Below are 63,911 nucleotides of genomic sequence, written 5' to 3'. Positions count from 1 at the left end.
ATCAACCCTTGCTCTGCACATGTCATCATTTTTTTTAACTGGGCTATCCCTGTCCCAATAAGCAAAGAAATAAAAATTAAATTTGATAAAAACAATAATTTTGCAAATCTTCCAAATCCATGGGAAAGTCCTCGTCTAGAAAACTTCATCTTAAAAATAAACAAGAGAAAAGCTGTCAATGTGACAGCAAACCGGTTTTTCTTTTATGTGAACTGTATCCATAATCCTATCAACACGTATCCAGTGAAATGGGGTACCCTATATGCAACATTTTGCCAAAAAATGACTAAGTTCAAAAGCTGGTATTTTTTTCATAAATTATCAGAAATCAAAATCCTAGCAATATGCACACCTCTGATATATGAACAATTGATCTGCAAAAGAACAACTTCCTATCTTAAAAACTGTAGGAGGAGTTATCCGTACAATGAGGGTACCCTATATGCAATATTTTCCCAAAAAATGAGTAAGTTCAAAAGCTGGTATTTTTTTCATAAATTATCAGAAATCAAAATCCTAGCAATATGCACACCTCTGATATTTGAACAATTAATCTGCAAAAGAACAACTTCCTATCTTGAGAACTGTAGGAGGAGTTATCCGTACAATGAGGGTACCCTATATGCAATATTTTCCCAAAAAATGAGTAAGTTCAAAAGCTGGTATTTTTTTCATAAATTATCAGAAATCAAAATCCTAGCAATATGCACACCTCTGATATTTGAACAATTAATCTGCAAAAGAACAACTTCCTATCTTGAGAACTGTAGGAGGAGTTATCCGTACAATGAGGGTACCCTATATGCAATATTTTGCCAAAAAATGACTAAGTTCAAAACCTGGTATTTTTTCGATAAATTATCAGAAATCAAAATCCTAGCAATATGCACACCTCTAATGTACAATTGATCTGCAAAAGAACAACTTCCTATCTTGAGAACTGTAGGAGGAGTTATCCGTACGAGGGTACCCTATATGCAATATTTTCCCAAAAATGACTAAGTTCAAAAGCTGGTATTTTTTTCATAAGTTATCAGAAATCAAAATCCTAGCAATATGCACACCTCTGATATATGTACAACTGATCTGCAAAAGAACAACTTCCTATCTTAAAAACTGTAGGAGGAGTTATCCGTACAATGAGGGTACCCTATATGCAAAATTTTGCCAAAAAATGACTAAGTTCAAAACCTGGTATTTTTTCGATAAATTATCGGAAATCAAAATCCTTGCAATATGAACACCTCTGATATTTGAACAATTAATCTGCAAAAGAACAACTTCCTATCTTGAGAACTGTAGGAGGATTTATCCGTACAATGAGGGTACCCTATATGCAAAATTTTGCCAAAAAATGACTAAGTTCAAAACCTGGTATTTTTTCGATTAATTATTGGAAATCAAAATCCTTGCAATATGCACACCTCTGATATATGTGCAATTGATCTGCAAAAGAACAACTTCCTATCTTGAAAACTGTAGGAGGAGTTATCCGTACAATGAGGGTACCCTTTTGGCAGCCGCCCGCCCGCCCGCCCGCCATTTTCACCATTTTAATAACCGGATTTTTCCGTTGGAAAACCCGGTTAAAAAATGTCCATTTCCAATCATTTTGGGGGGGGGGGGAGAAAAAGATGGAGGTAGGAGTAATATTACTTTGTGAAAATTTGCCCCACTCCTTTTTGTGGCCCCCACCATACCCCAGAAATCATGATTTGAAGAAACTTGAATCTACATTAACCTTTCTAATATGACCCCCCCCCCCCCCCCCCCCCCCCCCGATCATGATTTGAACAAATGTGAATCTTACCTACCTGAAAACATTTGAGACAAGGATTTTTAAAAACTTAACGTTACATGTTCCTATCTAAAAGTTTGAATCTATAGTGTTTGGTTATAGGGCTCCAACAGTCATAAAATAGCATCTTTTCTACTCTTGAACTGTATATAGCAGACAAACCTGGGTGATAATTATGATATAAAAGACATGGTCATTTTACATTTATCTTCAGTACACAGACCATGTTAAACTAAAACTATTTATTGTAAACATGTCCTACAAAGCCTGTAGAGTATACTTTTTACAGGATTTCTTTCGTTTTAAGTAATTCAAATGCTCAAATTTTTAACTTTTTATTAGAATTTTACACCGTAACTATTTTTCTATATATCCTCACAAAACTTGAAGATTTCATTGATGCCCAGAAAGATAACTAAGACTCTTTGAGCCAAGTAATTGTGTAATTTTCTTTTCTTTAAAAATATTTGAACTAAATATTCCTAATATTGAAACGTGTAATGTTTCTAAAAGCGCTATACTTCTTTAAGTTGAAACCCTATGCTTTGAGCACTACAACTTTTTCTTAGATTTAATATCCCATACCAAAGACATTCATTCTCTATTCCTGGGGAATACTTCGTGCTGATGAACATTTACATGCATTTCATATTAAAGGCAATAAAGCAGTTAATAATGATGTACCCGGTATATGTTTTAATTATATAGGAACAAACTTCAATATATGATAGTTGTAGTGTTGTACAATGTATTTATTATACATGTCAGGAGAAAGCAAATGAAGTTTTTAGAATCCTGTGTCTTATCCCATTGTAAAATATTGCAGTAAATTATAATTTAAAAAAAAAAAAGGTTCTCCATATACATGTTAATGTTATTCATGTTTTATTATACTGCAGAACTTATACTGCAGAACTGCAGCAGAAGAGTGAAAACAAAACCAAAGAAAACTTTCAAAAATTCATTATTAACAGTTCAACATAAAATTATGAAATTCATACACTTCATTTTATGATTAAAAAGACAAACTGCTTTGCAGTTTGTCTTTGTAAAATGTCTTTTTCAAGAGAAAGGGCTCAGTAGTTGATTAAAAGATTTGATGTTCATCAACACAAATACTTCATCTTTGCTAACAACTAATTCTGTGTCAACAAAGTGTCTTCAGTTTTCAAATTAAAAGATGCCATTTCAACTTAGAAATACTTCACTTAAAAAAGGCATTCCAATTCGTTTGGAACTAATGTTATTTGGACAAGATTGTGCAACTGTCCTGATAATAACTTTTCTCCTTTGTCTCATATATAGAAGCAATAATTGAAAAATGTGCTGCCTGGTTGAAGAAATTCAGATAAACTTCACATATTCCCTTGGAAAATATTAAAATCTGAGGGTAATTTTTTTTCTTTCAATTTTTTTTTAAACTGGCACAGGGGTGCAAAATTTCCATGGATCTTGTAACATTTCTGGTTGGAAATAATCTTCAATATTTTGACTTCCTCCGGGGTTACACGATTTATCCTTCCTTGGGTTCTGTCAAATTGGATAGAGTAAAATATAACATTTAAAAGATGTTAGTCTTCATCCATTATTGGCCAATTTGATGTACATTAATGGAAAAAATCAAAGTGTACATCATTACATGCAAGTCAAAGTGATGTAATTGAACATTGTTAACAGGCTAACAATCTAAAAAATTGATAAGGTATTTTACTTTGTAGTTTGGTATAAACAAATTAGTTTAATGGGATTCAGCATAACTAGGATATTTGGCCTTGCCCAACCATTGAAGAAAATTTCAAATAAAAATACGGCGAAATGTTGATATCAGTATTAACTTTCCACTATATTTTTTGAAATATTATTTGAATATAAATATCGTCCATAATAAATATGTTTATAAAAAGGGATTTTTAAGCTTGTCATGCAACGCAATTTGCAAAATATAAAAATAAATATTTGCATTTTAAAAACTAAGTACCTGAAATGTTTTATAAGATTTTCTCCCACTCCCCCTACCCCTATTTCCACCTGAATTTGGTGAAGAAAAGGGGATGTAATCTGAATTGGGAGTTCTGAAATGGTGCTCGTTAGGACTAGACATTCGATGATGTGACGGAGTGAAGTTGTTTTTATAATCGTGATGCCGAGGACTATACTGCTGGTGCCTTGGTGACATGGAAGGTCTCCTATTTGAATAAGAAAAATTCATCTGTGGGCTTTGTGCGGGAGCCCCCCACGCCATCTGATGGCTCGGTGATTGGTTTGGTAACGTTCCATAACTTCTGTTAGCTGCATTATAAGGTGAATAACCCCTCGGTGATCTATTATACCCCCTGTTGTTCATTTTACCCGAAAAATTACTGAAATATCCTTTCAATTTCACTTTCAAAATCGTGTCATTCTAACACACGCGGAAGCACAGTCACTGCACTAATTTCAAACTCGAACGCGGAGAAAATGGCAGACTTTTGAAATCCGGGCTTTTATAAGCGGAGCCGACCTCGAATGAAATTAAGCGTATCAATTTGACACGTGTCACTTGAGTGTGATCAAAGACATATTTAATGTGTGAGTGAACTTATATTATTCTGAGTTGTTAACGCCCCTAGTGTTGACTGAGTGTATTGTTTTGACACTACTGACATGAATTATCACCTTTATCTGTAATTATATGATTCATAACGAGAATTCATTAATGTAAAAAAAAAAAAACAACAATTAACTTAGTTACCAACTAAAAATTATATTATATCTTATGATATTATATCATAATCAGGGGCTAAATGGGGGGGGGGGGGGGGGCGAGTCCGAAGTCTTTTCTCGGTAAATTTAACATGCAAATTAGAATTTTGCAGGGAGGGTCCAGACCCAGCCCCCCCCCCCCCCCCCCGACTCCCTCTAGACCGTGCATGGAATATGCGTGCTGTCAAACATACAGAACGTTTGTAAAGCTACAGCTTGAAGAAACAGAATCGTATTTATTTCTAATATAAATAATTAATATCTATTTTTTACGGTAGTTAATTGGAATGACTGAATAAATTACTTAAAGATATGGATTTTTAGCGTGTGTTCGACTTGAAAATGACCAAAAAAAAATTCTAATTTGGGGGAGGGGGTCAACTTTTTAATTTTTAATGCTGTATATGAAAATAAAAGTCCCTGTAGCATTTGAACTCGGAACATACGTATGGCACGCCAAATTCACAAAATGAGCTAAACATATTTTCACAGTCGATAAACTAGGTTTATCGACTGTAAACTATAGTTTACGGATCGTAAACTATAGTTACCGACGTTAATCTATATTTCACATCTGTAAACTATAGTTAACGTGATAATCTATGTTTCACATCTGTAAACTATAGTTAACACTGAAAACAATCATTTGCGGTTGTTAAACATAGTTTATCTGATAAATAGGGGTTTATGATCAGTAAACTACGGTTTACAAATCTAAGCACGCCAAATTCACATAAATTAGCAAAACATAGTTTCACAGTCGATAAACTAGGCTGTTAACTATAGTTTACGGATCCTAAACTATAGTTACCGACGTTAATCTATATTTCACATCTGTAAACTATAATTTACGAATGCAAATCTATGTTTTTCTCTCTGGAAATACACGTTAACAATAGAATAAGCTGATAAATATAGATTCACATTTGTAAACTAAAACCTAGTTTATCGAATGTGAAACTATGTTTAGGTTATTTTTGTGAATTTGTCTGATATATGTAGTTTCACGATTTGTGAAACTATAATTAACAACTCTTAACTATATTTTACGATTGTAAATTATAATTAACAAATGTGAATCTATATTTATCAGCAAAATCTATTGTTAACATTTTTTACAGATAGATAAACTATGATTATCATTCGTAAACTATAGTTTACATTCGTAAAATATAGTTTCACAGATGAAAACTATAGTTAACGAATCGTTAACTATAGTTTAGGATCCGTAAACTATAGTTAACAGCTGATAAACCTAGTTTATCGAATGTGAAACTATTTTTAGCTCATTTTTGTGAATTTGGGGTGCCATACATACGGGTTGGTACATCGAAGCAACACCCATCGCGCTACAGAGATCGGCAACATTTGCATGATGGTGATATATGAACTGTTCACAATGCGCCAAAATCGCCATGTTGAGACTTACTGTTTTAAAACTGAGTAAAAGTCAGGGGTGTCGAGGATCCTTAAAACACTTTATGACCGCCCTTACACCTAATCAGACTTGGTCTGATGAATAATATTATAAAGGAAATACATAATAAATCCGGATTGCTCATTCACTACTTTCACAATTTGAACACGTGATTGCAAGAAATCAAATTTCTTTGCTTTTTATATTGTTTTTTATACAAAAATTTACGCAACTATATATATATACACACACACACACACACACACACACACCTAGATTGATTATCAAAGCTTTAGCAATGTCAATAATTTATATGCATTAAATTAACAAAAGCAATTGTACAACTTTAAAAGGGTTTTCACATGTGTATGACACGTTCCATAGCATTTAGTTTGTATGTGGTTAAGTGAATATGCATGGGATCAGCAAATGCAGACTTAAACTAAAATAATCTACACTGTTCGAGTGTTGTAAAAAAAAAAAGCATTGATGAGAATGTCACACAACAAATTTCTAATATGTAAAAATAGCACCTTTATTCAATAGCTCTTTTTTAAATAATGCATGATATTATCTGTTAGAAGTATATTACTGGGAAATGACATACATGTACACTGTAATTGTTTATCTAGGGTTTTTTTTTTCGCATAAAACGATTTGCAAAAATGGGCGGAAAATGTAATCTTTTTTTAAATTGCGTAGCTCATTTTCTTGCAAATAAGCAGAATTTCAATGTAAACAATACTGAATATAATTTCTGCTGATTATATATTTTGCAATGTGTAAGCAAATTTAACAAAACAACCCTCACCTGAGCAACAATAGCCAAAACTCTGATAAAATCAGCATTATAGTATCATAATCAAATATCTTGACAATTAAGTACAGTATATATCTTGCTTAAAATTAAAAAATTAATCTTTTGACTTTTATTCACATATTTTAATGTGAAATATCAAGCCCCTTTTGTTGTTTCAATATATTTGTGCCGTGTTGTACACACTTCTGCGGGGAATCATAATTAGAAATTTTCACACAAGTTTCAGCTTTTCTGGCTGAATGGTATTCCAGAAAATTTTTCTCTATACATTTCTATGTAAAAATTTGACCTCCTATTGTAGCCCACCCTACCTCTGGGGTTCATAATTTTAACAAACTTTAATCTACACTTCCTGATGATGCTTCAACACAAGCTACAGCTTTTCTCGCAATTTGATTTTTGAGATTTCATTTATTTTTCGTTAATATATATTCCTATGTAAAAATTTGACTTCTCATTGTGGCCTTGACCTATACCCCCGTGAATCATGATTTGAACAAACTTGATTCTACACTTCTGGAGGATGCTTCAACACAAGTTTCAGCTTTTCTGCATGGCAACGGTTTTAAATTAGAAGATTTTTGAAAAACACCAACATTTTTTCAATAATTATAAATCATATCGTGGTCCTTCATTTGAACAATTAAACTGAAAAACCCTTCAGCAAATAATGCTTTGTGCCAAGTTTGATTGAAATTGACCCAGTGGTTTTTGAGAAGATCAAAATGTGAAAAGTTTAAGACGACAACATCAATGGAAAATAAATATTAAAGGAATAATAACCAGATATACAGTATATTGCTGAAAACAGATGTCAGATAGTTTCATGTGTTATCGAATGATTTGCACTACATGCGCGGATCCAGAAAATTTTTCCAGGGGGGGGGGTCCAAAGGATAATTGTGTTTGCCCGGGGGGGTCCGAGGCATATTTTCGCGATAATTTTACTATGTAAATTTAATAAATTTTCATTTTTCAGGGGGGGTCGGGACCCCCCCGACCCCCCCTCTAGATCCGCGCATGCACTAAATGTACAACTATTTAGGATTTCCAAATAACTATATTTGATTTTTCTCAAAAACAATAAAAAAAACCACTTAAGTATTTAGTGGAGATATTACAGGGAGGCTAATTGGTCTGTAGATTCATGACTATTCATCTACCGGCAGAAAACTTAGCAAAATATCACTCTAGCATCTTTTACAACTGACGGATTATCTTTGTGATCACATACAATAACATCTTCATGAGTCATATTATAAGACCACAGGTTTTTCTTTGGATACATTGACATGAGCTGTGTATCTAGTAGGTCTCCTTCAAAAATAACTCTACGATACACTTTAAGTTTTGATGCTGGTAAACCAACAATTTTGGAGATTGTTTTCATCAGCTCCCTGACTGTTTGCAGTGTATTGATTTCCAGTCTTTCTTTTCTCCCTTGAAATGGGACATGAAACTCTAGATCCAGTTTAGTGCAGACATCCATGTCAACTGTTGCCAAAGGATCCAGTTTTCCATGCAATGCCTCCAACTCAAAATACCTGTAATGAACAGGAGAGGAAAATGAAATTCACATGATATACAGGTACTACTAAGTACAACCTGTGATTAAAATTCTATATTTCAAGGAAACCTTCATGAAATAGTTCTTTTAAAAGTAAACATAAGGTGCTATACTGTTTTGGGGGAATGCCTGGGACACACAAATATGGTCCCAATATACCCTTAATAATGCAATAAATATAAAATTTACCATGAATTTTTTTTACTGTTTATCAACATTCAAATGAATGGAGCACACGGTTCAGTGGTAATAGCCATAAGGCCAGTAACTCAAAGGTTGCTGGTTCAAATCCCGCTGTGGTCACTTGATCTTGTGTATTGTCCCCTTGAACAATGCACTTTATTTACATTGTCTCAGTCCACCTACTTAAAATTAGGCAACGGCATTAGCTGTGAATTAATCTGGGATGGACTGGTGTCTGATCCAGGGGAAATTAATGACTCCCATCCACTTAGCACCACGGAAATTGGGGATAAGCACCGGCCTTATGCGCCTTCATGGCTCGGAGAAGGATTCAACTTACCTACCATTCAAATGAATGAAGGGCAATAGCTAGGCATCAAAGAAAGAGGAGTCACTAACTGACTATCAAGTATGAATTTCATTAATGAAAATTCCACTACATGCCCATCCAATTGTAATATATCCCTTATATATCTTATACTGGTATTTATAATCAAAACTCAACTTTCTGAGTAACTATATAAAAAGAACAGGACTCTCTCTCTCTTACCTGGATGGTTTATATTCGCTGTCCATGTAAAGCCTTATAAAGGCTCTCTCAGCGTCCTCTCTCTCACAATCCGAGATGGGTGTTCCATTCAGACATTGAATGTTGGGTAATCTAGAAATCAACTGTTGCCGTCTTGACTTCTCTTCTATCTCCTTCAATTAAAATAAAAGTTACATATTGATGACTTTTCTCTTAAGTATTTCAGTAATAGAGAGTTCAAAAAGTGACAGCTTCAAATGTTTAATCCACTAAATGTTTAAGGTAATATGGGACCCTTATCTGTATCTATGCGGATAAAAATACCTTAATATTATTATAAAAAATGTACTTTCACCCATTTAGAATTTTGAAATTAACAATATTTGACCCCAAAAATTGGTATTAAAATTTTTGAAGAGTTTATATCCCAGCGGGATTCAGACTCATGACTAACAGATTCGTTGTTAATGCTCTAACCCAATGCAATACGCTGTTGAAATGATGAAATTATGAGTGATTTATTATTTATTTCGATAGGAAGTAAATCACAATATGGTGGTGCCCACCTTAAAGCTGAATACCGCTCATAAATAGTAATGTACATATAAATCCTTCAATTTCGTTACACCCAATTGCACACCTGAAACTAGTGCCCGACGTTTAGTACCGGTAAATTCCTTCCGTGGTCTTTTAGATTTTATGCATGTATTTCTTATCGTATGTGCATATTATGTTTGAAAATAATAAACAAATATACTGTTAAGAGGTCACAGCTTATATCGGGGTTGCAGGGATAGCGTTGTTAAAAAAAATATTGCGGACAGTGCTTATTTATGAGCGGTGTTCAGCTTTAAGGATTGATCTATTCACAATTGTTTCAGAAGATATGTCATGGTTTGTCATTTTGTGTAACGTGTTTTAGAGTTTGCTCATGCCTGATGACAATCAATAAGCAGAGGGTTCTGTCTCTTGGGTTGGGCCTATACGAGTTAGTTCCCCTTATCCTATGGTGCCCTTTCCCCCACGGTGACAGATGCCTCATACCACAATGTGTAAACCGGAACCAATTATATTTTTTGGTGAACATCTGATTTCAAAGATTGACTAAACAACAAAATCCATTATGTTTTCAATGATTAATGATAAAACCACAATACATTTAAAAGATAATTTTGGCATGCTTTCTATGGTAATTAAGTGTCCCTTGTAGTAAGTGCATGAAGAAATTGAGGCAACTGACCTTCATATAATTAATTCTAATTCAAATGCATTTGCAAATCATTTAAGCTTAAAGTTTAAGATTTGAAAAAAAATCTTAAAAATCGATCACCTCTAAAAATGGAATTCCCAAAACCTTAAGATCTCCCAGCACTGGACAGAGGCGGAGTACCTCCAAGTCTTCCCAGCTCTGGACTTTGGTTTGGGTAAGAGCTAGACTTTTCATATTGGAGAATGTCTCTGAAATTGTGTTTTCTTCCTCAGCATTAGACTTAAGATTCTCCAAGTCAGACTCAATGTTGACAAAGTGCTCCATGTTTGGGAAGAGTCTGCCCACTTTGTGCAACTCAGACCAGTTTCTTATCTTGTTTTTAGACATATGAATTTTCTTTACAGTTGGGTAAATTTGGAAAGGTTCGGGCAATGAAATATCATCATGGTCATTCAAACTTAAATGTATCTCTTTCACTCTACAATAAAGAAAATATCAAATATAATTAGATATGTAACATACATGTAATTTTATGGAGATATCCGTATAATCTATTTTAAGCTTCATTGGTCTTCATACACTTACATGGGACAAAGCTTTAGAAGGTTATGTGTGACGTCCCATGATACTCCAGTGTTGTTCAGAATCAGGTGCTCAAGCTGCGAGAAAGCACCCACACTTGGGGCCTGTGGCCAGGAGTCATTTTCTAATGCATTGGTACATAAATTCAAAAACTGAAGTTTTGGCATACCATTTATTAGACATAAGACCTGAAAGTACAATATTAAATCATTAAACATGCCTGATAACTTTAACAGTTTCATTAGTTCCGAACCTCATATATAATGCTTGCACATATTAATGAACCTAACTAATTTGTGCTCAAAAACAATTTGAAGAGCTACTTTTAATTAAAACATTGACATATAAATATTTATCAAAATATATTGTTCATAATTTATAATTAATTAATTTATAAAATATGAAATCTTAAGAGCGATACAAGTTTATCATTAAATTATTTACACTACAATCAAACTTCTGGGCATGTGTTAAACACATTGGCTGTAATTAACTTTTTTTCAGGTCACAAGAAGTGTAGATTAGAAGCTGATTGAAATTTACTCTGCACACAGTTCTATAGATAATGAAACAGGAGTCATGTGAATACACCTCATGTGTAAAATCTATAATTTGAGATGTGTCATGTTTACCAGAATTTATTACTTAACACTGAAGGCATTCTCTGCTTAGAGATGTGAGCACTATGCACCACTGATATGTTTTTATGATTCATTCAAATAAACTTGCATATGCAAGATTATTTGTTCTCTGTTGCGTAAGTTTCCTTCATCTACTGGTACAACATTTGACATGACAGGATTAACTGTGGGTGTGTATACCTCCCCCCAGTCCGTGAGGTGGTTCTTGGTGAGATCTAGTTCTGTAGTGTTATGACACATCTCCTTCAGTTTTGTCTTGTCCCCGATGCAGCTTATACCGCTGTTGTCCAGAACAAGGACAGATGGTAGTATCAGGGCATCTGCAATTTAACCATATATTATTCAATCAGATTCAGAAAAGCAATAAGATCAGACAGATTTCAACCCTTAGCTTACATGTTTTTAGTTGGGTTTTTTCTATATATATAAATTCTATATCTATATACTCTTAAGATATGTGAAACTCTATACAGTAAAACTCGATTACAACGATGTCCTAGGGACCAAAGGATTTACTTCGTTATATCCGTATTCATAATACATGTACTAATAACTATAGTGAATTCACTATATACCTGTTTTCTTTCACCAGACTACAATTTTTGCTGATAGAGGCTTAAAATGGAAATTCATTCTTGTGATACCTTTAAAGGGGCATGGTCACGATTTTGGTTTTTATGATTTGCAATGCTTTAGGAATGTATTTCTAATGATCAAATGAAGTTTTGGTGTCAGTCGTTGAGTTTTAAGCAAGATACGGGGCTCACAATTCTACGTCATGTAAACAAGGCTCATGCCCTGTTTTTGTTTACATAGGTTGAATATACCAACAAAAATCTTTTTCAAGCTAGTTGGTCTTTTTTATTATTCATTTTAAGCATAAATAAACAGTTCCTAACGATTAAAACATTCATTTTAGGTCAAAAACTTGTTTGAATTTTCACTTCAACATTCAAAATGTAAACATGTTTACATAGCAAAGAATTGTAACCTCTGTAACTCGCTTATAACTCATCAAATGACACTCATATTTTGGTTGCCTATTAAAAATGCCTTAATAAAGCATTGTAATCATTAAAATCGAAAAAATAATTTTTGACCAAAATCGTGACCATGCCCCTTTAATAATCAGATTGTGAATTGAAGAATTTATATGAAAATAAATTCATCCAAACTTTATGTTAAATGGTAGTGCAGACTATTTAAACTGTAAATCTATTTGTTACAAAAGTGTTAAATTTTGTAATTATTTACCTCTATGGGACTCAAAGTCAGTTCGCGACAACCGTAAATTCATTATATCCTAACTTGTTATAACTGTAAAATTTTGCAAAGAGTTGTTGAGAATTTTACCGGGGACTCAAAAAAACTTCGCTATATCCGAGATTTCGCTATATCCGTGTTCTCACTAAATGAGTTTTACTGTACATAGATTATCGCGCATTACCCATGATTTAATTTTAAAAGTTTTTAAAGAAAATTATATGGTACATTTAGACCTTGTCGAGCAAATTCTTTTTATCTCTGTACTAATACCATTCATTTCAAATGAGTCATTCTATTGTATACACTAGCTAAATAAAAAACCCAAAAAGTTGTCAGGCTATTTCAAAAAAATTGAGAGACTGGAAATAATAAATAAACAATACTGGCATACAACCAATTCTCGCCAGGGCTTTGATGTTAAATAATGCACTGGTGAAAAATGGTACCTGTCTAGAATTGGTCGCACGCCAGTTCCTATCACTGTACAAAGACATTTACAATTAATTTTAAAAAATTATCTTAATCATTACATGTATATTACAGATCTTTAATTATGCAGCCAATCCTCACTAAATCATTTAATATGAATCACTGATATATTGAACGTTAATAAATGTTAAAGTTCTGGGACTGTCTATGAAAATATTTAGAAGAATAGTTGCCAAAGTAGACAGACGTAGCCTCCTGCCTTCTTCAAGATAACGGGACATTTACCATTCTCACTAGAAGTCGATTCCAACCGTCTCCTGGGTACAGCTATGAAATCAAAAGACTCGTCCTCCCCCGGGCCATATTTTTCTATGATGGCGTCCACCAAAGAAGTCATTTTCTCGATCTACATGTACAGGAATATGTGGAGTGCAAATAAAAGGACGCGTGGTCTTCTGTCTAACGTTATCTGTTATGATACTACTGAAATAGACCTATGAGTCATCTTGTTTGATTGGTTGAAGTGTGATGACTGCTAACCAATTTGACATCAGCAATCATCACTCCCAACTGCGTGAAACTCTATGGTCATTTAAGTATGAAGAATATTCAAAAGTCGATACCAAACGATATCTTCGATAAGCTTCATCTTGTACATGTACGATTCAGTCGATTGTCACTCTAAATGAATTGAAAATGAAAGTAGATAGGCAACTAAGGCGTACCAGATTTAGTCGATTTCAACACATTTAAATTCAATAATTGTTAATATAGTCATGATGCACCTTTTTTCTTAGAAGAAAGTGAAATATTTTGTATCGTTCAATATTTTTTTTTAAAGCTTTGCGACTGTATTTATTTTGGAAAATGAATTAACGTGATTTAACATCATTTAAATATTCTACGTACGATCACTGAAAACTCCACGTCACACACTTGACAACTACCAACTTGGGAATCGAAGTATGACAGATCATTTTGGGTCTAAATTGGAAGGAAATATAGATATTCCTGAAGGCGAACAAAACTTCAAAGGGTAAGCAAACTTTGGTCTGGATCTGTTCGTAGATTTTTTTTGATTTACCTATGATATAATGTTGAATATCATAATTGCTATGGTCATTACTTTCCAGGTCATTTTTGTCCTCTGCCTTACAATCAAGGTATAATTTTTTACTTACTTCCTGCTGTTTCATACCAGCTGGCTAGTGCATATGCATGATACATGTATGTTTAAGAGATATTAGTCAGCAGGACTCGTGGGTGACATGGTTTAGTCTTAATATAGCTTGGCTTATTGTTGATAATTTAAGGTATTTGGAGTGCATTGCATGACTGCTTTTGGTTTTTGGGTACTTTCTGATTAGCTGCAGAACTGTGGCTCCACGAGAGCTTGGGTTGATGGACCATGGAGCTACAGTTTAGTCCATTAAAATACTGTGTAATATTGCACACTAAAAGTTTGAGGCTTATTAACTAATTTAAAAATTTATTTTGTGAAAAGAACTATATATGATAAGAGTTAAATTTGGCCCCAACAATTCGCCATTTTTTAAAGTGTTTCGGGTACAATAAAATGTTAACTCATTTTTTAAAAGAGTTGATATAAAATATATTTTTCATCTATTTATTTGATTTATTTGCACTCACTGGGAAATATAGAGCGCATGCTTGAACAAGAAAATTTTTTTTGTCACTTATTAGTCTTGGCTAGATAAATCTCGGATTAAAATATTTTATTTGTTCAAGAATGCGCTCTATGTTTTCGGAAGGAAAAACTGCTTGAAAACAAGCTGTTTTACGCTAAAAATGCAAAAATGGCGGGAAAAGGTTGTCTTTACAATGTCATATATCTAAATTGTGGGCACTTGAACCAAAATGAATATTATGTAAACACATCACATACATATATGTACTAAGAAAACAAAGAATGATAGTAAAATGATGATGTTCATTTTAGGGGGCCATTTTAGGCCCTTATCATATATAGTCCTTTAATACTGAAATATTGCTAAGACATTTTACTACTGGTTCTTACCAACCTCTGAAAGTGAAGTATGATAAATTCACATCAGGATCAAGAGCGGTCATATTTTTACCTGTAAACAACAAACTACACCACATACAGGGCTGGTGAGGGTGTTTAAAAGATCTTTAGAGGCAATTAAGTAAAGTTAATGTCTAAGGTAAAATGTCTCAGGAGCTTTTTGGTATTAAAATTTTCACAGAATGTATTCCTAAATTAGTTTAAAAAGTCTCAAACCATGTGCAACTTTCTGTGCACCAAAAATATTCAGGTTTTTACATGTGGGAACTGATCAACCCAAATTTCATGTGGAGCTACATTTCTACAGCTTCTTTCAGATAATATCTTTACAATAATTCAAATACCAATAAGAAATGTTTATTCAATTTTATTGCAATATAAACCAGTCAAATTTTTTTTAAAATTATAAATCCACTTTTCTACAATACCTTTGCGGTTTAAGCGATGATCAGACTGGTTTGATTACTGGTATCAGAAATTTTCATTAAGTAGAGCACCTGACTAAAGAATTCAGGAGACGTAGGTTTGATTTTTGGTTTGGCCCATCATTTTTTTCCCCCATCTTGCAAATTTGGAGCTGTTACCCCTGGAACTGACATGTTAAACCCTGCCAGGGGAAACACTTTGGATGTGTGATCTTCAAGGGTGAACATCATTTAAAAGGAAGAATGTGATGGTTAGATCAGTTTGATTTAGGCACCAGGCTATGTTTTACAACAGAACTTACGATAATGTTAGCAAATTAATGAATAATTTAGTAATTAAAAACAAACTAGTCAATGAATGTTTCATTCTCATGGCTGTAAAATATTATAATGGAAATCAGAGTAGTTGTATAAATATGGTTCTCTCTAAGTTTTGTTCTTTAAATATCATTCCTTGAGACTGAAAATATTTATGACTCTTTTGTAAGTTCTTTTGTAAAATGCAGCCAGAAAGCTCATTTGGTAGCTAGAGCACCTGACTAGAGATTTTTATTGGGCACAGGTTGAAGCAGTGTCTGGTCAGTCATTATTTCTCCCTGATCATTATCAAGTAACACAGCAAAATCTATTGCATCAGAGCAGGTTAACAGCTCTGAATTAAACTAGATTGAATATAAAATCAACACTCCGTAGTACCAAGTGTAGTATTACCTGTAAATATAGAGTGCAAAAACATGACTGGTACTGTTGAATAAAATACTGGGTTAGATACTAAATTTTTTTATACTTTAAACCAAGCTCAAGTTTTATACACATATAGGATGAATATTCTTTATTAAATTTTTGCAAACTGTGGCATGCTATCCATTTTCCAAATGAAATCAGCAAAATTTTAGGCTTCCTTTCTAATTCTTCCCAAGTCAAGGGTTTCTGATCCACGTGAGATGGGGTGCAGATCAGAAACCCTTGCCTTTGGAAGATGATTTACATGACTTAAGCCTTTCTCATTCCCCTGTGGAGCATAGGCCACAGACAATTCTTCTCCACTTCTCTCGAGCTCTGTCCTTTGCTAGTTGGTAGATGGAGTTCCAGCTGTGTCCTTTCTTGGCCATTTCTTTTTCAAGGACTCTTTTCCAGGTTAGTCTTGGTTTTCCCCTTTTCCTCTTCACTTGTGGGGTCCATTGGAGGGCTTGACAGGTGATGTTAGATCTGCCTTCCCTTAAGGTATGACCAATCCATTTCCATTTTCTCATTTTAATCTCTTGTGGAATAGGGATTTGGTTAGTTCTTCTCCAAAGGTCTTCATTTGTTATTTTGTTTGGCCACCATATCTGAAGGATGTTGGGAAGATGGCTTCCATTTTTAACTATAAGTCTCTCAAGTATGCTGCAGACGAATTAAATATTGTGTTTGAATTTTATTTTTTAACTCCTACTACATTGTTTATTGAGAAATTACTGTAAATTCCTTATATTACGTGAGTACTTAATTTCGTGATCCAGCTGGTTTGTATCAAATCGCGAGAATATAAAATTGCGAACGTTGAACTTTTCTCCTTATTTCCTATAGTTTTCAACTCTCAGAAAATAATGGCAAGATTTTAAAATCCGCGAGGGATGCTTCTCGCAATTTTATTTGGATATTGATTCCTCACGTTTAATTAGGAATTTACAGTATTGTTTGCTTTGTTGTGGTTACTCTATACCCTTGCTCATGTTGTTGTAGCTGCAGAACTGTAGCTTTATTAAAGGAAAATTTGGGTTGACAGACTGTAGTACTACAGTTCCACCCATACAAAAAACTGTATATTATTTATGTTTATTGTGCACAAAAAGTGGCACACAGTTTTGGACTTCTTAAACGAATTTAGAAATATATTCTGTATAAATTTTTATACGAAAAAATTCCTGAAAGATTTTACTACATGTACTGTTTCACCACCAAGAAGGTGAAATATGTTGACTGTTCAAATTATTTTTATCAATTTAAGATTTCAAAATTTATTTATTTAAAGGATGTCTATATCACTTGCCAATGTAAATGCCAGAGAATGGATCACAAAGACCAGGGAAGGAGTGAAACCATGGACAGAATTCTTCAACTTCAACAAATTCAAAGTTCCCAAGTCAGTGGCACCAGTTCCCAAGAGAGTGGTCCGTAACATTGAACAGTTCCAGAGTAACTACCTGTTTGTATTTGGAGGACTTATTGTTTTCTGCATGTAAGTATTCACAATACAGAGGGAAATCGAAAGGATTATACATGGTTTGCTGAGAAAATTTATATTCATGTACATGTACCACTTTTTGAGATGTGAAAATTTAGTCGTCGACCCAGAACAGAGAGAAGTGTGTATTTCTGTGTTCTGATTAGTAGAGGATCTGATTAACATAGGTTATTTTACAATGATGTTACATGTTTATGCTACATGTTGATAAAGGATATACAGATAAAATGTTAGAACGTATCTGGTTAAGTGTCCACAAATAGTCTTAATATTTTCAGTAGGCTAATGAGCATTTTTGTTCACATTGTTTTCTGAAATTTGAAGTTTTGGAGAAAGCTTTACATATTGTTCAAGAATTTAACATACTGTTCTTTTCATCTGGTTCAAGTTCAGAGTATATGTTAATCATTATCATGTGATATTTGTGTGTACATGTTGATTTAAATGCTTCTACTATTTCCAGTTTAACATCGCCTTTACTATTGGTGGCAATAGCTGCCTGCTTGGGAGCCTGTTATATCATAAGTTTGAAAAACCAGGAAAGAAAAGTTAGAGTGTTAGGTAAGATCATATATAAATACATGTAGTGTAGACACTCTATCAGAGAAGGAAGGATTTTTAACTTTTGGAATAAAACCTTATATGAAAAAAACATTCACAAATCTGCAGTATTTTTTGAGGATAATTTCTAAAGATTTTTATTTTTTTATGACAAGTTACACGTTGAAGTCTGTTTTCTAATTTAGGAAGGGAATTAAGTTTGGCCCAACAGTATGCTGCGGTCGGTCTTTGCTCATTTCCTCTCTTCTCATTGGCCGGAGCTGGATCTGCTGTTTTTTGGGTCATAGGTTAGTCAATGTTTTTTGTTGTTTTTTTTTTTATTTAGGACTCATTTACTAGTATTTACCTATATTATTTTGATCAAAAAATTAATTTGGCAAACAATGCAAATGTAGAGATAATGCAAAAATTATATCTTTATAATCAAACTGCTGAAATTTTCCAATTTTTTAATTATAATTGACTTTTTCCTTTTTCTAGAAATGATTGATTAACAATTTTAAAAGGTAGATTTATGTGTTAATGTATTTTTATTAAGCTGAAAGTTAGTCTTTTGGTATTGTTTTAACTTCTGATAATTGTCAAGCAAGTCAAAAGTATTATCTTGCTTTGGTTGATCAATTTGCGCCAAAACCATCCAGATCAGAATATTATTGATAAGATTGGTAAAACATTCTTGGCATACAAGATCATCTTATACCAGTGGGTTTTTTGTCTATTTCAGGCGCCTCTTTCTTTGTGATAATGCTTCATGCTTCCATGTACATGACTGCAGAGGAAGCTGAAATGATTGAACTTGAAATGGAGGAGGTGCAAACAATGTAAATGACTTATCAGTGAGAGGGAAGTTATGTGTTCAATCCGATGGGATTAAATCAGCTCGCTATGGAATGTCACCAGTCCACCATCAACGTCCATCGATCCTGCTTATTAGAGAGGGAAACGCAACCCATATCCTGTTTGTAGTACAATCTTTGTCAGACCAGGACAATCCATTTACATATGAAACATATTTCTTTACACAGAAACATTTACACAAACAATATATTTGCATATTTATATCTTTGGGAATTTTTTTATCATAAATTTCTTGCATTCTTTGTTTTAAGAACATTTGTACATATATGCATTTGATTGTTAATAGATGTATATTGTCCAAGTTTTGCATAATGTAAGTTATAATTTTATCAGGGTTTGATATTTGACACGATATGAATATGTATGCCTGTAACTAATACAGCCAGGGAACTTTTGTTTTTGTTTTTCTGTAAGATCTGAAGTTAGTATTTTTATCTGGGTCATCAATCAAGGTTTAAACTGCCAAGAGACTAGCTGTGTCACTGCTGGTTTAATGTCGACTATCGTAACACAGATCTCCATGCCTTTGTCTGTCTCTCTGTTAGTGACCCAGTCACATCATTTGGAGCTTATGTACATCTGAATCTGAACTATTTAAATCAAAAGCTACAAATAACGAAGCTCTGTTACCTACCTATATACCGGTATATTGAGAAATACATGTACTTGCATTTTGCTTGTGTTATCTATTATATAACATTATGTAGATAAAGATACTAGGTGAAATGTCACCTTGATGGGATGTTCATTTGATATCAGAGGTCAGTGTACATTGATATGGTGTAGATATACTGGATATACCCAATACTTGGAATTACATTATTTATTTTATATATTAAATGTCAAGCAGTGATTAGATATCATGTAAACAAAATTTACAGAAAAGGTTTTTAGAAAATGCTGAAATATCGAACCAGAAATTTTCAATCCTAAAAAAAAATTGTGTGCCATTGTAAAATAATTTATATATATATGACCTCATAACTTTTGTCTTTTATTGATATAATATATTTAAGATATGAAAAATCTGTTTTGAAGTTTGTTATCAGATATGTATTTATGCATGACTTTTTCTTACATGTAATCATGTTATGGTATAAATTATTTTGAAAATAAAAATTTTAATGACTAAAATACAATCTTGTTAGTTTATGAATTATAATATTCCAGGCTTGTATGTGTTTAGGTGAAAAGACTGTTAAAAAATAATGTTTTTGTTTACAATATTTTAAAGAAGTAATTTTGTCACACAATGAAAATGCCAATATTGCCTCATATGAATTTGATTTAAAAGGGCATTCAAACCTTCTTCAATTGAAACTTTCACTTGAAAATAACCACGCGAATTTCACGTCATATGAATTGCAAGTGAGCTCCATTGTTGCTAGAGTTTGTAGTTATATACAAAATGAAATCAAATGGATTTTTCTCTTAAATTTTTAGGTGAACCACGCTGCCTGAAGATTAATTGTCTTTGTTTACCAAGGGAATAAACAAAGGATAATATTTACTCAATAAATTATATTAAATACTTATCATAAGCACTTGTATAGAGGAAGACTGTTGATAGCCAAGCAGATCAAGAGGACTAAACCTGTGATAAGATTCTACTTTCTGTTTGTGTGCGTGACGATGAGTATTGTTATTGATGGTTCATTGAGGATAGAATGATCACAAGATCTTTTTATAACAATTAAATGAAAACAATTTCACAATGGTGAAAAAATGAGATATATGTACTCAAAAACATTAGAATTGTTAATCGTGTGGTTTTAAGCCAAGTTTAATTTGTCAACAGATGAAAAATAAAGGTTAAAAATTAAGTTGTTGACCGAATGGTTGAATAGAAATAAAATAAAGGCTACGGTAAAGAAAGTTTTAAAATATCAAACAATAAAGTAAACAATGGATATTAAATTAAATCGAATAAATAGATAAAATCAATGCTTGTTGGAAGTTTTATAAAATACCAATTGTTCATGTAATGGTTAAACAGCAAAACTAACGTTTGGTGGACAGAGTTACTGGATAGAAAATACAAGGGTTGACAGAATAAACGTTGATGGAAATGTTCGAGGAAAATATCAAAGTTTAAAATTACCAACAAGTGGTTAAAGTTTAAGAAAATGATTGTTGAGAAATTCAATGTTAGACAAAAAAATTTGACCTAGTGGTGATGAGAGTAATTCAATAGATCTAGTATATTAAACATAATACTTGCTGCGCTTACTTCTTATTCAGGTGATGTCAAAGATGAATAAACCGGTAACAATAATGGTTGCATTTATACCTGTATACCGTACAAATGACAACCATTATAGCTGCCAGTTTTACTCTAAAGCCAGCTTCCATGTTGTTTTTTCCAGGAGGACTGAACCATCTGATGGTGTAATGAGCTCTCGTAAGGTTTATATACATCATAATCATAACCATATCGCATGCCTAAAATATATCTGACGTGAGTCAAAATTTAAAGTTTGATCACATTATCTCATATACTGATAAATAAAAAAGACTTCCCTTTCGTTTCACAAGCGATATGATAACCCTCTATTGTTTTATTGTCCCTGATTAAATATTAAAATTGTAATTCTTGATTAAAATTAAAATGCATGTCACGGGTTCTTGGAAACTTATCCATTGGTAGCAGACGTGCAAAACAGGGTACAATAGTTACATGTTACTATGAACTCCATGTACATATGCGGGGGAGGAAGGCTACATGTACTTGGCAACCTGCTTATCCATAGCTTTCATAAATGTACACACAATCAAATGCGTTTTTTCAGCTCAGTAAGTTAATATAAAGAACAGGGACTGTCCGCTCCGTGTAGCTGGTTAATTGAAAAACAGATGTGACTGGTTCATTTGACTGTTCAAACATAACTTAGTCACTTATATTGGTTGAAAAAAGAAATCTGCTGAAGTCTTTCATCAATCCAGATGGAAGTTAGATTGGAGAGAAACAACTTTCTTTCTTCTAAGAATACATTTTTCTGTAGAACTTAATAGAATGATTAATCTAAACGATAACATTCCACTTCCAAAAATCACAAAATGATCCAGCATTCTATGTATCTGATTTTGATTTTAATTTGATTTTAATCTCTTATTTTGCGAATTTCAATTATTGATAACAGATTACTTTGCTTCCATTTATTTATTGGTTTTCAGCAATTTAATTATAATTCAGAATAAAAATTATTTAGTTCACTACATTAATATATATTGTGTGTTTGTTTTAATTATTTCATCGGTTATTTTTCTTTGGGATTTACCTGTTTATTGTGTCCGATCATGTAATTTATTTAGGAGGGAAATTCCATTTGTCAGAGAGGTTCCATCTTGTTTTCCATGCTTTTTGAAACTGACTGTCAGAGTGTACAGACCATGTTGATATTGTCTGATTATTTTCCAGTTTGAAGTTTGGGGGTTTTATTTATTTTTAAGTCTACATATTCAAGTCTGCAGAAATGTCCGCACCGCATCACATCACAACTGTTTAAGAAGTCTGACCCTCGCACCTCATGGGAGGTTCATAATCATATACACTCAACAAAAAAAACTTCTAAGTGTTCACCCTAATAAATAGAATGATTTTGAAACTACAAAATAAAATGATATGTCTTCTCATCAATAGCATAGATAAAATTAAACAATTAACACCGTTTGAAACCATTTACCCGTGAAACGTCAAAACATAAAATTGGTATTTTTCTGCGCATGCTTGTTATGATTGTCATTATTTTGTGATTGATTTTAGTATTTGGTAATACTAGTAGTTTAAAAAGAAAATCACTTAAAACGGCTAAAATGGTCACTACAAACACAGCCAGAGCCGTCGGAACATTGGTGTCTGCATTGTTTCCACAACAGGTCGTATTCTGTTTAAATGTGCTGTTTGTTTCGATCGCGACATAGTTTTAAATATTAGGCGATTCGGAGGAAATGTTATTTTGATATAATTTTTCTTATTTCTTAAGCGTAATATCAATTTCATCGGCAATCCGAAATCTCTGAGCAAAATTCCACCAAACCGGAAGTGTTAGTGATATTTAGCAAAGGTCAACGTCTCGGATCACAACCCGAGGTCAAGGTCAATACATCATTCATAACAATTTGAAATTTCAATGGAAATCAGTCACCCTGACGACAAGACAAATAAAGGTGCATATTTCATAGATGAAATACATTATACTGTGTGAACACTTTTGTTGAGTGTATAGTACATATATTTGATTGTTTTTATCCATAGCACAGAAAAATAAAGGCCTTATAAAACATTTTGGATAGGCGTAATAAAGCAAATAAAGGCATTTTAAAGTCTTTTAAAAGGAATTATTGCGGAAAAGGCATTAAAAAGGTTCGGATGTACAAAACACACAACGAGTTGGATGAAAATCATATACCATTGAGAATCATGAGATTCTATATCTATCAAATTTGTAACACGACTTTCGATAAACTTAAAATTACAAAAACTTTATACATGAACAAAAAAAAAAGCTTTACAAACAAACGCTTTTCAAAATGTCGTCACGTGGCGTAAGAATACACATTGCAATATTCATGAGTGATACCCACCGCAAATTAAGCTAAAAATGTGTTAAAAGGCGTTGTTCTGCCTTTATTCCGCATTTTTACGTCTTTTGAAAAGGCGTTATAACACTTTTATTCATGTTTTTATGCATTTTGGAAATGTGTAATTATTCTTTTTTAATAGGCGTTTATGTGCCTTTTTCCGCATTATTACACCTTTTAGCGCATTTTCAGTTATATATATATATAGAGGATACTAATAGGCTTTTATAATGCGATATGTACTGACAGTAGGATCACGAATGATTCTATATCGATTACGAAAGGGCGTTATATATCCCCACTTGGAGCAATGAAAAAGAACTTGTTCAAATGTTGCTGAAATATTTATTTTTGGCTTCTATACATTGTTTATACAAAATTTTCACGATGCATGTCAATAACATGAATTCATTCTGTAAACACGAGAGATAAAGCTTTCTAAATTAACCTCATGACATTTTATGCCTTAATTTTGACCATTTACTGTGCTAAATTGCAAAACTTTGGTATGAATGGGTCAAAACTCCAACTTATAAGTACTTTTATTAAAAGGATAAGTTTTCATTCTTTTTTTTATTATTGATTTATTAAGTGGAGTCTAGACCCATTATGGGTCAAAAGTCGTGGTTTTCAAAAAATCGACAAAACTTTATAATTGTCAAACTATAAAAGTTATTTACTCTGATTGATATGTGTCAACGTAGCTCAGTGTGATAAGCGGAGGATCGTAGAGTAGTCTCGGCTAAAAGAGTGTTCGAAACATAGAGGGAAATATCTTAAATTATGCACCCTTACTTCCTTATGAAAAATCATTTTTTAAAATTCTTTTTATATATTAAAACTATTTATAATGCATAATGTTATTGCCCCGTCCAAATAATATTACATGAACAAAAGTCAGAGATTGTTTGAGATCTAGTTGTAATGTTAAGAAAAACTTAATAAACATAGTTCTTTAAATGAAACTAGGAAGAAAAGTACGTGTATAAATGTATATTTGTTAATGATTAGGTAATGCAGTTCTGTATTATATATGTACATGTACTGATGCACACCTTCACATACAAGAATCCTTTATAGTTCTTCAGTCTAGATTGTGCACATCTCAAAGGTAAGAAATCAAAACCAGACTGTTTACCCATGACTGCTCATGTATACAATTTTGGCTCGATGAAATTTTAAAAAAAAAATCAGAATTTTTGTTATCCGAATTTTTGTTTAATGAAAACATTTTTACAATTCTGGTTTTATGGAAATTAAAAATTCATTGTTTTGAAAAGGTGCATGGAATTAACACCGAGTCGATGGAAGGGAAATACAGCTAACGAGAGTAACAATTTACGAATGAACAATCCGGATCTTAAGAGAGTTGTTACTTACGAAAAAGAAAACCTATACTGAAGATCTCATGTTTAAATCGTTCTAGAGAACTCGAAAGTTGAAAGCCTCAAATAGAAGTAAGTGCCTTTTAGCATAATTATTGTAATATTTGAGTTACATTTAATGTTGAACCCAAAATTGTAAAAGCGGGCCTGTACTTTCAATACTTATCTGGGATTTAAGAAATTGGCAATTTTGGTAATGGGCTTTATGGTCTTTCTTAATATGCAGTCATTTTCTATTCGGTATATCAGCAGAAACAAAGAAGATTTTTAAACACAATATATTTTTAAAACAACATGTATATGACAATTTTGGCATCATCCTAGAGTCAAAACCCCCGCTCTTTGGGACACAAAATTTAGGAACATGAAAATTACAGTTCTGGTAGAGAACATCCTGGTCTACAAAGCCAGGGATTCAGTTGTTCTATCAGATGCGCAGAAGTAATAAAGAATATTTTTAAAACATTTAATTTGATCAATTTGACCCTGACCCCATGGCAAGTGTTAGGAAAAAGCACGTGGAACTTGAAAAGAATTTGCCATATAGTTTTCAAAAAGTAAAAAATGTTCAATTGTTATGCACGAAGCACGGTAAAAAGCGTACGACGAAGGACGATGAAGTGAAAAACAAGAGGCCCATGGGCCACATCGCTCACCTGAGCAACAATAGGCATGATAAAATCAGCTTAATGGAGTCATGATAAAAAAATATGTGGACAATGTATATCACTTGTAGATCCTGTATAAATAAAAGTCCACCCCCCCCCCGGATATTCTTGTGTTAATGATCCAGTCCCAGATGATTTTATAGTCATATCACATGTTGAGCATTGCAGTTCTCAAAAAGTTTATAAACGGTAAATAAACCTACATTACACTCTGAACCCCTTAAGAGGCCCAACAATCCAGGGACTAAAGTCTAAACAATTTTAAAGAATAAGCGAACATGCAGGTATATACGCTTACACACATTTGCACGACACCCAAAACGCGCTAACGTCGTCATGTTACACAACATATCGTTCATTTTTTTTTACTTTTACAGTTTTTAGCTCACTTGAGCCGACGGCTCCAGTAAGCTTTTCTGATCAAGATTTGTCCGTTGGCTGTCGTCGTCGACGTCGTCGTTGTCGTAAACTTTCCACATGTTCATCTTTTCTCCCGACCAACTGAGCCACATTAAACCACACTCTTCTTCTTAAAAACCATTCGGCCAAAAAAAAAAGCTGGAACTTGTAGGCATCCTCAGGTAGTGTAGATTCAAGTTTGTTTAAATCATGGTCCTGGATTCGCCTCTCAATAAATGATGACACTGTCAAAGTGTATTGTGTTGAAGTTGATAGCAAAATAGCGTAATGTGTTAAATTTTGTTATAGCGAAAAGTCAGCGTGTTTTGCAAAGATACATTTTTATTCATAATCAATTTCATTGTCTTTTTTCGGACTCAATAAAACAAGGTTTTATTCTGAGAGTATATTTAAAATAGTTATAGTATGCTTCACGAAAAAATAAGCTGCCTCAAAATTTATTCTGATGTACATGTACAGGTATTGAATTCATCTTAACCAAAAGAAATGGCAAATATGCCGCTATAAGCATCAAAGTGAACAACAACGACTGCTTTAAACACTGTGATCTGAGTGGATTCATGGACCCAGATATCGCCAGCCTTTCTTTTGGATCTCTTTTACAAACCATGTGTGAAAGAGCTCAGAAGTACGTCATGTCCGGCAAATTCATCGTTGTCATAGGAGCCGGGGGAATCAGCAAGCGATTCATCTGGCCAGCAGCCAAGAAAGATAATATCCAGATAAGTTTCTATTTCTACATTTTAAGCGATTTGTAAATTCTTAACCGTTGTTATACTTAAAGAATAAAGAGTTACAACTCGGATTCATCTTTTACCATTACAGGTGATCCTTGTTGACTGCTTGACCAACCACAAAATACCTGATGTTGCCACATACCTGGAATACGACTTCAATGAGTACATGTATACCCAAGATGAAACCCATGCTAAGAACATCGTCCAAATGCTGCTGGAACAAGGAACTGAACTGGATGGTTGCTGTACTTTTCAGGAGGACTGCGTGCCTCTTACAGCGCGCGTGAGCGACCTACTGGGCCTTCATGGGGTTGGTCTGAGAGGAGCCATGATTGCCAAGAAGAAATCCTCCATACAGAACACATTGTGCGACAGTGCTGCAGATAATGGCAGTGCATATATGTATGCTGAAATATGTCACCACATTGAAAACGAGGGCGATTTGGAATCTGCTGAGAAAACCGTCGAATTTCCCGTCATAATAAAAATGGAATACGGATCCAGTGCCGTTGGAGTTAAGCTTGTATGTGACATGAAAGAGGCTAAGGAACATCTGAGAAGCCTAAAGGAAAAACTGACTTGTGAGAAGGATCACCTAGGCATTGGCCTTAGACATGACAAAAGCATGCATATGTTGGTGATGAAATATCTGGAGGGCACAGAACATGACATCGATGTCGTCCTATTCAACAGAAAACTTGTGGCCGCTTTTGTTTCTGACAACGCACCAACATAGAAGGGATTCTTCACAGAAACCGCCGATTGCATGTCATCTTGTCTGCCAAACAACAAGATTGAGCTGCCTACCAGTGCTGTACCGAGATATGACTTGTCAGTGGCGTCTTCAATGTGGAGTTGAAAATGACCCCCACAGGACCAAAGCTGATCGAAATCAACGCCCGTAGGGGGGGATACTATCTCAGAGACTGGATCAAGGAGATTTATGGTGTGGATCTGATTCGATGCGTCTTCATGATCGCCTGCGGAATCAAACCTCTGATCCACAACCCCACGCCACGATTCCAGATGATGGGAGTGATGTGCGTGCCATACGTCCATGCGCCAATCTTCAAGGACACTCAGACATACGATCTCATCAAAGACCTACACACCATGGGCCACATCCTCTACAAGGCCATCAGGGAGGATATCAAAGATGTGGACTTCTATATTGAAGTACCGATATGTAACATCGCTGTTAGGGCTGGAAATATCACACAGGTCAAACAGAAACTCCTCATCGTCTGCTCAACGTTCAATCTTAGCACGGAAGAATATGACGTTGAATTCTTTTTGAGCCACTTCAAAGAAAATACCGAATAACCTCTATTTTTACTGCTGTAATTTTTTGCTACGAATTTACAGCCAAAACCAATTGTTATTGCGACATTGCATATGTTTTTGTCATGATGCATCTAAAGACTAGACACCCAAACTGAATAGGAATCCATCATCAAACAGTCTGTCCAAGTCAAATAGTCCATTTAATTTACTCTAAAATTAGTCAAACCTTAACAAAATTGCAACAGAATTCTTTTTAGTATAACTTGAAATTACATTGGCTGTGCCTAGACAATCATATACTAAAAGTCTAGAAAATCTACAGCTGTAAAATGAAGAAATTTGGGTGAAAACTTTCGTTTTAAGTGAAAAATAGTAGAAAACTGGGAAAAAATATTTTCTTATTTTTGTACTTAAAATTGACATTTTTTAAAACATGCAACTGTATTCAATATTATGATATTTTAACACAATTTAAATATATCTTAAGCTGTAAAATGAAAGAAATTTGGATGAAAACCTTCGTTTTTAGTGAAAAATATTAGAAAACGGGGGAAAATATTTTCCTATTTTTGTACTTAAAATAAACATTTTTTAACATGCAACTGTATCCAATATTATGATATTTTAACACAATTTTAATATATTTTAAGCTGTAAAATGAAAGAAATTTGGGTGAAAATCTTCGTTTTTAGTTAAAAAAATAGTAGAAAACGGGGGAAAATATTTTCCTATTTTTGTACCTAAAATGGACATTTTAACATGCAACTGTATCCAATATTATGATATTTTTGGAACACATCTAAATATATCTAAAGCTGTAAAATGAAAGAAAATTGGGTGAAAATCTTCGTTTTTAGTAAAAAAGAAATAGTCGAAAACGGGGGGGGGGGGGGGGGGGTTCCTATTTTATTTGCACTTAAAATGGACATTTTAATCTGTTAATATGATAAATACTTTGATATCTAAATATAATCACTATAATTTATAAAAAGCTCCAACGTTAAATATAATTCTTTTAAAATGAGATAATTTCAAGTAATGACTATAATGTTGTATCATGGAATTATTCTACTATAAAAACATTTTTAACGCCAGGTTCCTTTGGTCCAAGTGTATCTTTTATTTTGTGTGCGTGTGTGGTTTTTTGGTGTGTTTCACAAATCATTATAAATGTGTTTGAATTTTTTGACTATGATTTGTTATTTATTTCATTTATTTATGGAAAATGTCTTTTTGGTTTATGAATAATTCTTTTTACACTTTAAGAACTTGAATAAGAGAAACTTGTGTTTTGGCACTACTAACAAAACTGTTGTTTGCAAGGAACATAGAGTAAATATTTGCTTTTTCAATTTAATGATTAAAAAAGAACTCATAAGCTAACCAAGAAGTCCAAATTATCCCAACCTTTGCTTTCTTCTTTTTATACACCAAGTTTCAAAACCCTTGCCTCAAAATAAATCTTTTTAAAAGAAGTATGATTTCAAATTTTTCAAATAGTAGAAAAGTATAAATTAAACTTATCATGCTTAGTTTTTTTTACTAAGAAAATTTAAATATATTTCATAATACCTGTCCATGTAGATTCTGGGCAATATTTCTTAAACATGTATGCTCCATATTGATGAGGTCAAGGTTACAACCTTTATAAGTCATTACACGTAATTATTTAAATCACAAGATTGTATGTCTGTATGTTGAAAAAGCAATAAATAACAAAGTTTAATACATTGACACTTTTATTCTAAACTATAAAATCTACCATAACCAGTGCATATGATAGGCGACGATGAGTCATAAACACGTACATATAGTATCGACGTGTGTAAAATCTATAGTAAAACATACAAATATAGTCATACATTAACAAGTAACAAAATCTGACAAAAAGGCTAAAAAAACGGGCTTCAAAATAAATACAGAAATGCTCAACAGTTATCACTTAGACAGGGTGGTGACATGCTATATATAATGGCATTACAAATGAATAGAACAATCTACAATGTATAAGCACACACAACAATGTCCTGAGCAGAATCTCAATAGGTCAGCAGATGCTAAGAAAATCTGTACTAAAAAAAATTCAACAATCATTCAGTAACTTTGAATTATGATGTTTCAAGAAAAAAGATATCGGTACATTTAAATTTTGTTCAAAAAAGTTTACATAATGAATCTCTGACAAAAAGAAAGTCTAAACATTAAGATTTTGATCCAAAACATATACTGTACTGGTAAAAAAATGGAACTCTTTTGATGTAAAAAAATCCAAAGGATAGAAATTTTCAAAACAAAAACACTAGACATCAGCCTAACACTTTTCAAATGATCAAATATGCTAATGACTTGAGCTCTCAGTGTGAGCATTAAAAATGTTGTGACATTGTGCCCCAATCACAGTTAGTGATTTATATGATGATTAAAATGTCGAAAGTACATCAATGAAATACACATATGTATACACTAGTTCAATGCAGTACATGTAGTTATATAGTTTGGTTTGTTAAAAACTCATGTCAGTATATGTAGGATAATCATAAAACTAAGTATTTATCAAAACCAAAATTGATCTGCTTTGATCAGGAAGACAAAGCAGTGTTAAGTTTTAGGTACTGTACCAATATTTCCTGTCGGTGTATCGAGTAATTTATCAAAACATTAGGGGTCGTTAATGATTACTGAATGTACAAGATATGAATGGCTTTGTCAAATATTGTTTCCATTGTGGCTCTCTTAAACATAATAAAGCACCACAGAATTATCATTCACCACGACAGCACCACATTAAAATCACACTCAACCACACACATATACCACAGATCTAGTGCTCACTGTTTGTTTAACATTGTTTTACAAATACTGGGAAAACTAACATCTTGCTATCTTTTAAAAATCCTAAAACATTTGCATGAATATATTGCATGGCACACATTTATGGCAATTGGAGAAATTTGACAGAATTTAACAAATTCTACTCTTCAGATATAAATAGGTATAGATCTTTCAAATTATTAAAAAAAATATCTGTTGAAATTTTTACCTTATTGTATTCATAACTTATCAAAGCGATTCAAACAATAAATAAAGATGAATAAAGAGCCATAATATGTCCATAACATGTCCAACACTATCAGACATTTATTACCTTCTATTAAAGCTACAACAGTGAATTTGTGACTAGATAATGTTATGTTTAATGAATCTACACAAGTTGAATAAATATTTATATACACTATACATGTAATATACAACAGTTCACTGGAACTTTAGTATAGTTTCAATTTTTTTTTTGTAAATCTGAGTATCTAAAAAGTTTTATACATGAAACTCAATATCTGAATAACCTCAGAATAACAAGAGTTATCTGCCCTTGACATTTGTTTAGATCATGTAAGTTTTCCCGTACATAACTTTGGCACGTTAGACAGTTTCACTATATGCAGTCTAATATCCTTTACTGAATTTATCAAATTAAACACGCCAACTTTCACACAGGCAATATACAAATAAGTGTACCTAATTAATGCAATTAACATATCGTACAAGTTGTTTTTTTCTCTCACCAAAATTCGTGAGTCACAACTTTGCTTTGTTCAAAGAAACAGTTTAATACAATCTTAAAAGTTTCTAATGTAAAAAATCAAACAACCTGTGGAAATTCATGCCTCCAACATCTAAAGCATGTATGTTTCACAACATCAAGGCACTTTATTGATATGTCCTCTTTTTCGTACACAATTCCATGTATATTCAAAAAAGATCTTGTCGGTAAAAAATACAGTAGTTGAGAATCTGATTAATAAAATGATGCCACAAAGTATTTCAAAAGTTTACATATAAAAAATACCTGTAAAATTGTTTATGAATATGCTTATTCCATATCAAACAGGAAAATATTACTGTACATATATGCATCATTTATAACAAGAATATATATATTTACCAAAAAAAAAATCTTAAATAATACATGGTTAAATCAAGTAAACTACTTGTTTGACTCGCTGTTTGAAATTTGATATGATGTGTAGATTTTCTGTACCTAGAAAATGTATGCAAGACTGTCGCTGATGGAGCCGATCCAACATTCCTTTGATTCTTTTGCTACTTAAAGATAAAATGACTTCCATGGGTGTAGCATAAGCTTCAAAGGACTGTCAGATAAACACGAGACTTACAGTACATATACTGGTGGGCTCTGTGTACAGTATTTCCATCAGTTACAACAACAATGGGGAGTCCACGTAAAGAGAACCAGAATAACGTTTATTGCACACATAGAAAATATAAGGCCCCTGTTTAATGATCATCATTAAAAGTATCAAAGGTAAGTAAAAAATATTGAAATTTCTGAATCATGGTCAATTAGGGTCAAATCAAGTGCTAGTGCATTTGAATTAATGGTTTGAATATTCTTCCCCTTAATCCCCTTCCCATTAACTGCACCCTGTGTCTTTAGTTTATCCCCCTCCCATTAACTGCACATAGTGTATTTAGTTAATCCCCTTCCCATTAACTGCATACAGTGTCTTTAGTTGTACTCCTCCTCGTTCCTTCCCACACAGAAGTAGAGTATACTGGCAATCAGGGAGAGAGCCGTAGATCCGACTGCCACCCAGAAGCTCCACCCAAACAGCAGGATATGGTCCGTATCCCGGCTCTTGTCCGTCAAAACTTCCGCCTTGTTCTCCAGGTAAGCCTTGGCTCCAAACAACGAAATCGCCACGGCCAGCAGTAGAACTGTGGAGGAAAAAAAAGTTACAGGGTATGTTAGATGAGAGCTGAAGAAATGGTCAATATAACTGTGAGGGCTCCTCTCATTCTTTTCATACATGTACTATATATGCACAAAGTCTAAAAGGCAAATGGAACAACATTCGAGTCTGGTAATGTAGGGTATTATTTGAAGGAGAAAATCATGATATCACATCCTCTGAATTATTTTTAATCAAATAATATTTGTGCAATAAAAGTGTAAACACCTCTTAGCCTCTAGGGTCTTTATAAACTTTAAAACTATAAATTAAAGAGGCTATACTAAGTACATGTTCAGGAAAACTGTGCTGGTGATATTACATTTACAAGCTATGTTTCCTCAATGTAGTAGAAATAATTTGTCTGTAAGAGCTACAGATAAGCTCCTGAATTTCTTCTTTTTCAGGTCATGCATAATTATACCGCAGGTAAATCAAAGAATAAATCCCTTCTGGTGCCCCTCAGGCGGGGCCGTTAAATGACAAGGAGATTTTACGTGTTACCTGTCATCAATTAAACATTACAACATTTGAACATTGCAAGCATTTTTATAGTTTGTGGCCCTAGTCAGAGTTTGGCTGGAAATTCTACAGAGAGAGGTGCTAATTCAGTTCATGTGAGGAATCAACGGTCTCTGTCTGGGTTCATGTACATCATCAAGAAAATTGTTCATAGGTTGAAGATCCAATTGTCAAAGGTTGAAAATCTCATTACAGATACCGGCACTTACTTTGTATGAGTCAAAGTAATATTTTTTTACCAATCATTTAATAAAAACACTAGCCTATTATATGTAATAGCAAATTATTATTAATATAAATATCATAACTGTGCATTATAATGTTGCACATCCATCAATCAATAATGGCAACAAAAAAACAATTATTCAAGAATATCCCACTCTATTGCTAGTAACTTTTTGGAAACTTCATACGTATTGTACATATTAAATATTATTCATTTTGTTCTAAAAATCATGTTAAATTTCTGGTCAACATTTTCTCTCAAAAGTTACAGAGCTGATTGTTCTAGAGCTTTAGAAATATATGTAAGAGTTGCGAGGAATGTCAGGTGTATTGTATACATCTTCCTTAAGCAATAAAAATGTCATCCTCTCAAAATGTACATGTGTAGAGTGACTGTGTTCACACAACACTGACAGACAGGCCTTAACAAGTTTCCATTTCAGCAAGTAATGCAACAATAGTTAGACTTTGTTTATAATCTATTAGTTCATGTATGTTGGGATAGAGGAGCATTTTTGGGAGTTGATTTTAATCAACTCTCCTATGCAGTTACTCTGACAAACCAAAAGTGAAACAGTGTTTGGACCAAAGCATAAATCATTGCCGCTGACAAAAATTAGTTCTTGAAAATAATTAATAAATCCGAAATAATGTATGCTAAAGCATCGTTTTTCAAGGAAACATATTTATAAATACCTTGAAAATAGTCAGATTTTAAATGGTACAAACAATTAAGAAATTTTTTGTAGTTGTATGACTGTATTCTTATGCCAGAGTTCAATATAGTCTCGTTCAACTCGGCGCTCGGCTGTCTCCGTAAATCTCTGACAAGCAGAGAGTCTCTCTTACTTGTCGGAGATTAACGGCGATAGCCGAGCGTTTGGTTGAACGAGACGAGAGTTCAATATTGCGTGGACCCATAAATTTTCCAGAAATATTTCTATTACTGATACATACCCGGTAGTTTGGTTGAATTTATTATATCTTTAAATATTACTTAACATGATTCATATGGGGTTTTATCAACATTCTTGTGTAGAAAAAGTCCGAAAATTCATATTATAAAAATGTGCGTAATTCAAATACAGATTACCGTAGAAACTACCTGTACTTGTCATGCAAAATAACATATCATTGATTTTAAAATAAATAACCATCGATAAAATCAACTCCCGTCAGTTCTTCGGTACTTTGATTAAATTTGCCATCAGATTTCAACCACATTCTGACTAAAGGAGTAAATCCACACTGTGGAGAATGAATTAACTTTTGGGGGGATGTACAGTCCACTGAATGGGTTCCATGATTCGAAATATATCTATCATATACAGTACTCTAAATTTCCTTCAAATTCCATCGGTATTAAAAATATACATGTAAATACTGAAGTACTGTTGTATACATTTTCATTTTAAATGCTCTTTTTCAATCAGTGAATATAAAGTTGTATAAATTTTCATTTTAAATGCTCTTTTCAATCAATAAATTTAAAGTCTTCAACAGGTTAAAAACCGTTTTTGTACCCAATTCTGCAAAATCTGGAAGAGTCTTGACCTCTAGTTTCTTTGAAAATCTATTGTGAACTTATGATAGAGATGTATGCTTGCATGTGCTTCAAAAACAAAGAACACAAAACAGAGCACAGAGAATTTTCAAAACAGACCAGATGATGGAAATAGCTGGGTGTAAAGGCAACTGAAAGATTCTGACATTAGTTTTGAATTACCAGTTACAGCATTTTTGAATAAAACCATTTGATTCGCCTCCGACTGCCAATTTTCAACCTGCCAGCCAAAGATTGAGCAACAAAATTTTATAGATAACATATCATTTTGATCATCTACAAAATCTTCCCTAACTTTAGATAGGAATGGATAGATGATTTCTTAATCTTTTGAAGAAGAATAAAATATATAACTCAGCTGTCAAAGACCCAAGAATTCTAAAAAAAAATCTTACTAATACATACTTTAAAAAGTAAATTTATCCAAAAACAAGAGGCCCAGGGGCCACATCGCTCAGTTGAGCAACATTTGCCTTAATTCTGATCAAATTAGCATTACAGTATCAAAATATCTTGACAACTAAGTAGAGTAGATCTTGCTAAAAAAAAATTGAAAATCTGCCAATTTTTATCCACCTCTTTCTTTTGGTAAATACCAAGCCCCTTTTGTTGTTGTACCTGTAAGATGATTTTTCTCTTTTCCTATATACCCCCCCCCCCCCCATTTGGTTGCCCCACTTTTCTTTAGGGTATCATGGTTTCATCAAACTTATATCTGCATAACCTGTGCTTTCACACTAAGTACTGAGTTTTGGACCGAAAAACTTTCCCAGAATATTTTTAAAGATTTTCTCTATACATGTATATGTAAAAATTCAAACCACCATTGTGGCCCCGCCCTACCCCCAGGGACTATGATTTGAACAAACTTGAATCTACACTACCTGAGGATGCTTCCATTTTAATTTGATCTTTTCTGGCCTAATTGTTTTTAAGAAGAAGATTTTTAAAGATTTTCTCTATATATTCCTATGTAAAAATTCATCCCCCAATTGTGGCCCCGCCCTACCCCCAGGGACCATGATTTGAACGAACTTGAATCTACACTATCTAAGGATACTTCCACTCAAATTTGATCTTTTCTGGCCTAATTGTTTTTAAGAAGAAGATTTTTAAAGATTTTCTCTATATATTCCTATGTAAAACTTTATCCCCCAATTGTGGCCCCGCCCTACCCCCAGGGACCATGATTTGAACGAACTTGAATCTACACTACCTGTGGATGCTTCCATTTTAAATTGAGCTTTCCTGGCCCAATAGTTTTTGAGAAGAAGATTTTTAAAGATTTTCTCTATATATTCCTATGAAAAAATTCATCCCCCTATTGTTGCCCCACCCTACCCCCGGGGACCATGATTTGAACAAACTTGAATCTACACTACCTAAGGATGCCTCCACACAAGTTTTAGCTTTTCAGGCCAAATAGTTTTTGAGAAGAAGATTTTTGAAAAATACCAACAAATTTTCAATAATTCTCAATTATCTCCCCTTTAAAGAGGGCGTGGCCCTTCATTTGAACAAACTTGAATCCCCTTCACCTAGTGGTGCTTTGTGCCAAATTTGGTTGAAATCTGCCCAGTGGTTCTTGAGAAGAAGATGAAAATGTGAAAAGTTAACGACAACGACAACGACGACGACAACGACAGACAACGGACAAATTGTGATCAGAAAAGCTCACTTGAGCCTTTGGCTCAGGTGAGCTAAAAATCAATCAGTATATATCATTGTAGGAATGAAAAGAAAAAGATTCTGGCCTTCTACAATGTACAGATTGATTTTGAACATCCTAATTTTTTTTTATTTTGCTTTGTGCTGGTAGAGAGTATAAATACAACCCCTGTCTGACACTTGCAATTGAGTTATCAAAATGTAAAATTCAGCTCAGTGGCTTCCATATCAGCTGATGATATTAGCCTTCTTTGATACTTGTTTCACAGCTTTTTCCTCCAAGACTGATACCTCAATAAAATTCGCATTCATCAAATGATTACCCAAATATCTGGAGGATATCGTTCATGTTATATATAATGGATCGTTCATGGTGTGTGATGACATATAATCTCCATCCAGTTAAATCTATGGATATAAACTATGATATTAAATTATTTTTGATATTCATTGGATATCACACGTTGACAATCATGATGATTAATTATAATACTATGATGATGTCATGTCATGAAAAGAGGTACTGAGTATCAGTATATAAAAAAATGCTGATGATTTGATGTGAGATACATTTTGTTGGGTTTTGTAATTCCCTAAACCATTCTCTTGGACATCAAACACACAATGCTTTGGATAAAATAATAAAGAAAAGCATCCATAGACTTGATCAAGTTAATTATCATTTTCATTCAGATTGTGTTACTATATACTATCATTTCTTTATATATATAATTATGTTTATTAGTTCCATGTGGTATAGATAAGTACTGTAGATTCCTTATTTTATGCGAGTACTTAATTCCGCGATTCAACGATTTGCCATCAAATCGCGAGAACATAAAATCGCGAATGGCGAAATTTCATCATAGTTTCATGTAGTTCACATGTCTCCTAAAATTAAAAGCGAGATTTTAGAATTCGCGAGACGGGCTTCTCGCGATTTTACGCGGATATTAATTCCTCGCGTATAATTAGGAATTTACAGTAATGATCACTGCAGACTATTACCTGTATAAATACCTGTGTACATGTACCTGCGCTAGGTGTTATTATGATTTTATGAAGGAAATGAAACACAGAACAATGTGTCATGCCTTAACAATAGATATATTGACACAGAGTGCCTCAGTAAACCACAGACCTCAACACAAACAAAACAGACTGAAGGACACGAAAACAGGAGACTGTCAGCTCGGGCATCTGAAACTGGACCCATTTCACAAATCACTTACTCCAAAATTCATTTGTAAGAATCTGTTCATTATCTACCACCTTACTTTGAAACTAACTGGAACAGTAATTATGATACTGGCTATTCGATTTGTATGTAGTAGAGGACAAGGATTGGGTTTTATGTATATAAAAAGGGCAATGATTATAACAGGTGTTCTACCAAGGGCTATCTTTTTATATATACAAAATTATATATGTACCGGTAGGTACTTCTTACATTTTCAAGCAATAATCTGTCTTTCTCCGATATTTTAAATTCTGTATATTCTAAAAATTAAACAGTAATATGATTCGTTTGATAATTATGACTAATAACGAATGTTGGAGGTAGTTACTTGAGCATGGCTTATTTGGTTTATGCAGACCATGAAAATGTACCCTTCACTTCATGTAGGTGTTTATCCGAGTTACCCAACATAAAAACATCTTAAATTTTCCAATAAAATCTTACAAAAACTTGATCAAGCAGTTTAACTTTACATGATTCTGACCAGCAGTAAATTGTTTCTGCACAGCATGGTCCAGCGGTAAGCCTAGATGTTGCCTCTTTCACTATTCATGTAGATACTATGCTTGTTCAAAGCCCCCTCATTAACATTTAGGAAAGCAGGCACTCATTTCAAATTGCGACAGGGGCCTCTCAACAGAGACAGACAGTAAGCCATGATGTTGACTTCTCTACCTCTCATGTTCATGCTACATTTGTTAGATGCTTTATTATAAATAACAAAGAAATGATCTTCCCCTGTATACATACATGTAAGATTGGCAAAGGCTCCGGTGGCTTGGTATGGGTTACATCCCTTGGAGCTCCAGCAGAGAGAGAATAGTCCAATCAGGAGGGAGAGCATGGAGCTGGCTACAGCACACGACATCAAGCCCTGCACGGCCTTGAACCAGTCTACAAATTATAACCATAAAATACTGTTACAAACACTTCAAAGACATACCAGGTCTGTTACACATATATAATAAACTACAATACAGAAAGATTTTTATATACATGTATATCATGAAACCAGTTTAAATTTTTTAGGCTCGGTTAGCGGAACCTGAAGGAACTTTGGACATTCCTGTAGTGCCCATCTGTTGGCCTTTCATTATCTTTTTTCCCATTATTTATCTAATTATAAAGCCTTCTCTCTTTATCCTTTTCCATTATTTATCTAATTACATCGCTTTCACTTTCCAGTGGTTAAGAGACTTGGTGTGTGGTTTCCATCATACTATGAAATAAACTAATATAAGTTGTACAAATCTTATAAAAATTTACAATCACATTGACCCACTTTAACAAAAGCCATGACCATTTCGTGGTTTACACAAAAACATACTGATTTTCCATCAGAGTTAGATAGCAGGGGTCAATAGGGACAGTGTTGCTTGGATCTCTCTCAAGGAATTCCAGTCAACTGTGAACTGCTTGTTTATAAATGTTCACTCAGTATCTAACAATTCCAACTCCAGACCTCCCTCTTATTTTCTTGAGGGTGGGAGTTGTATGATAATAGAGGGGATATATATGTGGGTCATTATCGAGTTGTTTGCTTTTTATAGAGGTTACTAAGAAATCCCTGCCATTGAACTACAAAAATTAATCACTAAAACAGCTGCTTCATCTTAGGCAAGAGCTTCATTGTAATTGGAAATGGATGTACACACTGAAAACAGACCTTTAAAAAAGTTGTCTTGATGAGCAGTGATAAGAACAGACACATGTAGTAACTCTAAAATGAAGCTAGCAGTGCCCGATGAATAAATACATTGAAGTAATGCTCTAAATTTATACAGGCCTAAAGAAGAGTCCATCTAGGACAGTTAAAGTAATAAATATCTTGAGAAGACTGGTATTTTATATACATGATTGTGGAAACATGAAATAATCTTATTTACATTTTTTCAATTACCTTGAAAATTATTTTTTTACGTGCAGTTAAGAAATGCAAAGAAATGCAAAACTGCATACATGTCATTACATGATATGAATATTAAATTCACACAACCACCACTTACATTTACATGTAGAGGTAATGGAATAATTCAAAACTTCATATTTGAAAGCCTAAAACAGCATTATATACATGTATCTAATTCTATAAAAGACAGGATTTAAAAATTTCCCAAAGGGGGCCAGAGGGTGGTTGGGGAGGGGAGTTATTCAGGACCAGGGCAATTTTTTCATCCCCCCCCCCCCCCCCCCCCCCCCCCCCCCCGGATTCACACATGCATGACTGTATACAAGTAGCCCAGTAGCCCAGTATACAATGATCAGACAGTCTAGAACCAACCAATACAAAGTGAAGGGGGATCTATATAATTTCGCAATTGCCAAAACATACTTCACTGGTATTTGGGGGGGGGGGGGGGGGGGGGGTGGGGGGCGGGGGGGCTGTTTTACACTGGGGACAGATAACAGTACCATGGTTTGATGAATGATGCAGTCACCTCTTTAATATACTTTGAAGGTCTGCATTTTCAATAAAAAAATTAATAAATGATTAGAACAATCTGCATGCAAATATTGTACTGCTGTCCCAAGATGTTTCCATATCATGTTTAACTTAATTATTTTATATTTAGAGTCTTAACAAAGTTTGTCATTATGAAAATTAAAATCAAAAGAATGAAAAGATTTATTATAATTAATTTATATCAAACACCCCTCTAATTTATTAGGACGTGAGGTTTAATTTTTTAACAGCATAACTAAAATTACCTAAAAAATAAATAATTAATGTTTACAAGTCATTAACATTATAAATGACATAAAAATGTACAACCAGATGATAATGTTCATTCAAAATGCATTGTGCAAAGTGTTCCTAGAACTTCGGAATCCAAATGAATTAAACAATGTGAGATCTTCCCATTGTTTATAAAATCTCTTCAACTGACCAATTTTAATGGATAAAGTGAGATGACATGTAAATAAAGGAACTTGGGATATTTTATTTATAGGAATGTGTAATTTTTTGTTGTTACATCATCAAAGCGAGATGAAAAAGGAGTCTTGGTGAGAGTATCTCTCACCAAGACTCCTTTTTCATATCTCCTGTATCATATGTAGTAAAGTGTGAAGTACTTGGTTTGAGTTTGGTTTATCTATGGATCATGATGACTAATGTCTACAAAAAATGTATTGAATCATTTTTATCAAGCTAGTTTAGGTCTAAGGGATAAAGGTTTTCTTATTTATAGATACAATGAAATAGAACGAATTGTTAATAAAGAAAAAATAGTTTGGCAAGACCCATCATCGTGAACATGGTGGTGAAAGACAGGAGTAGGGGACAATGAGTGAAATCAGGAATCTCTACAGTGCTTACTTTCAGTCAGAACATGTAACCACTCGGTTGTCGGATAGTGCGGTCCTTTATTTTTTGTTCCCCAAGACAAAAATTCATGACTAAAATAGGTAATCTTATATATATTTCTGTGTATCACAATAGAAACATCCACTAAAAGCTTGTTTCAATCTGGATATGTTGAAATACTGTATTCAATGTAAGTACACTGAATTCACTTTTGTGATACATAGAAATACATATAAGAACCTTATTATTAAGATTACCAATTTTAATAATTTTTGTCTTCAGAAACAACAAACAATAAAAGCACTACTGGCGTGCGACCAGTTCCTGCCAAGTACCATTTCTCACCAGTACATTGTGATGTCATTTTATCAACACATAAAATTATATACGAAAAATGACATCACAATGTACTGGCGAGAAATGGTACTTGGTGACAACTGATCGCACGCCAGTATCCGACAACAGAGCCCCTGTACATGAAACTATTGAGCAGAGATTTGGTATAGCCACAGCTGAAAGAGTTTCAATCACTACTTTGCACTTTAAGTTTCACTTAAAAATAAACTACAGTAGCTTATGAGATGTATTCTCTTTTGAGAAGTGGAAAGGCATAGTAGTATATGCCTGTTCATTTCTCAAAAGAGAATTTACTATGAGATGATGCTTTAGTACGGTGTAAATTGATGAAGTTAATATTTCTTCAAAGAGAACGTTACCTGGTAGATTTTTTTCAATGGCGAACTCATTGGCGAAATACCACTGGCAGTTGTTGAGCGAGCCTGCCGAGGAAGGCCCCCCTCGACAATTGAGCCACAGCCCACAATCACAATCTGTGGAGGAACAATCACAGACGTCCACTCTTTTATTCATCACACCCGCTGGAACCCTCACACTCAGCCAATTCGGGGTTGCAAAAGACACTATTGTTCCCACGGTTGTTACCAATACACATATTATCGCCGTGATTACTAAACAATTCACCATTTTGATGAAAAACGCTGGCCTTCCTTTCACAAAGATACCGTGTTATCAAAACTTCCGTTCAAGACCTTCTTCACAGGTTAACTTCCGGTGTAGAATTTCGCCAAATATGTAATACGTCGGACAGGAAAAAGCGACGAACTAGAACTGTGATTGAACCTTTGGAAAAACAACAACAGGAATTTGTTATGTTCTAAATATTTAATTGTTGAACACCTGAATAAATTACTTAGTTGATTGAGGTACAATGAGGGATGTACAAAATGTACGAGGCGGATCAAATGTTAATTTTGGTGCCGATGCGGTATATAGGCGTCGGAACTGGGGGAAGGGAGGGGAGGGGAGCGGGGGGGGGGGGCGGGGGCTTAGCCCCCACTTTTTTTTTGCAAAGTTAGACCTAACCATTAGGCACATAGCGTCATAGAGGGTTCAGCCCCCCCCCCCCTTACTTTTTCGCGGAGCAAAGATAGTTGTTCCTAAATTTACCTTGAAAAGATGGAAATAATGATAAGTTGAAATCAAAGGTATGCTACCCCCCCCCCCCCCGGATTAGGATTTTCCTGATTTGGGGAATTAGTGTGTTTTTTTAATGCTTGTCAAGATTTCTGAAAATTAGTCTAGCCCCCCCCCCCCCTTCTTTCAATTTGCTTCCGACGCCACTGTGTGGTCAAGGGAGTTAACTCTTTCATACTGATTTTTATCCAATTTTATTTCTTTATTTAAACTTTAGATATTTCATATATAAGAAATTACATGTACTTTATTTATTTAGAGATAACAAATTCACATTCAATATTGTGTGGGTCTTTCTTGAAGAAATAACTAAAACGATAAATTGCTGTAAATAACTCAAACTTTGACTAAATTTTGAAGAATTTTCATAACTTTTTTTTATGCTACCAATGGTAAACAGTTCATTCCAATTTATCTTTGTTTTCGTACACCGTCAAGGGAGTTTGAACGACGATCACACAAGACTATAAAATGTACATACATGTAGGTATAACTGAGTTAGACAAAGTTGCAAAAATATAATATATTATAAAATCATCTTATCTTATATCTTATCTCCCTGTTAATTAATATAAACTTTTTAAAAGAAGTTTCACATGAAAATAATATAATAAGCACCATGCGAAATACTAGTTGTACGAGGGAAAGGGGTGAGCAAAAGTTGCAAAAAAAGGGTAACAAAGAATGATGATATCATAGATACCGATAACTGCCATAAAAAAAGACCGGAAAACTTCTTGAAAGAGTTTACAATAACAGGAAGATTTTATTGACAGCATGAAAGAGAAGACAGATTAACTGTCGGGCCAATTTTTTTTCTAAAGACGAGTAAGAAGTTTAATTAAAGGAAATACAAAATAGGATTCCCAATGAAATGTACATTGCGTGTATTGGTTTGCCTCCACCTTATTGAAAAAAAAATCTCTATCGAATAGAGAATACTTTTGAGAGAGACATAAATAAACAAGTTGCAAATATAAAATATATATTTTAACATTTTGTTATTTATGTTTCTGCTGTTGAGGAGACGTTGTTTTATACTCACAAATATTTGTTAAAGGTTAAACTTGTCACATTAACTTGTTTCAATATCATATTACGTATCATTACTTCGACCATACTCACCTGAAATTCTGTTTTACCACTACTATCTTGATTTATGTGTGTGTTTCTGGAATTGACCCCCCCCCCCTTGCTCCTTCTTAGTCCCAATACATTAGTGGAGTTCGAGGAGTAAGTTTTATTCCACAGCAAGAAGACCTTTCTCCCTTAATGAGTGAAAATTCCTGTAGATATTCTCGATATAATTTCTCATGAAAAATGAATGTTTAAATATCTTTGTCTTTTTCTTGAAACCCATTTAATATATAGACGTACAACGAGGTTCCTTTAATAATTTAGGGTTGCTGGGAGGGACATGTATTGCTTATGCAATAAGCAGAAAACGCTTGTTCTGTGTTAATATATACGGACCAAGTTTACTTAAATCTCGAAATAAAATTTGTTAATTGATGTACAAAGGTTTTATATATACAAAACGACATCTAAAAGAAAACAAGGATTGGTCCTCATAAGTACGGTACTATACATGTATGAAAACATCGGAAAGTCGGCCACATTAAGTATTTTAATCATAACTTTGAACAACCTAAGTGACGAAAAGGCCAGATATAGAATTCACTTAAGTAATTATGCATTAGAGTATAAATAGCAAGTATATTTAGAATACATGTACTTACTAAATTACCAACCGGATAGACCTGCTCCTGTGATATTTAGAATTTTAATGTTTGAATGGAGGAGATATATCTTAACTTCCTCGTGTATAAATGATTTAAAATTTCTTTGTAATTCATTGAATGGATCGCTAAACATTAAGTTTGATATGATAAAGGGCTAGGTTGTCTTTTTAAATACCGTAATTAATTAAACTTCCTCGTGCAAACTTTTCCAATGTCAAAAATTCACACATTTTTTTTGTGTGCAATATATCTTAATCTAACTTAGATCTCTCACACAGTTTGATCAAATAGCGACCAAAAAAAAAAACAACAATAAAAACAAACACCCCCTCCAAAAAAAAACAAACAACCCCCCCCAAACAACACCCACCCCCCCCCCCCCTCCCCCCCCGGAAAAAAAGAAATAAAAATGATCAAGATGTATAGAGTCTAATTTTAATTGGATTGTTTTTCTTAAATCACATTTTATTTACAAACATTCAAAAAGATGAAAGCAAGTTTTTATTTTCTTAACAAAAACAGTCGTCATCCAGTCAAAATAACATAGTAATACATTTTCAATTAATATAATACAACTATTTGAACATACAGAAATCCCCAAGATTCATGAACAACTGGCGCTAACTAATTCTTAGGACAGATTGTTGTGCCCAAAAGTCGAGATTTCATATCTATGATATCTAAACCAAGACTAAAATAAGCACTGACAAATATTTTAGCAGACAAAATGAAATAGTCTGCATCTTCTTGTTTACCTCAGATATAATATGGATTATCAATCCAAAGTCAACAAAATTTTGCATTATTTTTCTACCAGATGTTTTAAACAAGACAAAATATTAGAATAAGATGTTTAATCATGTAGTGTGGCGTTCTTTGTCCAATAAAATCGATGAGGTTTACAATAGGACACATTCTATCACAATGTAAATTCAAAACGTTGGTGAAACAGACATAGGGTTCTTGATAAACTATCTGATTTATGGATCAAGTGACCTGTAAATCATCTTTAAAAGGTCACAATATATACCACGTTTGGAGTTTGAAAATCAGGCATTAAGCTGTACTCTGTCAATAGAATGAATCATTTGTAAAGAGGTATATTCTAATTTAACTGAACTTTGAACACACATATACTAGTATACAAAGAGACTAATACAAAACAAAATAATTAAGAAATCTGGATATCTTCATTAACTATGCATTGAGCATAAAACTACGTCAATATACAAGTAGGTTAACGTTGCCCAATCCTTAGCAATATTCGATAACTTATACATACATACATTCAATGTATCAGCAAATCATATTTACATGTATCATAGGTTTGAGAAAAGTCATTCATATGAAAAGTGAATAAATCGTGTAGTGTTTATATTACATGTCAATGTTCATTAAAGCATATGGCTCAGTGGTATCAAAGCCAACAAAATGTCACGGTTCAAGATATAAGGTTCAAACCGCATTGTACCTATTAAATGTTTTACATATATTATCACTTTTTTGGATTTTTTGCATTATATTTTTGCTGAAAAATTCTGTAATAATTTGTAAAATGCCTGGATACCTTAATGATAACCAATTTTATATCAATTGATAAATACTGTACGAAGGACAGGTAACAGTAGTTGTGACTGAGTATTGGAAAACGAGTTCTCCCACACAATTTAAAATTCCTGTGCATGGCTTCAGTTAATGGAAAACCTCGCTCGTCCATTGATTTTGGGACAATCAATGCATGTTCTACATTTCATCAAATATAACATCAAAACCGTATACCCCTATCGACAATAAAGGAAAAAGATGTACATTAATCCCACATTCATTGAAAACTTGAAATATTCCGATGCTCTACCAGAATATTGGATAATCTCGATCGTAATTGGATTGATTTCTTGGTCAAAGATGATGATTTGTTTGAGATTTCCCCATGTATATGATTTGGAAACACAATGAAATCGTTTTGCCAAGTATTTGAGAGTGAGAGCAAATTTTACGCAAACTTCACAACTGTATTCTCGTATGTATGGGTTCTGAAAATTAAAAGGCAAAACTTGCAAAATTACGATTAAATATAAACCGATTATCAGAATTTTAAAAACATAATGAAAGTGAATCTTTTTTATTGGAGTAAATGAGTAGCACCCAATTTCTTTATTAAGCACTTTGTGAATTTAGTTTAAACCTACCTTTTTCGTTTCCCTAAAACAAAAGTTATAAAATTTGGTTAGAATAACAGTGTTTCAGAATTAAGCATACTTGTGTAAATTTTGATACACGATACTAAAATAGATCGTCGTTACCAATAAAAAAAATCAGTACGTCATTGATTTACATAATAACATTTTACTATATCTGTGAAGTCGGAATTTGTGGCGTTCGAAATTTTATATCATTCATCAAAGTCTTTATTAGTAGCTCATATGGTGTCAGAAATGTTTACTCGTTGTCTGTTAATATGTTACTACGCGAGGTTTTAGGAATGTGGATTGTTTTCATAGTGAATGCAATGGCATGCATAAATATGATTGGTGTTTGAGTGTCCATGCTTTTCTTTAATGCTTGACTAAGAACCACAGTCGGTGTTCAAAGTAACTTCTTTGTTCGGTATGGAAACTTCTCCATGATACATGTTTTAATGTGTTTTATGGTTGTAAATATATTTTTACCTTTCTTGACTTTCTTCCTTTGGCGATGAACGGCCTCATAGGTGTGTTCATCTATAAACGTGAGTGTCTTGCCATCGCTGTCCCTGCAATGGAATTGAACAACCACATGATTTTAATCATATAATTATACCCACATCCACAGAGTATTTATTTTTTGCTTTTCATAGTTAAAAAGCTTTGGAGGTTTTATGCATACACGCGGTTTTGTCAACGACAATTTCAGGTTCAGTTTAAAGGCAAAGGAATAAACTAATCGAGCTTCCACGAGCAAAATAGACCTCAACAAATTAATAATAGATATATGTTTTGCATATGTGGTTGTTTGTATGGTTAAATTATGCATTACCTTATACTTTCAAAGTTTAACATTCGTTTACTGAAACAAGATCGTTCGATATATTAATAGTATCAATCAACAGTAGAAATCAACGAAATGCTAGAAATGTTTGGTCTGAAGACAAGGCAGTTTTGGCCTTTCTTTTGAACGCAACAAAGTGATCGATAAAAAACAATCAAATTTTTAAATGGGTGGTTCATACGGGTTATGAAAAAATCATTGTAAAAAAGCAACAAAAATTACAAAATGAATAGATAAATAAAATTGACAGTTTTTTCCACAATGCTTGTTTCTTCATATTCTTATGAAGCAATAAATAGAAGTTCAAATCATCATTTGTGTGTCTTCAAGATATCATACCTTATTCTTGGTTGCGGAGGATCAACTGAAATGGAGATTAAATCATATCATTTTCAAAAGCTTGAAGATGTTAGAAATGAGTTAACAATTACACATGTAAACAAAAAAAAAATAATAAATCAGAAACCTAGAATTTTTACCTCTGCGTGGTGGAGATTTACACAAATTCTCAAAGCAGTTGCAGGTAAGCATCTTTATAGCTAGAAGTCTTTCTCTGAGGCGATGGTTTCGGAATAGTACAATGAAGGATACAATTACCACTGTTAGTAACAGAAGACTTGTAGTGACAACAAAGGCAGGTAAGGGGAAACATATGTGTCCAGCTAAAAGTAAATATATTCACAACATAACATGGAAAAAAATAATTAATTACCAAATTATCAAACTGCTCTTACTTTTGAGGGTTATGAATTTCTTTTGAGATCTTTTGTCGTATTTGATCTTTTCTGACGTTGAATTTAGTCGACAATAGCACGCCCTCTGGTGGTACATCTTGGTGGCTATGAAGGTCACCTCGGACCAGTTCCCGCCATCACTGAGCCCCCGCTCCATCGGCATGTCGCCACAATACCAGGACCAGAACAGAGGCGGGTTACCCCCAGACGTCACATGACAACGCAGGGTGACGGCCGTGCCCTCGTCCACGTGAGTATTGCTTATATTGATAAGAACCGGGAAGTCAAGGGGTGCATCTGAAACATAAGCACTCTCATCGTAAACGAAGCAGCTTGGTTTTAAAGATTTTGTTGTCATGTTTCACTTTATTTTACGATTAAAAAAATATATATACTAATCAGTAAAATAAATGGCGACTCAATTTTCGTGGCCTTCGTTAGCACGTTGTGTCACCAATAAATAAACAACCTCAACAACTTTCAGAAAACAGTCCACAATTTTGATTATGAATCAAACATGTCAATGAGAAATATTTCACTTTCATGTACCAGTGAAAAATGGACAATCCTCGAAAAATAGCCTTCACAAATTTATTGATTCTCCAGTAAACTTTGTTATACTATTTAATGTTTGCGGAGATATAAATTCGTAGTTGCAGAGTATTATTTCTAGTTTTTCAGTACTTTTCCAAGCAGCTATATATTATTTTAAAAAATCATATCCATGCACCAACTTACACAATACGGCAATGCTTTGTCCTTTTGACGAGATGTTGTAACCGAATCGTGGGCTAGAGGCAATACAGAGACAAGATAGTCCATTTTGCCAGGCCTCTGCTTCAAATGTAATCTCAGATGAAGCACCCATATTATTGAACTGACTAGGAAATAAGGTTCTTTCACCACATCTCCATGTCCATATCATGGGTGGATTTCCTGGATACTTGAGATCGCAACGGAAGTTAAATTTTTGCCCTTCCGCCAACGATGTCTTTGGCGAGGTAACCAATATTGGTGGATCACGTGGTACATCTGAAATAGGTAGAAAAACCCTAACGTCGTCATGGAATGAACATATAAATAAGGATCCTACATTAGGGTCTTTATCGTGTAAACAGGAATGATTTACCGTAAACATAATGATGAGGAAGGTGGGGGTTGTAATTTCATTCACAATTGTCATCACTTGGACTGAATACATGTAGCTTGCTATATTGATTTCCATAGATTGATACTAATGCTACAATAAAAGTATTCTTAACTTTTTCAGTATTTCTTAACTTTGCTATAATTCAGTTAGAAATCATTTCAACTTTTTATCTAAACTTAATGCCAAAAAAAAAAGGATTGAATTAGATAAAATCTCGGAGATTATTGGCGAAAACATTGTTTCATGATTTCGGCTGTCTAAATATTGGCTCGCCTTAAAATACCATACTTTGTCTTTTTTCTACAAATCATACAGAAAAAATGGTAACCTCCTTGCATTGTATGGCATCTTTTGATTTACTTAAATGCTCACAAGAAACTTTAATATCCAAAGGGTAAGACATTCCGTTGTATATTTCATTAGAGAGGGACTCGGCTCTGCATGAACACTGGGTTTTGTCGTCGTCCTTTGTTGCATAGAACGTCAATTCTGAACTAGTGTTCGATGATATCTTTGGCTTGCGGTTTCTATCAGAACCACAACTCCACGTCCATTTTACCGGGATTTTAATTGATGATGGCAGTGTACACTGAAAAGATATGGGCTGGCTTTCCAACACTTTTGTATCAGTAGGATATAAAGCCTCTATTTCTGGCCGGGAAACTGTATCTACAACAACATGTTATATACATTTAGAATATTTAAAAATAGTGAAATAAAGAGAATGAATGCATAAAATTAGGTTCTTTTATGACAGCTTCTGGAATAAATTTATTTCCGATCATTTTAAAAAAGATAATTCACTCTTTGAAGTGAACCGCACAGGCGTATAAACTTTTCAAACCATTTTAGTTGACTAGTAAGTAACTAAATCCATGCTTTTAATAACTGTCAGCTTTTTTTCTAGCGACACCCTGTACTTTACCATACATTTCGAAAAAAAAAAACCATTTAATGATCAATATTATATAAAAATAATTTGATGAATTTCTAACTTTTCCTCATACCTCTGGTGTAAAAAACATAAACCAACCTGATAAAGAAAGCATCAAACTGAAGACAACCAGATAGTTAAAAAAATATATGTATACACTAGAATTCTCCTTTTCCGACATTCTGAAAGAGTGTGTACGTTTCATGTTGCATGTACACAAGATTATAATTGTGTTCTAAGTGCATCTACTGACTGTATTTAAATTTATCAATTTCTTATTCGCTGCTATTAAGATTTCTCCCGTGATGTAATAGTCTTTCAATTTTCATTCTATCAGAAAATACGTATTTTAAGTTTCATTTCAGTCTACTTACATCTGTAATAGATACATATAAAATCTACAAATACATTTAGACCTTCTTTGTAAGCAACCGGTCTATAATATCATAATATATAGCCAATGGTACAAGGAACAACTTAAGGAGGACCAATTGGCTAGAGTCGGTGCGATGCCAAAAGGAAATCGTGTTGTTAACATGGTTAAGTCCCCCTTTTAAACATCTTCATAGCTATTTCCTTATATGTATTTATCATACCTAAACATTTTAAAGCCTTAGAAATAGCATCTTACAATGATTCTGTTATACATTTATTCTTTCAATGTATTATAATTACTTCTCATATAAGGTTATTTTAGGGGGGATGTGCGGTCATGTACATTTGATGATAAAGAGTGTAAACATTTCTTGAACTGCCAAGAAATATAAAAGCAATAAATATGAGATTCTACATGTTGTTTTGTATGCAACTTATGCAAAAAAGAAATGCCTTTTTAATCACTTTAATAGCTGTCGAACTGCGCAGCTACAGACTTATTTTGAAGATTTAAAAATCTGAAAAAAATATAAAGGGGTTCGTTGATACGGAGGAACCTCTTCAGCTGTAGACAAAATGAACGCAAAGCTTTATATTGAGTAAAAATTAATTACACGTCTATTTGTCAAAAGGTGCTTGCTTTTAAGAAATATGAATATATCGATAAGTATGGGAGAGTCGAGGGTGCATCTGAAACATAAGCACTCCAAATGCAATGATTTTAAAGTTATAATTTACTAAAAGGAAACCTCAACAGCTTGGTTTTAGAGCTTTTGATGGCATGGTTCACTTTATACTACGTTTAACAATTACATGTACATACTTTATGGATTCAATAGAATAAATGGCGTTTCAATTTTCGTGGACTTCATATGTCCGCCTCACCCATTAAAAAACAATTTCAACAACTTGACCAAAAAAGTGCACAGTTTTGATTATGAATCATACAAGTAAATCAAAATATTTCACTTCCACGTATCTGTGGAAAATGCACAATTCTCGAAAAATAGCCTCAACATAGTTAACATATTTGCCGAGGTTACACATACAGTGTATCTTTAAAATTCTCATTATTCAACAGTTGTAGCAGTTTGAACATCGATGGTTTCTCATAGAAACACTTTTTGATATATTTGTTACGGTATTCAGCATAAACTAGACACACTAAGATGAAGTGGAAATCGTTTTTAACATAAATTTTACATAAATGAAAAAAAATTCCTTTGAGCTATTTGTATAACTATTATTGTACCTTCCAGTTCCGATGGCTAGATAAGATAAAATGAAGATGGAATCCATCAACTAAATATTTATAAAACTTACATGTCTGCGAGTTGTCTATTTTACCGAATTTATATTGTTTAGCAAGGTAGTAGATTTGTTGATTTATGACTTTAAATGTAACTCAATTTGTTGTTGAAACCAACCTTCATTTAGCTCAAGTTCATAAAAATTTTCTTGACATCAGTAGCCAAGTTTTTATGCTCATATAACTCGCAGTTTATGTACATTTCCTCATTATACTTTTGAAAAATACCATTATATCTTTCCAAAATTTCAAAACTAAAAAAAGGCTTTTGTAATGAGTGGTAATCTACTTAACTCTGCTTATACATCAGCATTAAATGTAGACTTTTTCACACCCATATCTTGCTTACAAAAATCAAGATGAAGTTTTTCAACATTGTTAACTTGAGTTTGTGGGTTCCCCAAATTCTGATGCATGATAAATGACACCACCAATATAACAAATTCTGGCAACATTGATTCATGATTAAGCAGCATGCCCCTAATATTTTACCTTAAAGAAAACTTTGCATTTCTGCCCTGGCCAGACAATTGCTTTTCAGCCCTTGTAAATTAATCACTTTATTGAAAGATAATTCCCAAATAAAAAAAAATGTAACATAATTTCTAAAACATAATTGCCAATGAACCGTTTTTAGTTACATTTGATTTTGTCCTTATTAAAAAAACGCTATTTACTAGTATATTTTTCAACATTATTACGCAAGTTTCAAGTTCTGTAATATTATCATAGTACATTTCAACTGATTCAGAGAAAAGTGCCATCATGTAGTCTGCATACATTGGCAGGAAACAATTTAACGGTAATAGTTCGTGCGGTATTCATCCAGATTTTACAATGCAGAAAGTTAATTTACATAGAGATTAATGAAAGAGAATAGGAGAAAACACTTCATCTTGCATAAGACCGACATTGTTACAAAAATGATCACTTAAAGATAATACAAGATTTAACATGTCAGCATTATATAAAGATTTATAACATTTAATTATTTTCCGTGAATGCCCACTTTATATAACTTTAACCATAATCTGGATCAAGCAATTGAGTCAAAAGCTTTCTTGAAGTCGAAAAATGCTCAATAAGGACGTTTATTTTAGAACTAAATAGATTTGCATGGTGTAGTAACTGTGATAAACCGTTGAACCCAACCCACCCACCCATCCACCAACCCAAACAAAACACACACCCATCCACAACACACCCCCATCCATCCACAACACCCCCCCCCACACACACACACACCCATCCACAACACACCCCCACCCATCCACAACACACCCCCACCCATCCACGACACACACCCACAACACACACCCACCCATCCACAACACACCCCCACACACCCACCCATCCATAACAACCATCCACAACACACACACCCATCCACAACACCCACCCACACACCCCCACCCATCCACAACACACACCCATTCACAACACCTACACACCCATCCACAACACACACCCACCCACCCATCCACAACACACACCCACACACCCACCCATCCACAACACACACCCACCCACCCATCCACAACACACCCCCACACACCCACCCATCCACAACACACACCTCCCAGCCATCCACAACACCCACACACCCATCCACAACACCCACCCAACCCACCCATCCACAACACACACCCATTCACAACACCCACACACCCATCCACAACACACACCCACCCATCCATCCACAACACCCACACACCCACCCACCCATCCACAACACCCACACCCACACACCCACCCATCCACAACAACCATCCACAACACACACCCACCCACCCATCCACAACACCCACCCAACCCATCCATCAACAACACACACCCAACCCAACCCACCCACCCAAACACAAATAAAAGTACCCCCTCCCCCTACGTATGTCCATAGATCTGGAAGATATTACGAGTATTTTAAGTTTATGTCAGACTGATTGTGTAATAGCCTCCTTATACTTATATACGAGTCCGTTGTTCGCGATTACATGTACCCCGGAGACACGGCCGGCCGTAGAGTGGTGTTACTTAACATTGAATAGAATTAAGAATTTGTTGTTTTCGCTTTGTCATAGCAAGCTGCGCCCATTTCGTTAATTCTTGAAGCGTGGTTTTAACTGCTTTAGGTCTTTTACTGAGTGGGCCGATTAGCAGGAGCAATGTGACCAGTTCGGGTCTTGAGTGAGATCTCTTCGTCCACGCTAAAAACGGTATCACAGAGTTCCATGGCCCTGGGGCTTGTGGTGTGGTCGTCGTTTGAAATATGTGGTTCAATTGTCGATTGTAACACTGTTCGGGGCAGGCATTTCACGTAGTCAGGAGGGACCCAGTTCTATGTAAACTGCGACAAAATATTTGAGGTAAAACTTATTCAACTGGCTTCAGTTGAATTTTTTAACACAGTACGACTATGCACACCTCACTTCAAACATTAATCGACTTGGTTCATTGAATATACTGTATATAACTTTCATTTGGTATGATATTTTCTCGTGCCACAGTTACTTTTGTTCGAACTAAACAGCTAATACATGTATATGATTGTGTAAATAACGAGCCTTTATTTAGAAAAATGCGTTCAATTCGAATATGCATAACGTAATCGCAAGCAGAGATAGCCGTTAATAATACCCGATTGACCCCAGTTTATATTTTTGTTTCACTAATTATACTACCCACTCAATCACCTCAACTCAAGGCTGTCACGATTCACTTAATGACTGCCTGTTTAATTATGCTTTAAATTACCCGGTTTAATCTGTCTGAGTCACTCGCCAGTTTGAACAAGTGTTTTAGTATATTCCATGAAATCCTAGAATGTCCGAAAACTATAGTCATTAAGAGTTTATGCCAAACAGGTAGAGGAAGAATCCAATTGAATTATGTACCAGCGTAAATTTGTAAAACAATAATACTATGTCAGCTTTACTCATAAATATAATCATCTGCATATTACTTAATACTTCTCGTTCTATTCAGTTCATTAAGCATCCCCGCGGAGCCACACAAGAAGAAGTGAACACACCTGAGTCTCCAGAAAACAGAACAAACATGGTCCAGGGGGACCTCATTGATGGCGACTTCCTGGTTTTCATCATCATCACGTCCATTAGCATTCTGTGCGGGGCCGTCGGTAACGCTCTGGTGATTGCCGTGTTCGTATCCAACAAACAACACTTCCCTAAGAGGACCTACATCCTGACCCTGGCTGTCGTGGACCTGGTGGTGATGGTATTGGTGGCCCCCTACTCAATCGTGTTCGAACTGAGGCTGGTCACCAACGACTTCCTCTGTCACGCCCTCGAAATCATCCGCCACACGCTGATAGGGTATTCCAATTTGGTCCTTATGTTTATAGCCTCGGAGCGATTCCTTCTTGTGTGGAAACCGTTGAAAATCGTGACCAATAGAACAAAGAGGGTCTGTATAATCGGATTTTTTATATTTTCCATCGCCTGTGCAAGTCCCTCAGCGGCCGTGTATAAGGTTAGCACACACTGTGATTCATCCGGTAACACTTCCCTAGTATTACAAGAGTACTGTTCCTATACAACCTCAATTCTAGGAGAAACTGGCAGTGATGTTTATATGAAAGTTATCGCTATTTCAGTCTTCTTTGAAGTACTGTTTTTAATAGTATCTTATATTCTTATCTATGTGGGAATTTACAGACAAAGAAAAAAGCTCACTGGAGTTTTTGTGGGATCGATCCGTACACCAAAGGTCCCAAATAAACCAAAAACGAATAAAAATGAACAAAATATACGAGAATTCTCTGATAAAAACTCAACCCAAACTTGTCACCCCCAAGAAGATTCCAATGGCAACGAACAATTTTCAAAGAATATAGTTGATGCCAAACTGGAAGGTACATTTTCAAACATTGACCAGAGCAAATATTGTGGAACATCAAAAACCATTGAACGTCCATTTATTACCGATACACATGAACAAGAATTCGAGTCGACCACGTGTCCATGTACGTCAAGACACAATGAAATCGAGCGACTTCAAGATGATCCTATAGAACTGGATAACGGGAGAACCCTTCCAAAATCCGGCAACCCGCGTGACAAGAGAGGTTCAACCACTTCCAGGGGCAGTTCAGCCGCACAGAAGAGGTCCCATGTTGATACTAAAACGTGGACAATGTTGTCCATTTGTACGTTTCTGTACATCGTCTGTTGGATACCATTCAGCGTCAACATCTTAAACGTGTATAGGTCATTAGTTTTGAAATATTTCTTTTTTATTGGACAAGCTTCAAACCCAGTCATATACAGTATTGTAAACGTTAAAGTGAGGAAACAAATCAAGGAACTACTGTTTGGGAAGTCTTCCAGACCTACTGGTTTCACCCCAAATCGGACCTATTCCAGCACTTCTTTTTCTACAACCAAATAGCTGCTCTGGAGTATGCCAGTATAATATGTGATCTTGCCCGATGTTATTTTTCTTTTGGTCGTAAAACAGACTGACATTTTCTTCCATTTTTTTAACGAAAGTAACACAGTTTTACCGTAATAATGATATTTGATGTCAACCACTGTTTTACAACCCATATGATGTAGCTATATTACTCTTATTTGAAGAATTATGGCAGTCTGTATTTAGATACGTTGGCTTTCTCTCGATCGAAAATTTGACCCAACCGATGATAATAAAAAAACCACAAAAAAACGATATCCTTTATATCTATAATGTTGTCCTATATTTGAAGTTGTAGAATGTACGTTTAATTCATTTTCAAAACTTCAGGGGTCCTGCGTTCACGGCATTTTTAGTAGTCAACCAAAAGTTGAATGTCAGTCGTCGAGTTTTATGCAAGATACAGAGCTCATAATTCAATCTGTGTTATGTACGTATGTAATCTGTGTTATGTACGTATGTAATCTGTGTTATGTACGTATGTAATCTGTGTATTGTACGTATGTAATCTGTGTTATATACGTATGTAATCTGTGTTATGTACGTATGTAATCTGTGTTATGTACGTATGTTATCTGTGTTATGTACTGTGTTATGTACGTATGTAGTCTGTGTTATGTACGTATGTAAACAAAGCTCTGATCATGTTTTTGTTTACAATTTGAATATAGACAAAAAACTCCCGGTTTAGACCTTAAATGAATATATTTACACCTACCGAATACGATTCCCTCTATTTCTTACGGGAACTTATCATTATGAAGGTAGCGATCATTGCAAAAAAAAAATTACATAACCCGCTAAGGCGGGTTATGTATTTTTTCTGCAATGTTGCCATCTTCATATCCTGCATGATTCACCAAAGAAAGCATTTTATTGTTTACATGTAAGTGACAAACGCTAAAATCTATTTATGTTCAAAACGAACTAGCAGATAGAAAAATTCGCTTGAAACAAGAATATTTACCGGTATATTAACCAATGTACGCAAAATCATGACACGAGCCTTGTTCACAGAACAATGAATTGCGAGCTCTGTATCTTGCTTATAACTGACTGGCACTCAAATTTAGGTTATCATTTGAAAAAACTGAAAACAATAAAAAACGAGAGAAAAAAAATGTCAAAATCGTCACCAAATGCATGCCCCTTTAGTGAATCTGCAGAAAATTTATCTTTAGAAAAATGAGAAGATTGTTGCATACCAACTATTCAAAATCTGTTTTTAAAAAAATACGCTAACTGAAAATTTTACAGCATTTTTAATTCAATACAAGACTTATATTGAGGAGTTTTAAAAACAACCTTTTTAAAATTACTGATGCAGTAATGACGCATGCATCAGATAGAAGGCTTAGTACACCAACGTTAATTATAGCTTTACTCTTGAGGGAATGGGGGGGGGGGGTGACAAATATATGACCAATATGCCCGTGTGAGTAACAACAATTCATTCCGGTAGTTTGTTGTTTTTAGTTTTTTTGAATAATTTAATATGTCGCCAATATTACTTGATTTTACTGGGCAGGCTGGCCACGAGTGAACTCAGGGTCATGACTTAGTGACAATGAATTACTTCAGCTATAGGGTATGTCAGATAGGTTACACATATCTTGCTATCATACATGTACAAAGTTGTCGCTCTTTACCTGAGAAACAGATAATTTTGATTAATAATTTTTTTAATACAAATCATATTTATGGCCAAAAAATGCATTAATGAAATTACACACAACACTACTGTTTTTAAACAAAATTCAAAAACAACAACGATGAAATGAATAAACGATTTATAAATAGCTGGTGATATCAATTGTTTACACATCAGTTGTATCACCGGAAACAAGTGCAAGTATGCCCTTCCCGCCAAAGTTATCTCTAAAAATATTGATTCAACTCTTAAATTTTAACAAATTGTTGTAAATGTTATTGCTGAAAATCCAATTTACTTATAAATACAGTTTAAACTCCCGAAAATACATCTTATTTCATTGATTACGAAATGGATGAGTAGACTTGTGCGTGAGTTGAGACAGGTGGTAAAGAGAAAGTCAGTTCGTCACCCGGAACAGCGCGTCAACATCACCAATAAATTAAAAGTGAAAGACCAAAATGTGACCCTATCACATGTGGTCTCTCATATGTACTATATATAATGAATCGATAAAACTTATTATACATTTACAATATTATTTTTTGATATAATTCTGAGCGATATTTTCAAGAGAAATACGATGGTTTTAGATGAGCCTAACACTCCCATCAGGGCAGACTATGAATACACTCTGTTTGTTGTTATGATGACGTCATTTGCCGTGTGTGGTGCGGTGGGGAACATTCTTATTATCGCAATTTATTTTGTCAATACCCAGGCTTTCGCGGTCCGTAAGTACATTTTAACTCTGTCTGTTGTGGACTTGATCATTTGTGTCATACTCATTCCTTATACAATTTTGTTTGAGTTCAATCTGGTCAGCGATGACGTCAGTTGCCATGGAATGGAGGTGATACGTCATTCATTGGTCATATTTTCGAATTCAATTTTACTTTTGATCGCTGGAGAACGCTTACTGATGGTATGGAAACCAATGGAGAGAAAAGTAAACGAGAAGATAAAAACTGGGCTTATTCTAGCCCTGTTGTTGGTCTCCGTCATTTCCTCCATTCCAGCAGCCATGATATTTGAGGTAAAATCACACAGCCACAGGGAGTCCGCCGAAAATGCAAAAAATACGAAAAACAGCACCATTGAAATGGTGAATGAAACCGCCACCCCAGAGTACTGTCGATACACGTCGTCCATTCTAGGGAAGACCGGAAGTGGAATATACCGAGACTTCCTCTCATTCCTGTTTTCAGCGGAACTCCTGCTGCTAGTTGTATCGTATATAATTGTGTATGTCTTACTTTATACCCATAAAAAGCGACTCAGGCACTCAATGTCCTTCAATGGTGGTCACCCAAAGAGCAGTATTACCAAGCGTGAGAAAGAGAATAATCCGTCTCCATCAGAAAACATTCCCATGCGAGGCACACGAACAGAGTCCCGTTCCACACCAGAAAATGACGCAGGATCTACAACAGTTCAGAAATTTTCGACGGCGTCACATGGAAGTGGAATGGATGAAACTAGAAGGAGAGGGGGAGGCAGAAACTTGAGGAGACAGAACGGAGCCCCCAGGACGCATGTTAGTAGAAAGACTTGGACCATGCTGTTTGTCTGTACGTCTATCTACGTCATCTGTTGGATCCCATTCTTCCTTGCAGTGTTTAACGTGTGTGATTTCCTGATATTCCGATATTTTTTCTTTCTCGGACACGCGACAAATCCTATAGTTTACAGCATCGTGAACGACAAGGCCAGGAACGCCATCAAAAGCTTACCTACAAAGATCGCCCGGGCATGTAACAATTGTTTCACCAGAAACTAAATGAGAAAACTTTCACATTTACTCTAAAATTTGATATTCCATCTCTGAGGAATTTTACTACCATCTTTGTCAATTCAATTGCATGTTGTTTTTTTGTTTTTGTTTTTTTTGTGTGTAAACCTAATGTCAAATATATGTATACATATATCATAAATATTTGTCGGTTTTAATAATTGTTTTAAAAAATTCCTTTGGGGGGGGGGGGGGGGGTAATGTGGCCAAGTTGTCCATTTCAAACATGCAAATGCGTTGATTAACAACATTGTGAGGGAAAAGATAATTTGTGAATAATAATAATATAATATTGAATGAAAAGATACATACAAAATGTAACAAATCTTCCAGTAAAATGAAGAACCGGTACAGTTTTAAAACAATTTAAAAATAAGATATCCCAAATGGTATTTCAATATGGTCATATTCACTTCCAACGTTTTCCTAGTTTTTCACGCAGTTAGTACAAATGGCTCCTCGTATATTGATAGATATATTTGTCTTGATTTACCGGTAAATCTCACAAACAGAACTGATTTTATCTATCCGCATGCTCAAAAATAAGGGACGTAAACTTCAGGCACGCAGCATCAGTACATACGCACCCCCCCCCCCAATTTTATCGCAGCAAGCAATGATATTACTTACCTGTATATTTACATATAAAAACTGAATAAAGATGTACATGTAGTTGCCCCAACCCCACATTTTGGCTAGTACGAAAATATAAAGGTAGTAAAATTAACAAAAATAATATTGAAATTTGAGTTAATTTAATGGTTACAATTATTCGTGGTATTTGCGCGAATCGCGTACCGTATTTTTTACCTGTGTTTATTCTATTTATAGAGTTATTATTCAGCGCAAATTCCTTTTTTTTTTTTTAGATTATGTCTCTTAAAACTTATTAAAAATATCTTTTGAACATTTATCTAGTTGTTTTCTATTTTATTACGATAATCAACAAAGTGAGACTAATTTGTGAAATTATTTATTTACTTATTTTAAACTAATTTTTACAAGTTTATACGGAGTCTCGCTTCGCTGACGCCCTTGAGAGTGTTCAAGTGTGAAACGTGTGAGTGATACCTTGCATTATTTACAGTAAGAGAGTTATTTTCATGTTTGAAATATCTATTCATTTGTATTTTATTAAATTCACAGTAATTTAAATATCCTTTATGTGAGAATAATAAAATTGTTTAATATACAGACAGCTTTTATAAAATGTATTAGCATTTTTGAGATAACTTTGTTTGTCTGAAGTAATTTTATATATATATATATATATATATATATATATATATATATATATATATATATATATATATATATATATATATATATATATATATATATATATATTATCGGTTACGGAAAAGGGCGAGCGTGATCCGAATGCTAATTGACTGTGTGTGGCACCGCCGCCATATATTGGAGGTTCGTTGATATGTCATATTTTGAATTAAATGCAGATTGTGTATTATGATTTTTTTGTGTTTCTGTGTGTGCCTATTTGTAATGTGATTTATTTTGTTTATATAGTAGCTCATTGCCAATAAATTTAATATTTATTGAAATAAAGAACTTGAACAGTAAAAAGCGATTTTATCTATTACATAATTGGTAATACCCCCCCCCCCCCCCCCAGATTAGGTCTTTGTGATCGGCTAAGTGAATTTCCCTTTCATATTATTTTCTTGTCTTTTTTTCTTGGATCAGTTTGCACCCCCCCCCCCCCCCCCCCAGAATGCTACGTATACGTGCCTGCATCTGATGAAGATGAAAACTAATGTTCACAAGACAATTACATTAACAAAAGTTTCGTGGAACAGGAACCGAAACCAAAATGTGAGGATGCATGATTTCTGTACGATGAATGGCTGACGTATACTCAATGTCTTGTGGGTAACGACACGCGAGGGAGCAGTATAAGTCACGCTTTGTTCACTACATGTGTTTACATCGGAAGTGAGTTGTTTAGCACTTGCAAGCCACGGTACATAGAAGTAATAACACACCGTATCTATAATCAATTATTATTCAAGCTATATTTTATTCAAAGACACGATTTTATCGAAATTTGAACCCATATACAATATTTATTAAATAGAATTCCTGTTAGTGTCTTGAGTAATCGGAATACTAGCATCGACTGACATGCGTTTGCTTCCAATTTAGTTTGTCGTTTGTTTTTTAAATGAATTATTATTATTTCAATAGCCAAATTATAGATGTCACAGTTATTTCCATATGTCGCCATATCGGGTAGTGATAATATTTCTCCAATTTTCAGCTGCTGAAGTCGGGGAAGGAAAAAATAAAAATATAGATTTTTGTTTTAATAAATATCTAACATTTCAAAGACTACAGTATTTGCCACTTGTCAATATTATTTTAACCAAGGTTTTATAAAACCTGTCGCAATGTTAGCATTAACAAGCGTTATAAACCAAAAACGATCTTTTATGAATCAAGTTTCATTTAAATATATCTATTTTGTAGGCAATTAAGTATATAATCCGTTTTTACTATATGGCATTTGCATTGTTAAAAAACTCGGCATCTATCCGATTCTTTTCACTGTCATATGATTAAGGATTAACAAGCGTTACCACCTTTTCTCTGCGTAAACAATATACTCTAAATTATCCCACCCTATATATCTTTTAAATAGTTGTATAGCTTCATATTTTGGCGGTATTCAAACTAAATAAAGCAACGATGTCAAGAAAACAATTAAATATATGATTTTTTTTGTTAACAAGCGTTACCGTTAACAAGCGTTACTATCTTTAATTCTTTATATGAATACTACTAATCGGGAATTTTAAAATATCTAGGCATCCATGACGTAACAGTAAAGTAAAAACTACTAAGAACGAATTTACCACAACAGCAGCATTTTTGAAAGGTCTCAACATTTGTTATTTAAAGTTTTTTATCTTCATGTACATTGTATACTAGTATATTCGATTATCGATCATATAACATATATACACAAATATATATGATTGTATTTTGACAATGCACATAATTGAGTACATGTACATGTAACGACATCCATTGGAAACTGTATATATTTTCTTTTGGGTAAATATGTTTTTAAGTATTATTTTAAAAAATCAATGGTAACGGATGTTAAGGAGCTTAGTTATATATAAAGAAGTTATAATACGACGCCCGTTACCGGTTTAATCACACAAAGATACAATTTTAAGTTATTTTTTTTATCGGCAAAGTGTTTTTCATTGTTTAGACATTTATATGAAAAGACACATTTCAACATTAATTTTGTACAATGATTTATAAGCAAGTTATGAAACATGGAAAGTTTATTGAATGAAATGTTTGGTCACGGTGTATGTGCAGATCTACATGGAATGGGAGGGGTCCAGATCCCATCGGAAAAAGTATATTTACATAATAAATTTATTGAAAATAGGCCAGGAACCCAACCCAACCCCCCGTTCCCCCAGCAAACATAGTTATTCCTCTGACCCCCTGCCCCCTTCGAAAAAAATTTCGCTATGTTCGTTTTACTAATCCAATAATAATTGAGATTGAAAACGTCATATAAATTCGTCTGTGATATTTGCATTCATAATAGTTAAAATCTACACGTAGAAAGATAAG

The 63,911-nt window shown here is 34.0% G+C and overlaps 6 protein-coding genes and 1 pseudogene across 11 annotated transcripts; 4 read left to right on the top strand and 3 right to left on the bottom strand.

Annotated features, from left to right (window-relative positions):
* Positions 1-6,476: 6,476 nt before the first annotated feature.
* Positions 6,477-17,642, bottom strand: LOC128192920 (tubulin-specific chaperone cofactor E-like protein). Of its 3 annotated transcripts, none has more exons than XM_052865994.1 (7): positions 15,660-17,642; positions 13,470-13,590; positions 11,670-11,809; positions 10,852-11,036; positions 10,387-10,744; positions 9,078-9,229; positions 6,477-8,321 (listed from the first exon to the last, which is right to left on the bottom strand). In XM_052865994.1, the coding sequence occupies exons 2-7, from the start codon at positions 13,579-13,581 to the stop codon at positions 7,952-7,954; spliced, it is 1,317 nt and encodes a 438-aa protein (XP_052721954.1). In that variant the 5' UTR covers positions 13,582-13,590; positions 15,660-17,642; the 3' UTR covers positions 6,477-7,951. The 3 variants fall into 3 exon arrangements, with proteins under 3 accessions (XP_052721954.1, XP_052721955.1, XP_052721953.1); XM_052865995.1 differs by lacking the exon at positions 15,660-17,642 and adding an exon at positions 13,808-13,899; XM_052865993.1 differs by lacking the exon at positions 15,660-17,642 and having other exon boundaries at positions 13,470-13,924.
* LOC128192922 (prenylated Rab acceptor protein 1-like) lies at positions 14,077-20,670 on the top strand. 2 transcript variants are annotated; one of them, XM_052865996.1, is made up of 6 exons: positions 14,080-14,220; positions 14,318-14,347; positions 17,671-17,877; positions 18,347-18,444; positions 18,630-18,731; positions 19,169-20,670. In XM_052865996.1, the coding sequence occupies exons 1-6, from the start codon at positions 14,150-14,152 to the stop codon at positions 19,267-19,269; spliced, it is 609 nt and encodes a 202-aa protein (XP_052721956.1). In that variant the 5' UTR covers positions 14,080-14,149; the 3' UTR covers positions 19,270-20,670. The 2 variants fall into 2 exon arrangements, with proteins under 2 accessions (XP_052721957.1, XP_052721956.1); XM_052865997.1 differs by lacking the exon at positions 14,318-14,347 and having other exon boundaries at positions 14,077-14,220.
* Positions 20,671-26,964: 6,294 nt separating this feature from the next.
* On the top strand, positions 26,965-29,253 carry LOC128191410 (carnosine synthase 1-like; annotated as a pseudogene).
* An 845-nt stretch (positions 29,254-30,098) lies between these two features.
* Positions 30,099-44,993, bottom strand: LOC128193224 (uncharacterized). Its single transcript, XM_052866559.1, has 4 exons — positions 44,888-44,993; positions 42,371-42,794; positions 39,098-39,241; positions 30,099-33,114 (listed from the first exon to the last, which is right to left on the bottom strand). Exons 2-4 carry the CDS (start codon positions 42,636-42,638, stop codon positions 32,906-32,908), a joined length of 621 nt encoding a protein of 206 aa, XP_052722519.1. The 5' UTR covers positions 42,639-42,794; positions 44,888-44,993; the 3' UTR covers positions 30,099-32,905.
* Positions 44,994-45,321: 328 nt separating this feature from the next.
* Positions 45,322-51,211, bottom strand: LOC128155943 (uncharacterized). Of its 2 annotated transcripts, none has more exons than XM_052817846.1 (9): positions 50,835-51,211; positions 50,174-50,470; positions 49,390-49,683; positions 48,652-48,948; positions 48,397-48,516; positions 48,257-48,281; positions 47,560-47,642; positions 47,080-47,092; positions 45,322-46,923 (listed from the first exon to the last, which is right to left on the bottom strand). In XM_052817846.1, the coding sequence occupies exons 1-9, from the start codon at positions 50,938-50,940 to the stop codon at positions 46,884-46,886; spliced, it is 1,275 nt and encodes a 424-aa protein (XP_052673806.1). In that variant the 5' UTR covers positions 50,941-51,211; the 3' UTR covers positions 45,322-46,883. The 2 variants fall into 2 exon arrangements, with proteins under 2 accessions (XP_052673806.1, XP_052673805.1); XM_052817845.1 differs by having other exon boundaries at positions 48,397-48,579; positions 50,835-51,207.
* Positions 51,212-54,531: 3,320 nt separating this feature from the next.
* LOC128155941 (alpha-2Db adrenergic receptor-like) lies at positions 54,532-57,031 on the top strand. 2 transcript variants are annotated; one of them, XM_052817843.1, is made up of 2 exons: positions 54,532-54,782; positions 55,411-57,031. In XM_052817843.1, the coding sequence occupies exon 2, from the start codon at positions 55,474-55,476 to the stop codon at positions 56,824-56,826; it is 1,353 nt and encodes a 450-aa protein (XP_052673803.1). In that variant the 5' UTR covers positions 54,532-54,782; positions 55,411-55,473; the 3' UTR covers positions 56,827-57,031. The 2 variants fall into 2 exon arrangements, with proteins under 2 accessions (XP_052673803.1, XP_052673802.1); XM_052817842.1 differs by having other exon boundaries at positions 54,533-54,782; positions 55,402-57,031.
* A 628-nt stretch (positions 57,032-57,659) lies between these two features.
* LOC128155942 (alpha-2C adrenergic receptor-like) lies at positions 57,660-61,535 on the top strand. The gene has a single exon (XM_052817844.1). The coding sequence runs from the start codon at positions 59,085-59,087 to the stop codon at positions 60,279-60,281; it is 1,197 nt and encodes a 398-aa protein (XP_052673804.1). The 5' UTR covers positions 57,660-59,084; the 3' UTR covers positions 60,282-61,535.
* Positions 61,536-63,911: the final 2,376 nt, after the last annotated feature.

The sequence above is a fragment of the Crassostrea angulata genome, chromosome 7, assembly GCF_025612915.1.
Source record: "Crassostrea angulata isolate pt1a10 chromosome 7, ASM2561291v2, whole genome shotgun sequence".
NCBI lineage: Eukaryota > Metazoa > Mollusca > Bivalvia > Ostreida > Ostreidae > Magallana > Magallana angulata.
The sequence above is the reverse complement of the archived record's forward strand: the minus strand, read 5'-3'. Positions and strand labels throughout refer to the sequence as shown.

Excerpts from the sequence above, each read along its gene's own strand:
- LOC128192920 (XM_052865994.1), bottom strand. The coding sequence starts at position 13,581 with ATGACTTCTTTGGTGGACGCCATCATAGAAAAATATGGCCCGGGGGAG. Across the intron at positions 9,230-10,386 it reads TGGGAATTCCATTTTTAGAG|GAGATAGAAGAGAAGTCAAG; the intron begins GTGATCGATTTT and ends TTTTAATTGAAG. Across the intron at positions 8,322-9,077 it reads AGCGAATATAAACCATCCAG|GTATTTTGAGTTGGAGGCAT; the intron begins GTAAGAGAGAGA and ends TGTTCATTACAG.
- LOC128192922 (XM_052865996.1), top strand. The coding sequence starts at position 14,150 with ATGACAGATCATTTTGGGTCTAAATTGGAAGGAAATATAGATATTCCT. Across the intron at positions 14,221-14,317 it reads GGCGAACAAAACTTCAAAGG|GTCATTTTTGTCCTCTGCCT; the intron begins GTAAGCAAACTT and ends ATTACTTTCCAG. Across the intron at positions 14,348-17,670 it reads TCCTCTGCCTTACAATCAAG|GATGTCTATATCACTTGCCA; the intron begins GTATAATTTTTT and ends ATTTATTTAAAG.
- LOC128193224 (XM_052866559.1), bottom strand. The coding sequence starts at position 42,638 with ATGGTGAATTGTTTAGTAATCACGGCGATAATATGTGTATTGGTAACA. Across the intron at positions 39,242-42,370 it reads CATTGAAAAAAATCTACCAG|ACTGGTTCAAGGCCGTGCAG; the intron begins GTAACGTTCTCT and ends TATAATTTGTAG. Across the intron at positions 33,115-39,097 it reads AGCCTTTGCCAATCTTACAT|TTCTACTGCTGGCCGTGGCG; the intron begins GTATGTATACAG and ends TTTCCTCCACAG.
- LOC128155943 (XM_052817845.1), bottom strand. The coding sequence starts at position 50,940 with ATGAAACGTACACACTCTTTCAGAATGTCGGAAAAGGAGAATTCTAGT. Across the intron at positions 48,949-49,389 it reads ACAAAGCATTGCCGTATTGT|ATGCACCCCTTGACTTCCCG; the intron begins GTAAGTTGGTGC and ends CTTATGTTTCAG. Across the intron at positions 48,282-48,396 it reads TAAATCTCCACCACGCAGAG|TTGATCCTCCGCAACCAAGA; the intron begins GTAAAAATTCTA and ends TCTCCATTTCAG.
- LOC128155941 (XM_052817843.1), top strand. The coding sequence starts at position 55,474 with ATGGTCCAGGGGGACCTCATTGATGGCGACTTCCTGGTTTTCATCATC.
- LOC128155942 (XM_052817844.1), top strand. The coding sequence starts at position 59,085 with ATGGTTTTAGATGAGCCTAACACTCCCATCAGGGCAGACTATGAATAC.